Source organism: Rattus norvegicus, chromosome 7, assembly GCF_036323735.1.
Source record: "Rattus norvegicus strain BN/NHsdMcwi chromosome 7, GRCr8, whole genome shotgun sequence".
NCBI lineage: Eukaryota > Metazoa > Chordata > Mammalia > Rodentia > Muridae > Rattus > Rattus norvegicus.
In genome coordinates, this window is record NC_086025.1 from 48,740,166 (window position 1) to 48,812,254 (window position 72,089).

At 43.6% G+C, this 72,089-nt stretch overlaps 2 long non-coding RNA genes across 2 annotated transcripts; one reads left to right on the forward strand and one right to left on the reverse strand.

Moving 5' to 3' along the window:
* Positions 1-29,854: 29,854 nt before the first annotated feature.
* On the reverse strand, positions 29,855-54,134 carry LOC102548498 (uncharacterized). The gene is made up of 2 exons (XR_593428.4): positions 52,915-54,134; positions 29,855-30,240 (listed from the first exon to the last, which is right to left on the reverse strand). It is a non-coding gene; the product is annotated as an uncharacterized LOC102548498 (long non-coding RNA).
* Positions 54,101-59,977, forward strand: LOC134479687 (uncharacterized). Its single transcript, XR_010053298.1, has 2 exons — positions 54,101-54,224; positions 55,700-59,977. It is a non-coding gene; the product is annotated as an uncharacterized LOC134479687 (long non-coding RNA).
* Positions 59,978-72,089: the final 12,112 nt, after the last annotated feature.

The window sequence follows — 72,089 nt, forward strand, 5'->3', positions numbered from 1 at the left end:
GGGCGGAACTTCAAATTACAAGGGTGAGTTACCCATTACCCTGGCCACTCCATGCAGTGAGGTGGCACCTGGCGGAAGGGGATGGTGGAGCGCAGCATGAGGGATTCCAGAAGGGTATGAAGAGGGACTGGCTGGGAAGCTACTTTTGGTTTTTGTTAGATGCCAACATGTTGATGACTGACTAAACTTCGCTCAAAGAAGTTGAAGCACGAAGCAAGCTATTCAACCTATCAAAGAAAACAACACGTTCTTTTCAAAGTTCTGACATCACACGCCATTGTCTGCAGAGTGGCAGTCAACGATAATAGGATGAGCTGTCAGATCACAAATAATGGATTCAAGGAAGATTGGGCGGATAGGCATGGGATAAGTGAGAACACCATTTGGTTAAGAGGAACAAAAAATATCAAAGAGAAAAGACTGCTGGGTGGGGAGGGGCAAAAGTGCATAATGACACAAGAAGGAAGGAAATCTGTTTTTCATTCTAATCCTACTTGTAAGTTTAACTAGTGGAGTAGGCAAACGACCACAAAACAAAACCCCCAAAGATTCCTAGCATGGTGGCCATTGGTGGTAGGATAGCCTGTGTGGTGTATGTGTATATATGTGATATGTGTATGATGTGTGTGCATGGTGTGTGATGTGTGTAGATATATGGTATGTGTGATTTGTGTGTGTGTGTGTGTGTGTGTGTGTGTGTGTGTGTGTGTGTGTGTATGCTTAAAAAATATTAATCCTCATACCCAGGCAGGAACCCGGGAAATAAAGTGGAATCTCTCAGAAACGGGGCATGGTGGTTTTGAGGTACCTCGAGTGGTTTCAGGTGCATCCCGGAGGGATGAGGGAGGCTGAGAGTTCCCGTTCTGCCCTGGTCAGAACTCGAGTCAACCATCACCTCTCTTAGACTCATTCCTTCCCCTGCCTGAGAGGAACACAGCAGGTTGTACTGCTGGTGTCTGAGCTTCCTATCTTTTTGACTGATGGTGCTCCTTGGGTGCTTGGAGGAGAGGGTTGTTTCTGGAGAAGGGTGGCTACCGCTTTCAAGACCACACATTCCCACAGCACGTGGGGGGGCAGAGACGGTGCAAGTCACTTAATTGCATTACACGGCTCTGAGTCACCCGGCTCTGAGTCACCCGGCACCCTGCCAGCTGACAAGTTCCAGACCCGGCTGTTTCAGATCCTCTCCCAGTAGACATTTTTATCCTGGGAGCTGGGACTGAGGATGCAGGAGACAGAATTAGCTCAGGGCTTCTCTTAGGGAAGGTGCTGCTCTGCACTTACATAACCGCACAGCCATGCAAGCCCACAGAATGCGATCTCAACAGTACTCTCGTTTCTTTCCATCACTTTAAACTATCCAGTGGAGACGAACTTCTCTTATCAACTAAAGAAAAAAGAAAAGCTCTTGTGCTGCTCTTGGGGTCAATTACTTTTAACTGTGAGGCAGTCTTATTTTTAGAAACTTAACATATTCAGTCTCATATAATTATGAAAAATCCAAACTTGAAGACTGGGCCCTTGTTCCTGGGCTTCTCTTGATCTGGGATGAATGGTTCTGCGAGGGAAGACAACGGTTTCTTCTACCCTTCTAGGTTTTATGGTTGGCCTAAGAATTAAATTTGCATGGGACAGGTCAATAGGAGAAAAGCAATTTTAATGAAGTCCATGGTACTGGAGTTCAGAACCCAAGCGATAACGGCCTAACATTGTTGCTCATTCTCACCCACCCTCACTGAGCCAATTAAACAGATAAATCATGATAAGAGAGGAAAGAAAGCCATTCAATGCCGTCACACTGAAATGAGGAACTATAGGTCATGTGACCCCACACCCAGTCCACCCTGATGTGAGATTGAGGTTTAAATAGGGGGAAAGAGGGAGCAAGTTGTCTGCACTCTTGAAGTTTCTTCCTGGGGGTCAAATCCTCTCCTCTGGCTGACCCAAGAGCTCCAGGCTTTTCTTTGTCCCAACAAGAGACTTTTGGGAAAGTACCGATTTCTTCAGGTTATCATCTTGACAGTCTGAGAGTTGAAGGGAAGGGCATAAGCATATTTTAAAAATATGTCATTCCCAGCAGGAGTGCACATGCATATGCAAGTCCTACAAATGTGTACCATACAAGGAAGAAGCCAGAGCCATGAGATTTAGACATCATCCCCAGGTAAAGAAAGGACGACTAGAGATTTGGGGTTCTGAGGCAGTTGGCAGAGATGAATTGTGGAAACGGGAGAAGTAAAATGTGTTATAAATAAAGTTTGCCTTTATCTATAAGGTTGTACATATAAAAGTCTTTCAGCTGTCAGAAGTTTCTTAGGAGTAGCTGGCTATATTCCTGGGCTAGATACCTTTACTAAGGAAAGTTTCATTACAGATGGAAAAGCCCTTTAAATCTGAAATGTTATATTTATCCTAGGAAGGAGAAACAAACGCCTTTCCCCAGGTTGGTTTCCTAGCGCCTTTTTAAAAACTGAAGACACGGAGCGGGAAGGCATAATCTGCTATGACAGTAACTATCTAAATTGAATGACAATGAAAATCTAGTCTTCTGTGTCCTATATCCAGCCGGTTTTAAAATACGTTTTTTAATTAAAACTGAAACATCACTTTCCCCTCCCTTGCCCCATCCAGCCCCTTACCGACCCTCCCATACCCCCTCCCACGCATCCCTGTCTCAAGCTGACCCCTCTCTTTCTCAATTATCGTTGTTATATACATATAATGTGTGTGTGCACAAACACATAGAAATATAGCCTACTGAGTCCATTTTTGTTGTTTGTATGTATATGGATGGATTCAGGCATGGCCACCCTTCATTGGACAACCCATAATGGTACTCGTCCCAGAGAGAGGCTAGTTCTCTGACTCCCAGCCGGCATTAATTGCCTGTAGTTCTTTGTCTGAGGATCGGAAGCCCATGGAAATTTCCCCCTTCCACCTTCCACGTCCTTTGAGACCACCATTGCCCAAGTCTCGTTTGTTCTAAGAGATACTGTTGCACAGAAATGTCCTAGTATTCTGGCTCTTATAATCTTTCTGCCTCCGCAGCTGAGATGTTCCTTGGGCCATAGATACACGAGCTGTAACATGTAACAGAGATGTAGCCGTTGGGCTTGGGTTCCCCGTGACATGTTGCTCTCTGCATTGTTTACAGCAGTAGATCTCTGAGATAGTCTCTGCTGGATAGTTTTATGTCAACTCGACACAAGCTAACGTCATCTAAGAGGAGGAAATCTCAGTTAAAATCATTCAAATGCTTGATTAAAAACCAATTAAATCCATAAGAATCAGGCTGTAGGCAAGCCTGCAGGGCTTTTTCTTAACTGGTGATTGATGGGAAAGGCCCTTCCCAGTAGGTAGTGCCATGCCTGGGATGGTGGTCCTGGGTTCTATAAGAAAGCAGGATGACTGCTCTTAGGACCCTTCCCCGCCTACTGGGTTGCCTCGTCCAGCCTTGCTATGGGGTTTTGTGCCTAGTCTTATTGTAATGTGCTATGCCATGTGTAGTTGATATCCCTGGGAGATAACCCTGCTCTTTTCTGCAGATGTATGGGAGAAGAATACATTTAAATATAAAGAAATGAGGAGAGGAGTGAGAGAGGAAGGAAGGGAAGGAGGGAGGGAGGAAGCAAGCAAGCAGGATGAGCAAGCCATGAGGAGCAATCCAGTAAGCAGCCCTCCTCCATGACCTCTGAATCAGCTCCTGCCTCCAGGTTCCAGCCCTGCTTGAGTTCCTGACCTGACTTCCTTTCAATGATAACTCTAATTTGGAAGCATAAGCCAGATAAACCATTTTCTCCCCAAATTGTTTTGGTTGTGGTGTTTTACACGGCAATAATAACCCTTAAACTGTCTCTGTTTGCTGTAAGGAAAGGCTTCTTTGATGAGAGGCAGCAGCCATAACTTATCTGTCAGTGTAAGGATAAGATGTAGAAGGTAGTAAGCGATTATGCTAGTCTAGCACAGTGGTGGCAGTCGGTTATTTTCTACAGTCCATGACCTCACTAGCCCCAGGAAACTGAGTAGGTACCGGTGCCAGGAACGTTTTCCCCCTGTTGAGTGGGTCTTAAGTCCAATTAGACAGCTGTTGGTTGCCACTGACGTGTGAGTGACACTTCTGGTGCCTTTCTGCATCTCTCTCCATACTGGTAACTGTCATGGCACGTTTGTGTTGTAGCTGAATAGGACGTTACCCTCCTTCACTTGGCAGCGTGCATAGTATTTTCAGAACCATGGAAGCTAGACTACATGAAAGAGACTTTCAGGTCAGATCCAGCTCAAACCATCGACATCCTATGTCCCACAGTACTTTCTGTGCAGTGTCATCAACAATAGTGGCCCACCCTCAACCCCTGAGAGGCAATCAAGAGCTAAGTTAATAACTCATTATTAATAATACATTATTAAATATATAATAATATAATATTATTTGAGGAGGGAGTCACTTGAACTACCTTGGCCAACCATTCAATAGGAGGTGCCTGGTACTTTTTATTGTCTGTGATTCTTGTGGGGAGCACAGTCTGCCTAAGTGGCCTAACTTCCAGCTATATAAAAATATAGATGGTGTATATATGCATTATATATAATGTATTTATGTGTTACATATAATTTTAGGTAAAATAAAATAGTGTGACTCTTTGAGTCTTTCTCAAACAACCTTGGTGTGATGTGTCCCTTGTCTCTTCTCCTTTTGGACTGATGTGTTTTGCTCCTCCCCCAGTTGGAGCTCCCTCACCATTATTCCATTTCCCACTTTATATAATCTATATGTCTTAGGGTTTTACTGCTGTGAACAGACACCATGACCAAGGCAAGTCTTATAAGGACAACATTTAATTGGGGCTGGCTTACAGGTTCAGAGGTTCAATCCATTACCATCAAGGTGGGAGCATGGCCATGCCTAGGCAGGTATGGTGCAGGAGGAACCGAGAGTTCAACCTCTTCATCTGAAGGCCCCTAGAAGACTGGCTACCAGGCAGGGGAGGGTCTTAAGGTCCATGGCCATGCCCACTCCAACAAGGCCACACCTAATAGCGCCACTCCATGGGCCAAGCATATTCAATTCACCAGGGTATCCTACAATTCCTCTTCCTACCCCTATGGTCCATTTATGTTTCCTAATTTCTGTAGTTACTCCATGTTCTTATGCAGCCCCTTGCTCCCTATGGGTAACTTGGTTTCTGGCTTATCAAGTACTGGCATTTGTCATACAGTTTGTGATAGAATTGGGTAGAGCCTTTTGTCTACCCGGACACTTGGTAGGCACTGGCAAGAAAATTTTAAAGGAGCAGGGAGCTATAAGTACTCCTTGATGGAGAGCTGAGTCAGACTTGAGACTAGGTTTTCTACCAGACTGGCAAAACACAGTTCTGGTGAGTAGGCTGTGGGAACTGGTAATGATGGTCATCTTCAGCAGTCCCAAAGAGGCAGGGTTCAGGTGAGGAAGATACAAGGACCCAGAGTCTCTGCCAAACCTCTATTGATGTCAGAGAGTTTCGTCATGACGTAAGATCTCAGCCACACGCCTAGCAGTCAAGAGGAAGATCCTGGTCCTAACTTGGAGAACTGGGCACTGCTTAGAGCAAGACAAAAGACAGTCTCGGGAGAGAACTTAAGGCAGAAGCTCTAAAGTCCAGAATTATACTAGGACCCCATCACACTGCTATTCTTGGGACCTGAAGTCAGAGCTGGCGTAGGAGGTGATGGCTCGTCTCGGAATCATCTGGGTTCTGTAAACTCCTTCTCGCCTAGGTTCTAGAGCTTGTGTGGAGGTGGTGGTGGGGTGGCTGGGAGTGTTGGATACCTCAGCCACCACTGAGGCAGAGTGGTTCTCAGACTTGGTTATTGTGCCTCCGATCGTGATCCTTGCCTAAGCATCATGGGCGGTCATCCTACCCACCTGGAGATTTTTCTGTCACGTGCAAGCTCGACTTTCACATATTCTAAAATCATGACTTTACCCCAAATTTTCCTCTATGTCTGTACTGGCTGGTTTTATGTGTCAACTTGACATAAGCTGGAGTTATCACAGAGAAAGGGGCCTCCCTTGAGGAAATGCCGCCATGAGACCCAGCTGTAAGGCATTTTTCTCAATGAGTGATCAAGGGTGGGAGAACCCAGCCCATGGTGGCTGGTACCATCCCTGGGCTGGTGGTCTTGGGTTCTATAAGAGAGCAAGCTGAGTAAGCCAGGGGAAGCAAGTCAGTAAGTAACATCCCTCCATGGCCTCTGCATCAGCTCCTGCTTCCTGACCTGATTGAGTTCCTGTCCTGACTTCCTATGATGATGAACAGCAATGTGGAAGTGTAAGCTGAATAAACCCTTTCCTCCCCAACTTGCTTCTTGGTCATGATGTTTGTCAGGAATAGAAACCCTGACTAAGACAATGTCTTTTCTCATATTTATAGATACCAAAGCTGGAACAGAATACAGGGGTAATGATGATCATTCTTCAGCTTGGCAGCAGATGGGAAAAAAAAGCAAAACAAAACAAGCACACAATGCTATCAAGTATCTCGAGAGGCAACAGTAGCACTGGTCAGTGGGTACCGAGGTTAACAAGAAAGCCGAGTTACACAAAGAGGGGAACAGAAGTGACAGCTAGAGGGACAGATAGCAGAGGACTTGTGTCTGCACCTACAGATCCAACTTCCATGGAGACATCTTTAAAGGTGATCTTCTTAGATAGCCGTGTGTCACCATGACTTGCAATTTGACAGGTTCTAGAGTTTGGTCTTTTGTGTTGACTCATAAGAGAGATAAGTCAGTTACTCTGTGTGAAATATAAGCACATAATAACTACCAATATTTTCCAGCCTCCTGCTTAAGGCTGCATATCATGCCACTGCTTATATCACATCTGATTCCACAAGGGTCATTGAAGCTAAGCACTACCATTACCTTTCTTTGGAAGAAAACCAAGACTTGGTGAGGGAAAGTTATCCAGGTAGAGACCAAGGGAAAGAGTCTGGCTAAGAGCAGTCATTCCTGAAGAATCTGTAGCTTCTCCAGTGGCTCAAGACCTGGGGATGGGTCTTGCAGGTTAAGACCCATACCTATTTGCCTCATCCTCATTAACAAAAGCATTCAGGGTCACAACAGTAAAGAATTCTAAACTACAGGATACCTGAACCATACATTGCCGGTGCCAGTCCTGTGTCCATGTTCACATCAAAGAAAGAGGTAGTTGGGTTGGGGATTTAGCTCAGTGGTAGAGCGCTTGCGTAGCAAGCGCAAGGCCCTGGGTTCGGTCCCCAGCTCCAAAAAAAAAGAAAAAGAAAAAGAAAAAGAAAAAAGAAAAGAATGAGGTAGTCACTGTCCTGATGCTCTATAAGCTGAGTATGAACTATCCAGTAGATGTTCTACATGCTAAGTATCATTCTAAGACCTGCATGCCTACTGACATTGACTTGGTTATTTATTTGTTTCAATCATTTATTTACTTAAAAATGAGTTTCACCACGGCAGTGCTGAAAGGGACAGAAGGACCCATGGAGCATTGTATGCCACAGATATTGCCTGGACACTAGTGCTGAGGATGCTTCCTATGTAAATGCTTCCTATGTGAACGCTTCCTGTGTGAACACTTCCTGCATGAACACTTCCTGTGTGAACTGAAAGCTTCCTGTGTGAATACCACTGACTGCTTGTGGGTAAAAGGTAGAGAAGCAGGTAGGAGCGACTGCTGGTGAAAATCGGCAGTAACTGTAGCTTTAAGGACATTACTGTGCCTACAGCTACAGCTCAACCCACAACCCAGCCTTCCATCCTACCATCTTCTACACTTTTGACAGCAGCTGCAGCCAGGTCCACTTTCATTCTCTGCAAATCTAAAAAAGAAAATTACCGCCGGCAGTAGTGGGGCAGGTCTTTAATTCCAGCATTTGGGAGGGAGAGGCGGGTGGACCTCTGTGAGTTCAAGGCTGGCCTGATCTATATAGTGAGTTCTAGACCAGACAAAACCTACATACTGAACTCTGCTCAAAGCAGCAGCAAAGCCTAAATGGAACCTGGGAGGCAGACATTGAGCTTGTTACAGAGCACTTTCTCTACATGGGAAAGAAAATTCCACACAGGGAATTATACTCCAGATTTAAAAGAAATGAATGGAAAAAAATATGCACCATGAATGTGAAACAACTGTTTTTCTGTGTTCATAAAATCCACCTTTTTTAGGATAACGTCCTAAAACGATGGACTCTAAGGAAGGCCCCGACATAAAGTATCTGCGACTGGTTCGGAAGGTACAGTATGGCCTGTGGATGTAATTGTTGGTGTGAGTGGTTGGAACATGCATTTAGATGGCATCTTTAATTAATGATACATTTCTCCTCAACGCTAAAAGACTTTCGCTGATGTTGCACTAAGGTAAAAGCCTTCATCAACCCTCCCAACATTTTCCTTAGTGTGGTTGAAAACACTAGAGACACAATTGATTTATTACCTTTCCCGTGTACACAGGGAAATAGCCCAACAGTGTACACCTTCAGAGTTTTTCCTGAAAACTAACAGCCTTTCCAGTAGGCAGTGATCCTCCAGGGCCACATATCAGATCAGATATCCTTTATATCAGACATTTCTGTTCCAATTCATGACAGTAACAAAATTGCAAATATGAAGTAGCAACAAAAATTTTATGGTGGGGGGTTGCCGCAACATGAGGAACTGTTTTAAAGCTTCACGGCATCAGGAAGGTTGAGAACCACTGCACTAGAGGCAAAAAAGGGAACAAGGTTTACCAGCTCTTTGTGTTTATTACACATATGGTGTGTGTGTGTGTGTGTGTGTGTGTGTGTGTGTGTGAGAAAGAGAGAGAGAGAGAGAGATCATGTGTATATCTGTGTGTCAATGTGTTTGTATGTGAGTGTGTATACATGTGAATGTGTATGTGTCAGTGTGAATGTGTGTGTATCTCTGTGTGACAGTGTATGTGTATGTGTGTATGAATGAGTGTGTGTACCTGTGTATCTGTGTGTCAATGTGTGTGTCCATGTATGTGTGTGTGAGTGAATGTATGTATCTGTGTGTGTATGTGAATAAGTTTCAGTGTGAATGTGTGTCAGTGTGTGTGTGTGTCATCGTGTATATATATGTGTGTATCTGTATGTGCCAGTGTATGTGCATGTGAGTGTGTATAAGTGAGTGTGTGTACGTGTGTGTGTTTGTGTGAGTGTGAATGTGAATGTGTATCAGTGTGTGCATGTGTGTGTGTGTATCTGTGTGGGCCAGTGTATGTGTGTATGAGTGTGAATGGGTGTGTACTTGTGTGTGGAGTGTGTGTGATTCTATATGTGTGTGTATGTTTGCAAGCACATATTCACATTGTATCTACCTGTGTGTGGAGGCCAGCGGGTATCAGCTGTCTTCCTCTAATGTTCTCCATCTTCTCTTTTGAGATAGGAGCTCTTCATGGACCTGGATCTGCCTGAGTCAACAAAACTAGCTGGCTAACAAGGGTACCCGGGATTTGAATTGTGTACTCATGCTCTCTCATCGAGCACTCTGTCTCCAGTGCCATCTCTCCACCCCTTCATCTATTAGCTATCACAGTTACATAGCTGACACAAACCTGGAGTCTCTTGGAAAAGGGGACCTTAACTAAAGAATCATCCAGATCAGATTAGCCTGTGACTGAGTCTATGGGGGTCATTTTCTTAATTGCCAAGTGATATCAGAGGGCCTAGCCCGCTCTACGCTGTGTCATCCCTAGGCAGATGGGCCTAGGTTGTCTGAAAAAGGCAGCTGAACAGACAAGCCAATAAGCAGAGATTCTCCATGGCTTCTGCTCCAAGTTCCTGCCTTGGCTTCCCTCCAGGTTGAAATGGTGCCTGTCTGTCCCACCCTACCCTGCCACCCTCAAGTCTTTGGGCTCTAGTGTTTAGCAAAGTACACAAGGACACTGGCTCTGTATGACTTCAGACAGCAAAGACTGCTCTTGTAATTTCAGGAAACACAAGGATCTATGAATAGTTGGCTGTAAACTTTTAATGCAGGGATGAAGAAACTGTTTTCTTTCCACTTTTTCCCACAGTGGTTTAAGTTCTCGTGGTCTAAATGTGAATTCTTTTGTTCCTACACCTTCTTATGAAGAACCGTTTTCTCCTGGTCTTCTGAGTACTTCCCCTGCCTTCTAGCACCCTGGCTTGAGCCAAGAGTTTTTGCCTTGTTGGAAATGGGCCTGTTTCTATCAGTCAATAATGTCTCTGTGTTTTAACTTCTTTAGAGCATAAGCATTTAGCACACGGTTGCTAAATTGCTTTGGTTCCTTTCATGAGTCAAAGCCTGGATGATGAGACTAAAGGCTCTTAAAATGAGCAGTGCCCTATCTTCCTCACTGGCAGGCTCGGCTACAGTCAGCTTTGTTTGCACACTTATAATGCGCCTAATGTGTCCTGGTGCTGTAATTGCTCAAAGTCTCTGGTTTCAAAGGGTTTGGGGGAAGGTAGAAGTACTTCACTTTTTTTCTGCTACTAATAGTGATTATCTCACAAAATTGTTATCTCACAAGATTGCTTATCATGCTGTTAGTTCTCAGTGAGCGAGTGCCATAAGACTCTTTGGAAAATAAAATATATAGACTTTCTATTTCTCATGAGCTGGTAAAATTAATGAAAATCAGTGACCTGAATATGAAATCCTTGTCATACATGTATGTCAACACACATAGCAAATTCTCTGACAAAGTCACTTGATTGGAAGCTTCTACAATTTTGATCCCCGCTCTAACATGACAGGAAGTGAGTTACATTCTGCAAGTCCATAGTTGAGCTCCGGAAACCGAACACAGTCTCACCAGCCCCTCCTCTGCTTGCACAATGTATTCAAAAACTTTAAGGTTTATTTTTATTATTTTTAAAATTATAGCTAGATGTAGATCTCTGTGTGGGTATATGCCCATGTGCGTGCAGAAACCCATGCAGTCCAGGAGGGGGCGCTGGATCCCTTGTAGCTTGAATTCCAGGTGGTTGTAAGCTATGAGTATGGGTACCAGGAATTGAACGCAGGTCCTCTGGAAGACTATCAAGTGATCTAAGCCATCTCTTCAGACTGTGTATGCAGTATCTTGTTAGTAATCTAGAGGTGCTTAGTCCACAAGGTACATAGAAATATTTTCAGTTCATCACCTGATTTCTTCAAATACCTTACTTCAGCTCCCGGATACTTATTGCTTAGCAGACACTGATGAACTCACAGATTTCTATTTCTATTCAGTAAAAACTGCAAAACCAATCTGCTTCATATTGCTTCCAAACTCAATCTCAATCTATGTCTTTATTGGGGAGGGGGAGACAAATAAAATAATTTTAAGTGGTTGCATGGAACTTACCTGTTTTCATGTAAGCTGTATGGTGTATATAAGTCATTCACATACATGGACTTCATAGGTTTATATGCACTATATGTCTAGCCAGGTATTTCCTAAACACTGGGGTATATTTTGAGAAGTGTGTTGTTAAATGATTTACATAAGTAAAGTACAGCATACTTTCACAAACTAAAACACCTTGGATATCACTAGGCCATATGATATCTTTTTAAATTGTGACTGCCATAGAATACAGTGCCTCGTGCATGCCAGACAATCACGCTATCCTGAGGTACAGCCCCAGCCACGGTGTTTTTGAAACAGGTTGTAGAGTCCAGGCTAGAAGCCAGTGAGATGGCTCGATGGGTAAAGGTGCTTTCTTCCAAGACTGATGATGACTTAAGCTCAATGCCTGGGGCCACTGTGGTAGAAAAGAGGAAACAAGTCCTACAAATTGTCCTTTGATCTCTACGTATGGTCTGAGAGGGCTATTCATGGCTGTCAATTTGAATACATCTGGACTTAAGTAAAACCCCAGCAGCTAGGCACACATGTGAGGGATTTTCCTTAATTAAATCATGTGAAGTAGGAAGACCCACTTTTAGTCCAGACCTTTTGAGGTAAGAAGATTTAAATCCAGGACACACCTTCTTCTAGAAGCCTATATAAAGGACTGAGAAGGACAGTTTCACTTTTTGCCTGTTTGCTTTTGCTCTCAGATGAGTCTGTTCTTCCACAGGCATTAGAGCCTACCTACTTCTTTGGGACTCTGGCATGTACTGAAGACCGGCTGAGACATCCAGCCTCATGAACTGAACAACTACTGAATTCTTAGATCTTCTATTAGTAGACGGCCAGTGTTGGACTAGCTGGACCACAGCCTGTGAGCCACTCTTTCTGTATCTAGGTAGAGATTCATTCTACTGGTTCCTTTCCTCCAAAGAACCCTAATACATGTTCTATGACACATGCACACACACATGTTATATATATATATTCACACATATAATGAAAAAATTAATACAATTAACAATAGTTTTAAAAGAAGAATGTCTAAGTTCACTTTAAATCCTAGTCTCTGCCTCAGTCTCTAAAGTGTTGGGATTACGGATGTGTGGAACCCCCATGTTGTTTGGTCTTTGTCTTGTGGTTGGGACACGTGATCTCACTGTGGCCTTGGTCTTCTCATCCTTGACCTCTCAAATGTTGGGATTATGGCTCCGTGCCACCATGTTCTGCTTAGGCAGTCAGAGGGGACTGTCCCTGTGTGTACAATCCACCATTGATCCAAAACAATGCTGTCAGAGCACGACTGTTTACACGTGTAACCTGAGGTTCCTACGGAAGCACATTTGATCTGTGATATTGTGAAATCAGTGTAGAAGTGAGTTTTCAAATAGTGGCTTTAACACTCTTGTTATATTCCAAGTCCCTAGTGTCCTCCATCTCACAGTCTTCAGTGTCCATGGCACCCTGATTCCTAACAGAAGCACACACCGTTGTGGGGTATCCGCCAGAGAAGACTGCTGAGACAGCTCTAAGCAACAGAAAGTCTTCAGTAGCTGCCCAGTCACTACACAGCTCAGGGTCCCAGTGTAGCCCGGAGCTTTTCTCTGGGTGAGCTTTTAAGCACACATACCATGTTCTGGCTTGGCATACTTCACTTAACCAGATCCGGCAGCCAGCCGTGAAACTGCAGAAGCTAAAAAACAAGGTTAGCACATTTAGAGACTTTCCTAGAACTAAGGACTTTGATGGATTAGGTCTTTGTTTTCATTTTGGTAGGAGGTGCTGTCTACACGCTGAGTTTTACAGCCTGAATGGTGCTGCCATCATGGAGTCAGTTGTGCTAAGGTCTGGGGTCCTATTACACACATGTATGTATGTATGTATGTATATGTGTGTGTGTGTGTATGTATGTATGTATGTATGTATGTGTGTGTGTGTATGTATGTATGTATGTATGTATGTGTGTGTATGTATGTATGTATGTATGTGTGTGTGTATGTATGTATGTGTGTGTGTGTATGTATGTATGTATGTGTGTGTGTGTGTGTGTGTATGTATGTATGTATGTATGTCCACAGTTCTGGGAATTAGACTCAGGCCCTCATAAGTGCTGGGCAGTTGCTCTATCTTGGAACAAACCCCAGCACAAACACTCCTAGCTTTGTCTAGCCTTTCCTGTTTTATGACTCAAACCCCCAACTATAGGCAAAACTTACCCTGATTATTGTAGAAATTCCTGTTTGGAGGGATAGAATGTCTTTGTAAAGGACTTTGTAAAGCAGGAGGATAGATGCTATTATCATTTGGGGATGGGGTGATGCATTATTCTGATCTAGATGTGGTATCTTATAGCATCCTATGGAGTAGGCTTACTCTGGCTGGTACCAAGAGCTTTGTCTTCCCCGAATCTGTCCTGCCAATCACGAATGTTTCCTATTTCAAAGTCCCAAACTCTAAATTAAGCTGTTAAAAGAAAAAAAAAAAGGAACTGGATGTGGCAGCTCCAGCCATAATCTCAGCACCTGGGAGGCTAAGGAAAGAGGATTGCTAGAGGCCAGGCTGGTCTACATAGAGAATTCCAGTCCAGGCAAGTCTGGGATGAAGAGTGCGACCTTGTGTCACTCTTGTGTGTGTGTGTATGTGTGTGTGTGTATGTATGTATGTATGTATGTATGTATGTATGTATGTATGTCCACAGTTATGGGAATTAGACTCAGGCCCTCATAAATGCTGTCACTTCTTTGTTATAAAAACAAAGCAAACCAGTTTTATGGCTACAGTGGGAGCTTTAGCAATAAGAAGCAATAATTAATTCTCACAGTTCAGGTCAGCCAGTCTGATGCAGAGCAAAGACATGAAAAGACTTTCAAACGCACAAACTCCCTGGGCTGGCACTATAATCTTCAGGGTTCTGTTTGCTTTTTCTGAGAAATAAGGAAATAATGCATGAGAATATTTGTAAATGCTTAAAAGGATTTTTTTTTGCCGCATTCGATAGTTCAGTGGATGTGTGTGCACACACATGACTCATGCACATGCATACACGAGTGTTATGGTACATACACATGCAGAGGTCAGAGGACAAGTTGTGAGAGTCAGCCCTTTCCTTCAGTCCTGTGGGGTTGGGAGGCTGAACGCAGGTCATCCATCAGGCCTGGTGCTAAGTGCCTTTGCCAGCTGAGCCGTTTCACTGGCCCTAAAACCTCTTACAGATCTGGGTTATTGTTTTTTCCCAAACTTGCAGGTGAAGGACTCTGAGGTACTGCTCTCCGTGGGTCCCAGCGATGGAGGAGTACCTAGCTACTGTCAGTGGTTTATATGGAGAGACCTTGAACGATGAATTGAAAACATCAGTCTGCTTTTTATTATTGAATGCCAGCGATTCGAAACAGCATCAGGTTTAAATTCTACCCACATCCTTATCTTTAGCTGGTTGAAGTTTTAGAGCAGCGCTTCTCAACCTTCCTAATGCTGCAACCCTTTAATCTGTTCCTCATGTTGTCCTGACTCCCCAACCCCCCAAAAATTATCTTTTTTGCTACTTCGTAACTTTGTTACTGTTAAGAAGCATAATATAAATACCTGTGATGCTGCTGGTCCTAGGTGGCCCCCGTGACAGGGTCGTTCAATCCCAAAGGGGTGAAACCCACAAGCTGAAAACCATGGTTTTTGACTGTTTAAGTAAATGTGCAAATGCTTTAATTTAGCACGTTTTTATCTGGACCCTTTAGCAAACACTGTACTTCCTGTAACGTTTAGACAGTTGCACAGACACTGCCTGCTCTTTGCCCTCTGCCCTCCCTACCTCCTTCTCTCCGCTCCACGTGGAATCACAATAAAGTCCCTGTTGGGGCAGACTCTGAGAGCTTGGAATTCCGAGTCTACCTTAGCTGAGGTTTACATCTCCAAGCCATGCAACTCTATGCATCCCTACACTTATATGCTTGGGGCTTGAGCTGAGAATGCAGTTCATTGGCAGTGTTTGCCCAAGTAGGGTTGTAGGCTCAGTTCCTAGTACCTCAGGACACTAATTAAGAATGCAAAGTAGCGGGGTTGGGGATTTAGCTCAGTGGTAGAGCGCATGCCTAGCAAAAGCAAGGCCCTGGGTTTGGTCCCCAGCTCCGAAAAAAGAAAAAAAAAAAAAAAAAAAAGAATGCAAAGTAACAAAACTCAAAAAGGGGGGTTAGAGTGAAAATAGTCACTGCACAGTCACTTGAGAAATAATGAAGCCAAATTTGACTGACTTCGTTTCTGACATCCGCTGAGTCCTCTTTTACTTGTATTTAAATTTGAAAGCAGCGATGAAGAACGCAAGAAGCACCGTGTGATATTTCTGTTGAGAGTGTGTAAATTTTGGTTGTGGATGACACCATTGAGAAAAAAATTAGAAAGATTTTTTTTTTAAACTGGAAGTCTTCCTTTCATGTTGCGACTTTTAAAACAAAAGGAAAATAAAAACCCAAAGGGAAGGATTCTTTGTCCAACCATTATGTTGCTATTGCTCAAGATAGCCTTGAATTATACAACCTGGGAGTGTTGGGGTAGAAATCTCAGAGGGCGTCCGGACAAACCACACCAGGCCAACACGGTTCCAGGTGGAGAGGTTTAATGAAAGGACAAGACAAGAGAGAGGGACTAGAGAGAAGAGTAGAAGAGGAGAGGAGTAAAGGCCAAGCATGAGCACGTGGAGGGGGAAGGGGATGGGGAGAGAAGGGACAAAGGGGAAAGGGGGAAGAGCAAGAGAAAGAGAGTGAGGAGGGGACAAGCAGCCCCTTTTACAGTGTCAAGCATACCTGGCTGTTGCCAGGTAACCGTGGGGGTGGAGCTTAGACAGAATGCTATACTCCTTGAGTTGAGGACTACACACCCCGCTGCTTGGAAAAAAAGCTCTCCAAAGATTTTTTTCCCTGAGACTTGTATTGATTATTGGTGGAAAAGCAGTTGTCATTGTATGTATTTGTTCTTTAGGAAAAAAGGCCAAGGACTGTGTATATATAGTAAAACAACAAAACAGATACCAAAGCCTTTTTTCATCCACTGGCACAGTTTGTCACAGATAACTAACCATAACATCCAGTTGTTACCAAGGGAGACGGTTGGAGCCCACCAGCGAGTCCCGAAATCTCCAGGAGTAACCGATGCTTGAGGGGGCATGTTGAAGGGGGACATCTAATACCTGCCACCAGCATGAGCGGATAGGACAGAACTCACTCTACTGAGGCAGTCATATAGTTCCCGAGGAAGCACAGAATATGTGGACTTCAGTCAGTCTCCTTCCAAAGTCATTTGAACAGTAATTCTTGGGGCTAGAGAGATGGCTCAGTAGTTTGCAGAGAACCCAACCTTGGTCCCCAGTACCCACACCACGTGGTTTACAACCTATAATGCCTGTTCCAAGGGACTCAAAACTCTCTTCTGGCTTCTGTGAACACCAACATGTATGCGCACCTACCCCACCCCCCGACAGACACACATGCATACATATACTTAAAAATAAAACTAAAAAAAAAATCCGTTATTCTTCATTGGGTCATGATACTCAAGACAGACATGGTCCAAGGAAGATGTTAGCTTTCCCAACTCGAAGTAGACGGATAGTAGGTTAAACACTTTATAGCTGTCATGAAATAAACACAGGAATGGTTTCCCATTATTTCTGAGGTTTAGGCAAACAAACAAACAAACAAAAAAAAGCCAAAAATCTTCATTCGATGTACTAGTCAGTTTTGTGTTGCTATAATAAAGTGCCTGTGGCTGGCTACCTTTTAAGTAAAAAGGTTTATTTGGCTTATGATTTTTCCAGCAGGAAGACTAGGACCTGGTGAGGACCACTTTGACTACATCACAACACAGTAGAGAAGCAGGAAGGTAAATGATCACATGCAGAGGAGACGAAGCACACGAGGTGACCTTGACTTATAGGAACCTCATACCAGTAACTAATTTATTCTTCCAATTCACTCCTATGAGCGCCAACCTAGTCTTCAGTCACTCCGGAGAACAAAGACACCATAATTTGATTACTTCCCACTAGCCCCCAGCTCCTGTAGGTCCCACCACCTTCGTGCTGTGCCACCAGCTTGGAGACCAACCAGTTTCTAACCTGGAGATAAGCCACCCCCAAACCCTTTTCTTCAACCACATCTCTCACTTCTCTCTTGACAGCACTGTCTGTTCCCACCACAGACACGTTTTAGTTCCTCATATCAGCCAAAGCCTTCTTGTTTTAAGACGTGACAAAACTGGCTATCTCTGCTTTGTTTCCTTTGATTCCTGCGCCATTCAGATCTCAGTGCCCATCTGTTTGCAGAGAAGATTCCCTGATGCTCTCCTACCCCCAGAGCCATTAAGCATCCCTGACTGAGGCATGCACGCACAGCCTCAGAGCCTGCCAGAGATGCAGTAACTCCCTGGGCTCTTTCTTGATAAGTTACTACAACTTGCAGCTGGTGATTTGCTTTTGTCGTTGTTTGTTCAACCTCTGTTTCCTTCCGCCGCCACAGCCATAAAGTTGAGGCGAAGCCCTCTTTCTGACTTGCCCCCATGCGTTCATGTACGCATGCGTGAATGAGACTCACACCCCAGTCAAGTGCTTCAAAAGATTTTGTTTTTCCTTTTTAAATGAGAAAATAGTCGCTGCCCAAAGAACTTCCTCATTCTTAATTGTCTTTGCCAGACCTGGATGGTTAGGTTAGGTTCTTGTTTGAAGTTTTTGTTTTTACGAATCTCCCCATACCACGCACACACCCAAGAATGCAAGCATGCGCTGTTTTTAGGGTTTTTTTTTTTTTCTTTTTTCTTTCTTCCACTTTTTAAACTGCATTTACCTTACTTTTTTCCGCCTTGGTTTCGGCTCCATTTTGATTTAACGGATTTCCCTTCCGAAGCTTTCATCACTCATTTTACTAGACCTCAGTTAAAAAAAAAAAGTTTAAATACTTTTTTTATTCTGCTTCTATCATCTGCTAATTTTAACTTGAAATATCTAGCTGTACTCATATTTTTTTCGTTTTTGTTGTTTTCAGTTTTTCTATACCTTCTTTCAAATCTAATTTTTAAAAACTAAACATTTATATCCTAAGTTATTTAATTTTAATTAATCGTCACATTTAAATCTTATGTAACTGCCAAACCTATTTTGTTTCGTTTTGGTTTTTGAGACAGAGTGTTGCTACGTAGTCCTGGCTGGCTTAGAACTCCTATGTAGAACATTGTGACCTTCAGCTCACCGAGAGTAGCCAGACTCTGCCTCCCAAGTCCTGGGATTACTGATACGGAGATCCAAAGCCAACTTTCACAGGTGTTTGTTTTGACTTGTATTTCTCCTCATCACTTCTGCTATTTCTTTCCTCCCCCACCTACTGTTCAGCTCACACCCATCCTGCCCACCCCCCACGGTCATCCCCACCTCTACTTCCCTCAGGCCTATCCCTCCCCCACTTCCCACCTTCACCCTCTCACCCCCCCTTTCCCTCACCCCCATCCCAGCCCCACTCTTCCCACCCCCCACCCTTCACCTCCACCCCTACCCCTGCTATTTCCCTCACCCCCATCCTGCCCCCACCCTTGCTATTTCCCTCACAACTATCCTGCCCCCCACTCCCCACTCTCACTCCCACCCCACCCCGCTGTTTCCCTCACTCTCATCCCGCCCACTCCTTCCCCCCACCCACCTACCGCTGTTTCCCTCACACGCATCCCCCACTCCTACTTCCTCACCAGTTTACAAGAGTCAGGCTGAGTTAGGAAAGTGAGCAGTGCCGAAAATGTACTTTATGCACAAGGGAGGGTGCAAACACTTTTGTTCCAAGTGTTACCTGTACCGGCTTCCTGGAACCACTCCATCCTCCAGTTCCTGACGCAGTAAGGGTGGCTCTGTAGATACATATACCTCCTTGCAGAAGGCCCATTTGTGAACGCAGTGTATTCTCTCTGGGGGAACTGTAAACCCCCATTTCCACTTTAAATATTTGGCTTGCTGAAGCAGCGCTGCTTATTAAAGCGCTGCTTTATCACACAGTTCCTATATAAGTCATAGCAGCATCCAGAGCGGAGTCTCCAAGTGGTCTCCGGGTGTGTGGCTAGTTTTTTTTTTTTTTTTTTAAGATTTATTTATTTATTATATATAAGTACACTGTAGCTGTCTTCAGATACACCAGAAGAGGGAATCGGATCTCTTTACAGATGGTTGTGAGCCACCATGTGGTTGCTGGGAATTGAACTCATGACCTCTGAAAGAGCAGTCGGGTGCTCTTAACCGCTGAGCCATCTCTCCAGCCCGTGTGGCTAGTTTTATGTCACCCTGACCTAGGCTAGAGTCATTGGAGAGGTAGGAGCCTCAACGGAGAACAGGTCTCCATAAGATTGGGCTGCAGGTAAGCCTATAGGGCATTTGCTTAACTAGTGATTGATGAGGGTGGGCCACGCCCACTGTGGCGGTGCCATCCCTGGGCAGGTGGTCCTGGGTGCTATAAGAAAGCGGGCTGAGCAAGCCATGGGAAGCAATCCATTAAATGGCACCCTCCCGGTTTTCTGTACCAGCTCCTCCCTCTAGGTTCCTTCCCTACTTGAGTTCCTACCCTGACTTTATTCTGAAAGAATAAAAAATGCAGCTAAGAAGTCAGAAGTTTAAAAAAGCCCTATATACCTCAAATTCCAGACCCTGCCTGGACTAGCTGACCATAAAGTTAGATTAAAATCTTAGAGAACAATCTTGAGAAACAGGGAGTTTCTCCTTGTGATTTTTCACTGGTATTATTGTGATTTTCCAATGACGCCATCCCTGCCCCCTTGGGTTGTGGTTTCTCCCTTTAAATACCCTTTCTCCCAGCCTCTCAGGGTTGAACTCCACTGCCCCTACATGGGATACGAGTCTCGACCCCAGTGCACTGGTTCCTATCAATAAATCGCATGTTTATTACAGCAAGGACGGTCTCATGTGAGTTCTTGGGGGGGGCTCATCATCCCGAGACTTGAGTGAGGGCCTCCCCGCTCTGGAGGTCTTTCAATTCAATGATATGGAAGGGAAGCCAGATTAACTGCCTAATTCTCTTTTGGTCATGGTGTTCAATCATAACAATAGTAACTCTAACTTGGACACCGGGCATGACTCTTGGGAGATGCTGATAGAACTTTCAGTAAGTATGGTAGGATGTTCCAGAATGGAGAGCCATCAGCCAGCACCATGTGTCACTTGAGACCGACTTGAACTCAACCTTTTCCCAGTAAGGCTTTCTTCCAGGGAGGTGTAAGGGCAAGGACCTATTAGACCATGGCTTCCCTCTGCCAGTGATGTCTCAGGAGGACAATCTCAGTTTTACACACCCTTCATGTATTACAGGTTAGACCCACAGAAGGATGTGCATTTCTAGGAGGCGAACAGATAATTCCTGTACAGTGTGCTTGTGTCTCCTCACGCTAAATAAAGCTCTTAGAGGCTTTGGCTACATTGTAATATTTGCACTTCGCTCCAGGAAAGAATGATGAGATAGCCTATGGGCTATCCTGGTCAGTGGCAGATACCTTCACCTTCTCTCCTGCCATCTTTGACTTTCTCTAACTTTCTACCAACGTAGACTGTTTTCTACACCTATTCCACCAACCCCTGGACGTCCTGCCAGTTAATAACCTTTCCTTAAGACTATGGTCTGACCAACTCAACAGCTAGCTGTAGGCTTAGATTTTTCAAAACCTGCTTTATTTAGGGTTCTTTTTTTTTTTTTAAAGATTTATTTTATTCATATGAGTACACTATAGCTATCTTCAGACACACCAGAAGAGGGCGTCGAATCCCATTACAGATGGTTGTGAACCACCATGTGGTTGCTGGGAATTGAACTCAGGGCCTCAGGAAGAGCAGTCAGTGCTCTTAACCGCTGAGCCATCTCTCCAGCCCTTATTTAGGGTTCTTAAGTGCTTCAACCTCCCTTCTAGCCCACTGACCAGAGGTAGGGGGAAAAGAAGGTTAACAGGAAAAGGGTGCTGTGGACCTGTTTAGAAGTAGTTCCTTGGGGGCGATTCCACTCTTCATTGTCAGTCCAGTTCAATAGCAAACATACGTCAGTAGCAGAGGTTTGAACTAACAGAAACAGCAAGGTTCTAGCGAATTAGCACTAGTCAGCAGAAGTGGCCAGAATCAGCTGGACTACCACAAGAAGTTCTTTGGCACATTTCCATGAAGTGAAGACCAGTGAAGACCAGCAAAGACGAGCAAAGACCAGCAAAGTGTTATACGGTATAGCAATGCAAAACCGCCCTCTCATTGTTTGTGGGTTTCCATTTATATTAGTTCTAAACATCACATACTCTCTCAAGTGTCTTTTTCATCAAAACATCACATGCCCTCTCACAAGATAGCTTCTAGGAAAACGTCACATAGCACAACTGAGTTGTTAAGAAACCAGAGATGTCCACCTCAGCTAGATTCTTTCCAGCAAGAATATTTTCCATCTGTAGATTTACCTCAGCTTCCTGACCAAGCCAGCTTGTCAGTCAATGTGTTCTCCAGCGGCAAAGTGAGGATTAAAAAGAGACAATTAGACAGCACTGATGCATGACCCCCAGTCAGTTCTGAGACTAAAAGTCAGATTCGTTTTTTCCTATTCTGCTTTTATACCATTTTAATGCATCTAATAAGGAACAAGCAAAGCAATAAACAAAGTCCCATGATCACTGTTTCTAGGGGCTTATCAGGAAGGCCAAGGTATCTGAGCCTACTTCCCTATCCTAGGCCAAAATCATTCTTGCCTGAAGCCTACTTCTTTGTTCTAACCTAGAATCAGTTTCCTGCCTGAGATTACTTCCCTGTCCTGGTCCAATGTCAGATTCCTGCCTAGAGTAACCCTACTTCCTTGTTCTGGTCCAATGTCAAATTCCTGCCAAACAGTCTCAAAACCTCTCCATACCTTTCTCACCACGATAAGAATAAGATGTACATTTTAGGCTTGTCCTGAGGACTGCATGACACATTTATACAAAGTAGCAAGCATAAATGCCTTAGTGTTTAGTATGCGTAAGAGGCTAAGGATATAGTTCAGTGATAGTGAACTTTCCTGGCATCTAAGAAATTCTAGGCTCAACCCCTAGAACCACTCACACACACCAAAGTTAACTAACACACCAAAGTTAACTAAGTCTCTTAGTTTTGGTCTTTTGAGGCAGGGTCTCACAGAGCTCAAGGCTGGCCTTGAACTCCTGATGATTCTACTTTTTTTTGTCCCCTTTTGTTTTTGTGTTGAGATTACAGGTATGCATCATTGCTCTGGGTGAATGTGATAGCCACTTTTACTTGGTTTGTCTTCACTCTTTCGTATTGGAAATGAATCAGACTCAGGAAATCCATGAGTCTAGCCTTTGACACAAGAAAATGTATTGAATATATACATACTGGACTCTCTCCAAGAAGCTGAGCCCTTGATCCTGAGCCTTTGATCCAGTTAGTCATTGGTACATGTGTGGTGTGGTGTGGTGTGGTGTGTGTGTGTGTGTGTGTGTGTGTGTGTGTGAGAGAGAGAGAGAGAGAGAGAGAGAGAGAGAGAGAGATTTGCTGAATGCTGAAATATACCAAAAAATAAGCCTACCTATATTCTGTGTCCCTCTAAGTTAGAATCTTAGGTATAAACACAATTAAATGCATTCATACACACAACTAAACATATCTAAGATATTTCTAGTCATACCCTAAATAGTAGTCACAGTAAAAATATTCCAAATGTCAATTAATAGTAGAAATGTTTTCATATGTGTTCTTTTTTTTTTTTAACTAGGTCAAAATATCTGGGGCTTGGGAGCTTCATAAACTAAACAAGTTATTTAAGAATGTTCTGGAGGCTCAAGGGGATCATCTCAGCTACTATGAGGACCTCATGGAACATGGTACTGGTGAGAGTAAGTGATTGTTTGGGAAAAAGTCAAAGGGCCTATTCAAAGGTCTGGCTCAGTGAGGCCTTTATATATATTTATATATAAACTAGTCCAATCCCTTCTGTAGGAGTATCTCAAATTAACTAGTTTTCTTTTAGTTGTTAGCGGTGGTTGGGAAGTTGATTGGTTGGTTGTTGACAAATGGTCTTGCCATGAAGTACAGGCTGGCCATAAACTTCCTATTCTCTTCCCTTAGTTCTGGGTAACAGGTGTGCACACCTGGCTTTCGTCTCCACTCTTCAGTGTCTCCCCAATAATAAAACTGTGTAGGAAAAAGTCAAACCAAACCTAAACCAGAAGGAGAATGTGCTAACAAACTGTGTTATCCTCATAAAATTTAGTAGTGCCCAAGAGTGAACTGTTTGCAACTGTCTGTAGCCACAGACTAAACCACATCAGTTCAAACAGGGATCAGAAGAAGCCAGGCACACAATAAAAGAGAATCATGGTTGATTAAATTCATGCAAAATTCCAACCTGGCAAAAATATAAACTGGTGTTAGAAGAATACACAATGACTCCTTTGGTGGCAAGGGAGGAACTGGGTCACCTTGGGAGCGATGTGTAGGGCTTCAGGGAAACACTCTAGAGACTGGACAAACATTCTTTTTTTTTTTTAAAAAAACTCAGCAATTTGTATACTCAATTTATGTATGGATTTTTTTATATTTATGCTGTACTTTAATCAAAACTTTACTAAAACTAGACAACATCCAATAAGCTTGGAAGAGGTAGCGGCTGTCCAGTGGCCTAAAGAATGGAAGAACCAATAGGTCTATAGGCTCAGTCTTTGACGGCAGGACAGAATGTAGGTCACCATGTGCCAGCAGAACTCTAAAGCCAATTGCATGAAGCACTCTTTTTTCCCCCACCCCCAACACCATCCAACACTTCCCAAACCATCCGAGTCTTGCTATTTGCCTGGGGGCTGGGGAAACAACATCCTAGAGGATGTTTTTGTCTCTAAAGCACCAGATACGGCTGTCTGTAGCCATCTCTTCCTGCTTGCAGTGATGGCCTTCATTCGATGCTTCTGTTCGATCATTTGGAGCTGGGTTCGTTTGGAATTGTATGCTTTGGGGAATTTATACGAGTTAGCCCATACCTCTAATCTCAGTACTTGAGAGGCAGAGGCAGGAGAATTGCTACAAACTCAAGGCCAATTTGTGCTATAAAGGAAGATTCTAGAGGGAGTTGATGGGAGGAAAGAGATAGGAGTGTAGGTTGATGCCATTATGCAGGTGAAGACAGGCGCAGGATAGAACGAGGCCTGTCATTGGACAAGAAGGAAGGATGGGCAGGAGAAAAGTTTTAAAGAAGCTGAGGAGGCTGGGGCGAGGAGGAGGAGCTGAGAGAACATGGCGGCAGATGTTAAGATTCCTCTCTGCACATCTTACGGCTTGTTACGACTATTTTAAGAGATGGATGTGTACAGGATTTTGTGTTGTCTAGATGGGCAAATATATCTTATCAGTTGGATCAGAGGATACTGTGTGATGTGTTCTTTCATGTGGCGACTTAATTGAGTTCAAGAGAGTGTGTGATAGCCAAATACACCAGCCTGCCACGGAATTGGGATGTGTATGCCTGGCATGGTGGGAACCAGCCAAGAGAGCTGTGAGTGAGGGCGAGGTGGCCTGATGGGGTGCTGTGTTGGAATGGCTCGAGGACAGCAGGTCAGAAAATAGATGGGGGCAGTGTAGAGCTACTGAGATAAATTAGTGCTGGTTCCGATGGCGTGCTGGAGCTAGAACTAGCCAGGGATCGCTGGCTAGAACTAGCTAGGGTATGCGCTGGAACCGGTTCTGCCGATTTTTTATTTTTACCTCAACATGGGAGGAATCCAAGAAGTAGTATTAGGAAGTCAAGAGAGGCTTCTTTTTTTCTTTTTTTTTTTTTTTTCTTTCCTTTTTTTCGGAGCTGGGGACCGAACCCAGGGCCTTGCGCTTACTAGGCAAGCGCTCTACCACTGAGCCAAATCTCCAACCCGAGGCTTCTTGTGACTAAGGAAGCAACTGAGTTCATTGGATGCTTACTTAACATGCACAGATCTCCCGCACTGCGTAAACCTAGGATGATGGTGCACATCTGTCGTCCCAGCTTGTAGACGGTGGGTTTCCACTGCTGTGAAGAGACAGCAGGACCATAGCAACTCTTATAAGGGAAACATTGGGGATGGCTTACAGGTTCGGAGGTTTAATCCTTTATCATCTTGGCAGTGCGCAGGCAGCCATGGTGCTGGAGAAGGAGCCGAGAGGTCTACATTCAGATCAGCCAGCACCAGAAAGGAAATGCCAAACTAGGCCTGGCTTGAGCCTCTAAGCCCTCAAAGCTGGCCCCACAGTGATGCACGACCTCCGACAAAGCCACACCTACTCCAACAAGACCACACTTCCTCACAGTGCCATTCCCTGTAAGGGCCCATTTTTATTCAAACCACTACAGGAGGTAAAGTCAGGAATATCAGAAATTCAAGGTCATCCACAGCCATAGAGTGAATTTGAGGCCAATTGGAAAGCAGGAGACCCTATCTCAGAGAGAAATTTCCTACAGGAAGCAGCATTTGATCTGGGTGTCAAGTCTGTGAAATGTAGGACTAGGAGAACAAAGAAAAAGAAGACCATTGTAAACCAAGGAGACAGCATGTGCCTGACATGGGAAAGTTTACTGGTGCACCAGAGGGGAGATTGGCGCTGATGGGGGAGATGGCAGCTACAGGATGCTGGGAGGAGATATAGTCTGTAACTTTGTACCTGTGTGTACATTATGCTTGTAGACATTGTTTAGTGAAGGTTTGAATGTGAAATGCCCCCTGTGTTAGTCGGGGTTTCTATTCCTGCACAAAGATCATGACCAAGAAGCAAGCTGGGGAGGAAAGAGTTTATTCAGCTTACACTTCCACATTGCTGTTCATCACCAAAGGAAGTCAGGACTGGAACTCAAGCAGGTCAGGAAGCAGGAGCTGATGCAGAGGCCATGGAGGGATGTTACTTACTGGTCTGATTTCCCTGGCTTGCTCAGCTTGCTCTCTTATAGAACCCAAGACTACCAGCCCAGGGATGGCACCACCCACAATGGGCTGGGTCCTCCCCCCTTGATCACTAATTGAGAAAATGCTTTACAGCTGGGTCCCAAAGAGGCATTTTCTCAAGGGAGACTCCTTTCTCTATGATAACTCCAGCTTGTGTCAAGTTGACACACAAAACCAGCTGGTACACCCCCTAAACTATGATATGGCATACGTATAATCTGCACATTGTATAATATACATATGCATACAGATGTATGACTATATGAAGAATATATTGAGGAAGACCAATAAGTATTCATTTTCAACAAAGCGTATATAAGATTGAAGAGCACACGTGCATGTGTGTGCATGAGAAAGACATGTTTTAATTAGTCGGCTCTCTGTAGGAAGCTGTGAGTCCAGAATCTACGGAGTGGATGTGCAGGCCAGATACCTGCATACGAGTTGATATTGTGGTGAGTCTGAATACAGCCTGCAGTTGGAATTCTTTGATCTTTGGCTGAAGTGTATTTTTCTCATAAGGCTTTCAACTAAGTGGATAAGGCCCACTGGTGTGACAGATGGGCCACTGGCCTGATTCTGTTTTATTAATGATTTAAATGTTACTCGCTTCTTTTAAAAAGACCACGCTGGGGCTAGAAAAGATGGCTTAGAGCAGCAGTTCCAAGCCTCCCTAATGGTACAACCCTTAAATACAGTTCCTCATGTTATAGTGACCCCCAACCATACAGTTATTTTTATTGCTACTTCATAACTGTAATTTTACTTCTGTTATGAGTAGCTGTGTTTTCTGCTGGTTTTAGGCCACCCCAGTAAAAGGGTCATTTGATGCCCCCCAAAGGGGTCTGGAACCATACATTGAGAACTGCTGCCTCAGAGGTTAAGCGCATGTATTGCTTTGTAGAGCATCTCAGCCTAGTTCTAGGCACCTGTATCAAGACACTCACGACCTCCTACAGCTCCACCCACAGGGGATCCAATACCCTCTTTGAGTCTCCGGGGACACTATTGATCATGTGGCATAACTCCACAGACATACAAACATTCAAATTTAAATGGATCAAATTTAGATAGATAGATAGATAGATAGATAGATAGATAGATAGATAGATAGATAGATAAAAAGATAGATAAGTAGATAGATAGACAGACAGGCAGATAACAACCAAAGACTGGGATTCAACTTATCAGAACACTTGCCTAGTATCTGACAAGCTTCACTCCCCAGTACAATTTGCGCTCGCACAGGGCCGTGTGTGTGTGTGTGTGTGTGTGTGTGTGTGTGTGTGTGTGTGTGTGTGTGTGTGTGTTGGCATTTTCCGTTACCACTTTGCCTTGTCACCTCAAGACAGGGAAGCTCGCCGTTTCAGAGCAGTTGGCTGACCAGAGATTTCTCAGGATTTGTCTGTGCTCTCCAATGCTAGGCTTACAGGCATTTGCAGCTGTGTCTAGCTTTTACTTGGGTGATGGAGATTTGAACTCAGGTACCCAAGTCTGCCTCCACCCACACTAGATTTTCATATGATCAAATATCTGGGTAGTGGGGCCTATTCAAGTTCATAGTCAAAAATTAACCATTACGGGTAGGAAGTATGCATCTGTGTAAATATGACCCAGATTCTGAATGTTTGAGCCGAAGTCCTATCTTTGACTTTAGCTTTAAACTGTTTAGAAACAGTGTCCTGGCTGGTTTGGGGTCAAATTGGCACAAGCTAGAGTCATCAGAAAGGAAGGAGAATCAATTGAGAAAAGTGTTTCCATAAGATCTGGCTCTAAGGCATTGTCTCAATCAGTGATCAAGGGGGAGGGCCCAGATCACTGTGGGTGGTGCCATCCCTGGGATGATGGTCCTTTGTCTATAAGAAAGCAGGCTGAGCAAACCACGAGGAGCAAGCCAGTAAGCAGCATCCCTCCATGGCCTCTGCATCAGCTCCTGCCTCCAGGCGCCTACCCTGCTTGAGTTCCTGCCCTGACTTCCTTTGGTGATGGACAGCAATGTGGAAGAGTATGAATAACCCCTTTCCTCCCCAACTTGTTTTGTGGTCATGGTGTTTCATTGCAGCCATACAAATCCTAACCAATGCAGTATTTCTTCTATGAACCAATCTTAGTTTCTTAAAATCCATGCCAGTTTTAGGTCATTTATATTACGCGGACAAACTAAGAGGATTTAAAAGCAAAGACCAATGAGAAATACATCATTTCTTAACAACAGAAAAGCACACTGTCAGGAAGTGAGGTCCCTTTACCCAGTGCAAGCCCTGGGTAGGGCTGTTATTATAAAAACAAAGAGCTTTATACGTCTCCCCTCTGTTCCTCGTTGCTAAGCACTGCAACTTATTTATAGCTAGAAAGCCATTAAAAACACTTTGGGAATGTTTTAGGGAAGACAGCAATTAGTCTATTTCCTAGACAAAATTGAAAAATACTCAGAAGAATTTTTTAAAAATTACCACTTTCTTATGGCGGCCTCTGCAATAAGTGTTTTGGTGACTCCCATTGGGAAGATGGTCTGTGGGATCCTCAAAAATATACAGCTCCCCTCGTTGGCTTAGTGTGGGAAACAGGTATCTATCTTTATCATCTCAAAGAAGGATGCACAGGGCTGGAGAAATGACCTTCACCACTGGAATCTAGCCAAGAGCGAGCGGCTAAGCTGCCTGGCACCCATCTTCCCTTTTGTCTTAGCAGCAGGAGTGTGCCCAGAGAGAGGACAACATTTGCTAGTCAAAAGAGGTGCTCTGTGTCTTCTTGTTCTTGGAATACAGATGTAATGGTTGGCTCCCCAGCAGCCATATTGAATTAGAAGGTATGCTTGAGGTTTATTGCTGAACACAATAGAACTTCTTCTTTATGATGTCACAGGGTCAGCTCTGGATTTCCTGCAGGGGATACTCTTTCACATAAAGAAGGAATTGCATTGTTTAAGTTGTAGAATTTAGGCCTCTGCTTCTATAGTTTAGCCTTTCCTGATGGACATCCCAGTAGCAGCCAGGACACCCTACTTCTCATCGCAGGATTTGGAACAGCAGACACCTCATCTTTCTAAAATCCACTGGATTCCAATTAATGAAGAATAGAATTTAGACACAAAATAAGCCAATGTTAGAGCTGAAAACATACTTTCAAAATCCGTTATCTTTCTTTCCCACCATCCCTCTTGCAGATAAGATAACAAGAAGCCCTAGTTTCAACCAGCAAAGATAACCAATCATGCAGGCAGGGTGTGTGAGCATACGAGCCTAAGCCCCAACCCGCCACATCCCCACCCCAGGCTTCCTTTTTCTTCCTGAGCTGCTAAGAGAGACATAGTCTGGGCTAAGAGAGACATAGTCTGGGCAAATCCTGGAAGACACTAGAAACCACTTTCAGTACACTTGAGCACTGAATCAATGTGGCTGTCCCCTAACACAGGCTATCCTGACACATTGCCCAGCATAATAGTGGCGTGCTCTGAGCTCATACCTCACGCTCTTTCCACACTTGGGCATCCCCGAACAGGCCTTGCCCAGCCTCCAAAGCCTTTCCTGCTGCCATTGCTGTTCCAGGCCAGTTTTTGTTAGCTGGAGCCAGATCACCTATAGCTCCAGCAGAGGAAGGAACAATTTATTCATCCCTATCAGATCTGAAGCTGCTCTGAGAAGGCATTTAATTAAGCAGTGGGAGGGAGTATTGCCCTAATTAGAAGGGGCTCCTGAGTGGGAGGGAGGAAATTGCAGGACCAACTAAAGTTCTTGGTGTTGTTGCTTTACCCCTGAAAAGAAGCCAGGGAATTCGCCAGCATCCCTCTGCACTGTGGTCTTTTTGAGATTCAGATCGGCCCCTTGCTTCCCCGAAGCCTCTTTTACTGTTCCTCGAGTGTGTTCATGCTTTGCACGCAGCTCGGGTACTTTGATTTTCACATAATTATCTCCAGCCATACACCATGTAAACATGGGCTGCTTTGAGAACCGTCTTCATTTTTTTTCCCCCTAAAAAAATGCGGAGACAATTTCTTTTAGTGGAAGGATTTCCAACTTGCGACTCTTAAGTGGGGGTTTCTTCCCTGTCAGAGGGGAGCTGTTGTTAACCAATCACCAGGGCAAGGCTCTGCCTTTGCTGGCTGCTCTACAAACAGGAGACCCAGCATTTTCTCAGTTGAGCATCCTGGCTTCTCTTTCACAGGGAGGAGACGGCTGCATCTCACTGCCTCATGAAAGCTAGCGGATGTCTAGCCAGAGCTCAAATCCACTGGAGCAATTTCACAAGTGCAGAACAATAACCTTCATCTTCCTGTTTCTATTTTGCATCAAAAAAAAAAAAAAAGAGAGAGATAGAGAGAGAAAACTGTGTATGGTAGCTTATGAATGGGCAAAGGTTGCCTTACTTAAGTACAGAGACTGTATCCCAAACAATTCTGACCTAAGAAATTGAACCTGGAGTTCCGCCCTTAGCTCTACAGCTGACAACTCCTGTGACAATCAACAAGCTACCGCCCCAAAGAGGCCTCCAGCTCCTCACCTAAAAAGTGATGTGTTTGCACTGGACATACGTCACTAGCATAAGTGACATTGCCAAGAGCAAGTTAATAACTCGGAGCTTTGGTGCAGAAGGGTCCTGGGCCCTGCATCAAACACCCTGGATCTTGGTTTGGTTTGGTTTGTTTCTGGGGAATCAACTGCGCCCACTGCTCCCTGTATAAGCTTAGTACACTGATGAGTGGTGTCTACACGTCCTTCCAATTCTTTACTTTTAATGTGCATGGTGTCTACCTGCATCCTGCATGCATGTCTGTGCACCACATTCACAAAGCATGCCTGGAGGTCAGGAAAGCACATCACATGTTCCGGAACTGAGGTTACACGTGACTGTGAGCTGCGTGTGTATACCGAACCCGGGGCCACCGGACGAGCTCTTGCTTCTCAACCTATCCAGTGCTGAGACTGATTAATGCAGTTCTTCCTGTTGTGGTGACCCACAACCATAAAATTAGTTTTGTTGCTCCTTTATAATTTTGCTACTGTTATGAATCAAATGTAAATATCTGTGTTTGCTGATGGTCTTAGGTGACCTCTGTGAAAAGGTCATTCGACCCCCCAAAGGGGTCAAGACCCAAAGGTTGAGCACACTGATTACTGAGCCACTACTCCAGCTGCCAGTGCTGTGTTTTAACACACTCTCTCCTTGGCTCCTCTAAAATAAGAAGAAAACGGAAGCACACGCTGAGTCCACACAGCAACTTGTCACTTACTACCATTGAAGCTTCCCTCTGGCTTAGATGCCAAGCAAGGGAGGCTTATTGAATTTCAGGGAGGTGGGTGGTTCTTTAATGTCCATTCACAAGCCTGTACCCAAAGGGTTGGCAGCCTGGCGTCTGGTTTCATTTCATTGTCATAGGGGAGAGGGAACTTTGTGATCAGGCTGTCTGGAAAAGTGGGGTTTGTGGGTGAGGTGAGGACCAGTAGTCTCCAGAACAACTTCATTGTAAACAAAGGGAACATTAATGCCGAGTTCAGGCATGTGAGAATCACGACCTCCTAGGCCATCTCTCCGTAAGAGCTTGCCTACAAACATGGCTGACTATTCCAGTTCAACCCTTTGAATACACATTAAAACAAGCAGAAGGCTAGGGGTGGTGGCTCATGCTTACAATTCCAGGGCTGGGAAGGTAGAGACAGGAAGATGCCTGGGGCTAAGTGGCCAGCAGAAACACATACTGAGTTCAGAGGCCCAACATGTGCACACATACCACACACATGTAATGTGAATAAGTGTGTTCACCCACACGAAGAATTAGTGTCCCCCTCAGATTGACGTATTCTCAGATGTCATCTTTGTTGACATTTGTTCTAGGCTCTACCCCACAGTTACCTGGCAACAGCCAGATGTGCCTGACTCACTATAAAAGGGGCTGCTTGCCCCCTCCTCCCTTTTGCTCTTGCCTTGCTTACTTACTCTCTGTCCCCTCTCTCCTCATTCCACTCCTCCATCTTTCTCCACATGCTCAAGGCCAGCCTCTCCTCCTCCTCCTCCTCTTCTTCCTCCTCCTCTTCCTCCTCCTCCCCCTCTTCTTCCTCCTCCCCTTCTTCCTCCTCCTCCTCTCCCCTCCTCCTCTCCTTCTTCTTCTTCTTCTTCTTCTTCTTCTTCTTCTTCTTCTTCTTCTTCTTCTTCTTCTTCTTCTCTCTCTCTTCCCCACTCCCTTCTCTCAATTTGTCTTTCTCTGTCTCTACTACCTGCTCGACTCCCCTCCCCATGCCCTAAATAAACTCTATTCTATACTATATGCTATATGCTGTATGCTATATACTGTATGCTATATGCTATATGTTATATACTATATGCAATATGCTATATACTACATGGTATATGCTATATACTTTATACCTTATGCTATACACTATATGCTATATACTATATACTACATACTATATGCTGTATACTATATGCTATATACTATATACTATATGCTGTATACTATATGCTATATACTATATACTATATGCTATATGCTATATGCTGTATACTATATACTATATCCATGTGGCTGGTAGCTCAGGGGGAAGGGATGGCTCAACATGGGTCCACATAGGCACCCCCTTCCCCCACACCATACCACACTCCACCAAACATATCCCTGGCTTCTCTCTCTCTCTCTCTTTCTTTCTTTCTTTCTTTCTTTCTTTCTTTCTTCCTTCCTTCCTTCCTTCCTTCCTTCCTTCCTATTTTTTTTAATAAAACACAACAATCGTATTAATGAAAAGTAAGTTAAGAAGACAGCAAAGGGGTTTGGGGATTTAGCTTAGTGGTAGAGCACTTGCCTAGCAAGCGCAAGGCCCTGGGTTCAGTCCCCAGCTCAAAAAAAAGAAGACAGCAAAGACCAATGTGCAGCCCAACTTTTGACTCACTCGAGCCCCTGACCTGTTCTGTGAATCCATTGGGTTCATTCTGCGCCTTTTCCAGAATAGTACTCTGTGCCCTGTGCATGTGTGGAGAGGACCAACAACCTTTATTTAAAAAGAGCCTGGAGTTCCTTGAATGAAGGAGGACAGAGAACATTGCTGACACGATTCCCAGTGAGTCTGCAGTGATAGAGGGGGGACGAGTCTTTAAGAAAGGGAATGGGGCTTCCACCCAGGGTGGAAACCAGAGTCAGCTGTGGGTGCTTCAGGAAGTGCACGGGGGCGTGGATGTCAGAGGAGCTCCTATTTTTAATGTTGGTTAAGCCATGCCTGTGTTTTCCAATACTGGCTGGCATTCCCGAGAGTTGCCTTTGCCCGAAGCCTGCCTGCTAATACTGCATAGACTACAGTAGTTTTGTTGAGCAGACAGTATAATGGGTTTTCTGAGATTAAAATATTTTACTTGTTTGAAAAGACTTCCTAAGGAAGAAAAGCTTATAGAATAAGCCACTCTTTCTAATCTTGGTAACACGAAAGTATGGTTTTGAGGAAAACTTGGCTCCCCTTCCCTCCTGATTTCAGTGTTAAATATCTTTCTATAGAGTGTGTGCCATTGTCTCCTAAACTTTGGTCACCAGAGTTCCAAAGGCACGTCCAAAGTCCCAGAGACCTCGGTCTTAGATTCTCCACTCAGTAGAAAGCAAGAAGCCGTATTTCAACCAGGCAAGGTGTTGTTTATTATTTTATTAGAGATGAATAAGGTAGAATTCAACAGCTTCATCAGGCATGGTGGCTCACACTTGGAATCCCAATCCTAGAGAAAGCTGAGGCAGGAGGATCATCAGTTCAAGGTCAACCTAGGCTATATATTGAGACACTGTCTCAAAGTTTGTGTGTGTGTGTGTGTCTGTCTGTCTGTCTATCTGTCTGTCTCTGTCTGCGTGTGTGTGTGTCTGTCTCTGTGTGTGTCTGTGTGTGTCTGTCTCTGTGTCTGTGTGTGTCTGTCTGCGTGTGTGTGTGTGTGTGTGTGTGTGTGTGTGTGTGTGTGTATGTGTCTTACTTGATACTAGAACAATAGCAAAATGCAAGCTTCTGCACTTTTCTGGGTGCTAAATAGAAATAATAAAGCTTATAGTTTGAGTGTATCTGCATTAGTACACATCCAGCTAATTATATATATAAGCATATACAGTTGATTCTGATGAAAATCACTAGCCAAGCCTCCCCCGCACCTCCCCTGTAGGCATAGGTGCTGGATTCCCTTCCTAGGCGGAGAAGCAGGTGCCCTGACTCTTTAGATGTCTAAGGTCACTCTGCCAAATGGAAAGCCTTCCCATTCCCTTCATAGAACTCTTATCTGATACCATTCCTTCTTCAAGCTGAGATTTGGGGCGGGGCTTGAGCTCTAGGTTACTTTCTCTGTGTTTCTCTGTGTGATATCTTCAGAGTCCAAAGGGGAGAATTCTCTCCATAGGACTGAAACCACATTCCTGTGTCTTTCACCCAAGGCAACACTGTGAACAGGGAAGAAGTGGGTTCTAGCAACTGCTCGGAGAGCTATGCCATTACAGAAGGGAATACTCCATGCATCAGACATCCTTGTTCCAAAATCTACCTACATCCTGTGCACATAAACCTAATTTCATGAACCTTTCTGCCACAGTAAGTAGGTAAGGTTATCTTTTCTCAACAGTTGCCTCCTCCCCATGGGCTGAGTATGTTTGAATCTTAAGACAGTAGGTATAGATATGAAAGCAAGAGATTTAAAGAGAAGCTTATACTCAAAGGAAAATTATTCTTTTCACTTCCTCCAAATCTATTTATCCCTCACGAGGAGAGACATTTTAAGAAGCGCCTTGCTAGAATAGTGTAAGCAAAAATAGAATACAAAAGTGGGAAAAACAAGGAGAGACTACAGAGATAGCACCATGGGGAATGTCCTTTCAAACAGAAGGATCTGAGTTCCCATCCCTAGAACCCACATAAAGCCAGACATAAGAGCACTCATATGAAATCCCAGCACTCCTACAGAATGGGAGGCAAAGACGGGGGAAATCCCTAGAAGCTCATGGACCCTCTAGCCTGGCAGACACTATGATGAACTACAAGAGACCCTGTCTCATACAAGTAGAGGGCCAGGATAGACATCACTTGTGTTCTGCGGAATTCTTGCACTTGCACTCAAGTTCGTGAACACATCTGAAATAAAGAAAGGAAGGGAGAGGGGGGGAGGAAGGAGAAGGGGAGGGGAAGGGAGGGAAGGGGGAGGAGGGGGAGGGACTGGGGAGGAAGGGAAGGGAGGGAGGAGGAGAGGAGGAAGGGGAGGAAAAGGGCAGGGGAGGAAGTATGCCAGGCATGCTATCACACAGGTTTAGTTCCAGCACTTGGAAGATGGTGGAAGGATCAAAAGTTCAAGGTCATCTTTGGCAAGTTGAAGGCCATCCTGATGCTGTCTCAAAAACAAATAAAGGTAAACATAAAATGTTTACAAATCAAGAAAAATGTTTGCTTTTTGATGGATATAATTCGTGATATACTGATTCCCTATTGTTAACCTTCTGTTTAAGAGACGATCACTATGACAAAACGGATGGCTAGGAGAAACCATTGCAAAGCGTCTCATTCCACATAGACTTGGCCCATTGTGTGCTGGGTTCTACACTTCACATGCTGTCATGGTAAAGCCTACTGCATTAATGTGGCCCTTACCCTCTGTCTCAGTTCCATGTCCTGTAGCTGTGTTTAAGGACTCTGACAAAGGCAAGTTAGGGGACAAAGGGTTTATCCTGGCTCCAGCTTGAGGAAGTTGGTCACATTATCTCCAAGGTCAGAAACACAGAGCAATGCAAGCTAGTGCCTCACTCACTTCCTCCACCCCTAGCATCCCCTGCCTAGAGAGTGGTGCTACCCACAGTGAGTGGGTGGGTCTTCCTACATCAATTGTCATAATCAAGATGGTCCTGCAGGATAAGCCAAAGACCAGCCTGATCCAGAGAGTCCCTCACGGGGACCCTCTTCCCAGGTAATTGATTCTCCATTGTGTTCAGTTGACAGTGCTAACTAAGCATCATGTTCTCTAACAGGAGCACAATTTCAGAGTTTTGTGGCTTCTTGTGACTTGCCATTCACGGGCTCCATTTCTAATCTTTTGCACAATGCCACTCTGGTTTTTAGTGGCCATCCTTCTTTCCCTAATCTCATTTTTTCCCATTCAGGATAAATCAGGTCTCTAGGGAGTGAGTTCTTAGTTCCTCAAACAAAATAATCCCTTGATTAGGGTTGTCTTAGTTACTGTTCTATTGCTGTGAAGAGACACTATAACTAAGGCGATTCTTATAAAAGAAAACTTTTAGTTGGGGACTTGCTCACAGTTTTAGAGGGTTAGTCCATTATCATCACTGTAGGAAGTATTCAGCAGGCAGGCATGGTGCTAGAGCGGTAGCTGAGAGCTTTATATCCTGATCCACACACAGCAGACACACAGACACTGGGCCTGGGGTAGGTTTTGAAACCTCAAAGACACCCTCAGTGACATACCTCCTCCAATAAGGACATACCTACTCCAACATGGCCACACCTCTTAACCACTCCCAAGTAGTCCATCAAGTGGGTGCTATGCAGATACATGAGTGTATGAAGGCCATTCTCATTCAGGTCATCATAAGGTTCTAACCTTAGTAATACAAATGTCAGTAAGAACCTTGAAATGTGTTTTTCCTTTTTTATTACTATCATCTTATTCTCTGGTTGTTTAAAAGCAGTCTCTAAGGCGGGGTAGGTTGGTATATAGCCAGCACTTGTAGGTGGAGGCAGAGGACATGGAATTCAAGGTCATCCTTGGCTACATAGTCCCTTGAGCTGGGGCTGTAGCTCAGTGGAAAAACACTCGTCTCCCATACACAGGCCTTAGATTTGATCTCTAGAATCTCCAGAGAGAGAAAGAAGAGCGAGAGAGAAAGGAGAAAGTGGAAGCCACCCTGGACTATTCTATTAATAAAAAACAAAAAAAACAACAAAAAAAAAAAAACAGAATTTCCTCTTCTTTTTCTGTAATCTAGAACTTTCCACTGAACAAACAGCTTTCTTTTTTTATTTCTGTCATGTAAATCAAATAAGGTGAGAATGTTCTGTGGCTTGAAGATCGGCTGCTTCAGTTTAACACTGTAGCAGGTTTAACCCAGTATCAGGACAAAAGCCTACAACCTCAGCTTTCAGGAGGCCACCCTGGTCTACTCGGTAAAGTCCAGAGCAGCCGGAACTACACAGTTGGACCTCACTTCAAATGGAAATGACTGGCTGTGGTGGTCCACGACTTTAATCCCAACAATCAGGAGGAAGAGACAAGTGAGTTCAAGGCCAGCATGGCCTACAATAGTGAGTTCCAGGACAGTCAGAGCTATAGATAGGAACCCTGTCTCAATAATAAAAACAAAATCCAAACCCAAAAGTAGCATTTTAAAGTAGGTTGTTCATATGGCTGTGATGAAGCACCATGACCAAGACAAGTCATGGAAATATCATTTGGTCTGTGAGCTCTTACTGTCAACTTGACAAGATTTGGAAGCACCTAGAGATAAGCCTCTATCTGTGAGGACTGTTAAATTAGGTCACCGGAGGTGCTAAGACCCACCCTAAATGCCAGACTGGATAAACTGGAAAGTAACTGAGTACCATCATTCACTGCTCTCTACTTCCTCTCCATAAATGTGACTTGTCACCATGTCAAGCTCCTGCTACTGAGTGTCCTGTATTCTCTATGAACTGTGAGCTTTGGTTAGAGTATTTAATCACAGCAACCAGACAGGCACCTAAAGCACATAGCCTGCACTTATTTTGGCTTATAGTTTCAAGGGGATACAGTCCATCCTGTGAGGGACATGGTGGCAGGTAAGCAGGCATGGTGTCAGGCTCAGGAGGCTTGGAGGCCACATACCAAGGAAGAAGAAAGTCAACAGGAAGTGGGACCTTGCTGTGAAACCTCAAGACCCTCCCCCAGTGACCTACTTCCCCCAGTGACCCACTTCTCTCAGTGACCCACTTCCCCCCAGTGACCCACTTCCTAAAGGTTCACGCTTCCCAACATCACTACCAGCTGGGGATTGATCAAGTGTGCAAACACTGGAACCATAGCGAACATTTCACATTCAAATCACAATGATGGAGGTGGTGGCTTCTGTGTTTTGATTTTGAGATATACAGTCTCATGTAGGCAAGGAATTCAAGGCCTGCCGAGATGATTGTGAACTCCTGGTTCTCCTCCCTCCTCCTCAGGAGAGCCTTCAAGCCAGGCTGGTAGTTTGTATTTGTCTGTTGTCAAACTGTTGCCTGTTAGTTAGTTCCCGAAGACTGACGTTAATCGCCATTCTGCAAACCACACATCCTTTGGTTTTCCGTTTAGAGTAAATGAATGTTTTTGGACTTTGTGTCACATCTAACACTCTGTTCCAGCTACTCTCCTGCCATTCTTGTGTGTTTAAAGAGCAAAATCTGCTGAGCCATCTCAGTGGCCCAGTATCATGTGAGACCTTTTCTTTATGGATATGCTAATGTAATAGATTCTGATGGTAAATTTTGCTAGTGACAAACAAATCCAGACAAAAATCTATGTAATCGTGTTTTGTGTTTTAATGCCCTTTCAAATCAAATTTATAAATACTTTAACTGGCAGGTCTGCCTGAATAGAGTCACACTTGAGGCATCTTAAGTGCTAGATTGCTTGTCTCACTGCCTTTCTGTCTCTCTGTATACTTACTGTTCGAGTATTATAGTTAGCCTGTCTTTGATATGAAGGTTATGTTCCTTCCATAGAAAGTGTTCTTTTCTCCGCCCCGGGATATGTAAGCAGCATAGAATCACCAGTTTCTTGGTGCTCAGCTGAATCTCATCGGCACTATATAAATTAGGTGCCCTTTTCAAAGGTGTTTCTGTATCATTGATCTCTTGCAGTGCAAGAAATCATTCCTAATGTGTGGGAACATCAATAGCCATCTATCACCTGATAGATGTAACCCTGAGGTCTTAGCAGGAAATCCTGGCGTGAAGTTCCTGAGTTTGTGGTCAGGTACTGATGGCTGGGGCTGCAGAAGGCTTTGTTGACTTCAAACTGACTTGCTAACGTGACTGGGGCCCCATAACCTCTTGGAATCTTTTCTTTCATAGAGATTAGTCAGGTTCTAACTCTTAGTGGATCACTTTTTACATTTGTTATGGTTTAATCTGAAATGCCCCCCCCCAAGGGCTCATGTTTTGAATAGTTGGTCCCAAACTGGTTATGCAATTATGGAAGATTTTGAGAACCTTGGAAGGTATGCCTTGCTGTAGGAAATAGATCATTTGAAGTGTGGGTCCTTGGGAGTAAATGACCTCAGACAGCTTCCTGGCTTCGTCTCTGCTCTCGGGTCTACCTGTGAACAGCAATCCCATATCATATGCTTTTGCAGGCATGATGATGTGTTGAATGCTCATGCCAAGAAACTATGGTCTGACCCTTCTGAGATTGTGATCCAAAGCAAACAATTCTTCTCTTGATTTTTTTTTGGGGGGGTGGGGGGGGTCAGGCATTTATTTATGGCAATACAAAAGTAAACAATATAGCATCTCATAGATTTTAGGGGCTTCACCCTGAATCGTCAGTTAAATATTCAATAAGTTTGCAGTCAGAAAGTTCTCCCTCCAAAATTATCCATAATATATAATATATTACTATATATATATGTATGTGTATATATATATATATATATATATATATATATATATATATATATATCAAGCAATAGCTTGAGGCACCTGGCCACACTGCATCCTTAGTCCAGAGTCAGACAAGTAATTTGCACTTGGCTTTACTTTCTTGTTCTTTCCCAGTCTAAGACCTCAGCTCCTGGAACGAAGCAACCCACACTTAGGGTGGGTCTTCCCACATGAATACGTTGAATCCAGATGATCCCTCACAGTCAAGAGAGGCTCATCTCTTCAGTGTGCCTAGATCAGCAGTGCACAACCTTCCCCATGCTGTGACCCTTTCATAAACTTCCTCATGTTGTAGTGACCCACCAACCATACATTAATTTCATTAACACATCGCAGCTATAATTTTGTTCCTGTTATGAATCTAATGTAAATATCTGAAATGCAGAATATCTCATATGTGACCCCTGTAAAAGGTTGTTTGGCGCCCAAAGAGGTCATGACCCACAGGTTGAGAACCACTGGTCTAGATCCTAACTTGTTGGCAATATTAACCATACATTCTATTTTTTTTTATTGTTGCTGTTTGTTTGTTTTTGAGATAGATGACCAGTTCTTCCAGTAGCATTAAGAGAACAGTCCATGTTTCTAACATTGATTTGGAATCTCTCCCATACTGTAATAAATGTCTGTACATAGCTGGGACTGTCTCTAGACTGTCTATCATCTGTCTATCATAATAGGAAATAATGACAGAAAGATCTGGAGTTTAGCACAAATGCCTTTAATATTTCCCAAAGAAGACTATGTTGGTATCTAGTCTGAGACAGATTAAAATTGGGAACAATTTATCTGTTTGTGTTTTATTGTGCTTCTTTGTTTTGTTATCTAAGATGCTGTAGTCTTCATATGACTTTGCAGATGTGTGGTAGTGTGAACAAGACCGGTCCTTTATAAATTTGAATCTGTTTCCCTTTGGTGGACTGTTGAGGAAGATTTAGGAGATGTGGCCTGGTAAGAGGAGGTGTGTTGCTGACAGTGGTCTTGGAGATTTCAAGAGCACACACTAGGCTGTTTCACTAGCTTTCTCCCTACTGCCCACTGGGTCAGGATGTAAGCTCTCAGGTTCTGCTCCAACGACATGCCTGCCTGCTTGCACCCATGCTTCCCTCCATGGTGGTCAGGGCCTACCCCTCTGAAACTGTGAGCAACCCCCCCCCCTTAAATGCTTCTTTTTATAAGTTGCCCTTGGTCATGGCGTCTCATTACAGCAATAGAATAGTAACTGAGATAAAAGGATACACAATAAATATTACTAGAGTTTCCAGAACTGTCCACACAAAATTCCTCTGAGGTTATGAATTGCCATTGCATGTTTCTTCTTACAGTTACTTTAGTATCCACCAGTGTGCTGGTGTCTTAGTTAGGGCTACCTGTGTGAACAGACACCATGATCACAGAAAGTCTTACAAAGCACAACATTTAATTTGGGCTTGCTTTCCAGTTTCAGAAGTTCAGTCCATTATCATCGGGGCGAGAAGCAAGTCAGTACGCAAACAGACATGGTGCTGGAGGAGCCGAGAGTTCTACATCTTGATCCTAAGGCAGCCAGGAGGAGACTGGAATTCCATACTGGGAAGAGCTTAAGCATAGGAGACCTCAAAGCCTGCCTCCAGCAAGGCCACACCTCCTACTAGTGCCACTTCCCATGGGCCAATCATATTCAAACCCCAACTGATGGTTGGTTTGAAACTTGACATAATCTAGAATCCCCTGGGGAAAGGGTCTCAGTGAGGGGATGAATAGATTAAGGTGACCTGGGGACATGTGTGTGTGGGGAGCACCTTGGTTATTCTTAATGGAAATGGAGAGACCCATTGTCCATCTTGGGTAGCACGATTCTCTTAGCCAGGCATCCTGGGTTGTATTAGAGTAGAGAAAACACACTGCGCATCATCGTGCAGGTACTCGTTTGCTCCGCTCTCGTCTGCCGATGTGCCATGACCAGCCCCTCATCCCTAAGTCACGTTGGCAAGAGGAAGTGAAACTTATTCAGGAAGTACCTTAAAAACAAGCGTATGGCTTCCATATCTTTCCTAGACACTGAGATATGTTTTGTATTGCCTTTATAAAAATAACATGACGTGCCAGTGAGGTAGCGAGCATACAAGGGCCCCACCTGAGGCTGACTCCCTGAGTTCAGTCCCTGGAACCTACGTGCAAGAGAGAGAGAACCGGTTCTCCCAAATTATCCTCTGAGCTTCACGCACGGAGCACTTCCAGTGCGCCGAGCACATGGAGGCTCAGGAAGGACAGCATGGCTGTGTGTGGGAGCCGTCAGGGTCTGACAGACCTAACAAGCTAGGCTCAGCCACCCCTCAGTAACACCCTAACTGAAGAGACAAGTTATCATGAGAAGCAGAGAAAAGGAAGAGGGACAACAAAGAGGTCACTTCACTCCACACATCCACCCTGGTGCAAGGTTCAGGTTTAAATGGAAGGTTAAGAAATACCCAGAATTAGAGAGTCTTGGTCAAGATAGTTCCCTAGATATTGTGGCTGTCCTCTGTTCTGTAAGGTTTTCTGATAAGTCAGCAGCACTGTGTGAACTCCATTCCCTTAAAAAAAAAACTTTTTCCTTATTATTTATTAATTCTAAAATATTTTTTATTCTCCTCTCATGTATTATATCCCAACCACAGATTCCCCTCCTTCCCCTCCCCCAAGTCTCTTTCCCCTACCTCCCCTCTCCCCCAGATGCACCCCCACCTCCCCTCAGTAAAGAACAGGCCTCTCAGGGACATCAACCACACACTACGTAGCAAGTTACGGTAAGATCAGGCACACACAATCAGATCACAGCTGGACAAGGCAAGCTAGTTTGAGGAAAAGAGTCCCACAAGTTGGCAAGATCAGGGACGGTCCCACTACTAGGAACACCAAGCTTCTCAGTCGTGCTGTAGATGAAGAGGACCTGAGTCAGACCCCTACAGGCTTCCTGATCTCAGTGAGTCCCCAAGAGTCCAGCTCAGCTGATTCTGTTAAAACACAGTTTCTTATTTCTTATTATCATGCGTACATATGATGTGTGGGCATACACATGCCACAGCACGTGTGTGGAAGTCAGAGGATAACTAAAGCCACCTCTCTCCTTCCGTCTTTACATATGTTCGCGGGATTGAGCTCATGGTATAGACTTTTTCGGTGAGAACAGTTACCCACCTCCTGAGCCCACTGGCCCGAAAAATCTGTCCTGAAGAGACAAGATCCCCCTACAGCTGGTGCCAAGGCACCAACCTTCACTTTCCTGTAACATGGGTCCTCTGAGGAAATTCCAGTTTCTTGACTTCCATAGTTTCAGTAATCTGACAGCCAAGGGAGAGGCACGATGTCTCTTTCTAGAATATATTTTTGCCATCATAGTTATACCTGGAGAAGCCCATGGATGATTCAGGCTCTTGCCCCAAAAGTTGCATCTGACTGTTCCTAAGTGGTACATTCTATGTATGTATGTATGTATGTATGTATGTATGTATGTATGTATGTATATGTGTATGTATTTATGTGTATATGTATATGTGTATGTATGTGTATATATATGTGTGTATGTGTATATGTGTGTATGTATGTATATGTGTATGTATGTATGTGTATATGTGTGTATGTATGTATATGTGTATGTATGTATGTGTATATGTATATGTATGTATGTGTGTATGTGTGTGTATGTATGTATGTATGTATGTATGTATGTATGTATGTATGTATTTTTAGTTTTTAGAGACACTGTTTCTCTGTCTATCCCTGATTGTCCTGGAACTGCCTCTGTAGTCAAAGTTGGCCTCAAACTCAGAGATCTACCTGCCTCTGCCTCCTGAGTACAGGTATTAAAGGCGTGTGCCACCACTGCCCAGTGAATTACATATTTTAAATTTGTAATTTAAAAATAAGTAACCTTGATTTTGTGACTTCTGTGAGCCATTCCAGTGAGTTATAAAAAACGGAAAGGAAGGCCATAGAACTTTTAGCTTACTGCTGGTGGGTCAGAAGCGATAACTCAGAGCAGGGTCAGGGGCAATTTTGTTGGGTCAACCCTTTAATGTGTGGGGTCTGGGCTGTCCTCACATAGGTAGTATTAATCTTGGGGTTCTCTAGTTATCTTCTTGACATCAGGTAAGAGTGAACTTGATATCATGAGGCAAGTGTAAGGCTTGCCCACATTTCTACTGACATCTGCAGTCACTCTAGTGCCAACATGGAGAGATGGCATTGTTGAAAAGCTGCTCTGGGAAGATCTCAGCAGAAGAGGAAACAATAAAAATGGTATCCATGGAGATGTCCTCTGTTTCCAAGGAGCACAATGAACATTGCTACTTTGTTTTACTTTGAAACTTTTCTTGGGAATGGCTGGCAACCTGCTTTCTGGATTAAATTTATTCTACATTATAAAAATTAAAACCTGCCACAGAAATCATCATGAATCATAGTCAAGGCAAAGAAGGAAGCAGGCTAGGCTTCCTAAAAGCAAGATTTTGACTAGAAGAAAAATATATAAATTACTGAATTATCTACATTTTGAGTATGATATTGCTGGATAAATATCCTTGCATTACTGCCATTTCTGGGCTGGTCTAACTACAAATAGAGCAATTCTTTTCAAACCACCTCCAAAGGAACACTTTCTTCAGATTGTAAAGCTATGAAAGCATTTACTTAAATTAAGGCAAGAAACCAGAACTAAGCCTAGAAAATTATTTCAGTACTGACTAATGTCACCATTTTATTTTTAACCTATATGGTAGATCATAATAGAAAATTATTTTTAAATTCTAAAATGACTAATTTTTTGCGTAAGGGAAACTATTCTAAAACTAAGTCTAATATTATGATAACTTATGTAAAATGTGGGGGAAATTTTTATTGAATATCGTGGTAGTTTGAATATGCTTGGCCCATAGGAAATGGCTCTATTAGGAGGTGTGGCCTTGGAGTGGGTATGGCCTTGTTGGAGTAGGTGTGACTTTCTTGGAGTGGGTGTGGCCTTGTTAGAGTGGGTGTGGCCCTTGTCACTGTGGGGTGGGCTTTGAGGTCCTATGCTCAAGCTCTGCCCACTGTGGAAGAGAGACCCTCCTCCTGGCCGCCTGCAGAAGATAGTCTCCTCCTCCTCTTGGCTGCCTTTGGATCAAGTTGCAGAACTCTCAGCGCCTCCCGCACCAAGTCTGCCTGTATACTGCCATGCTTTCTGCCATGATGACACTTCTGACTGAGCCTCTGAAACTAAGTTAGCCCCAATTAAATATTTTCCTTTATAAAATTTGCCTTGGTCATGGTGTCTCTTCACAGCAATGGAACCCTAAAAAGACAAGCATGTATTTCATAGAAAATACTGCTGCATGATTCTGTGGGTAGAACTTATGTTTCTTCCAGAGTTAATGCTGTGGATGAAGAAGCCTAGGGAATCTTTAGAAGGTAGCACAGGAACTGGGCAATACTGATTTTTCATGCCGTAGGTAACCAGACAGCTTGGTTGGAGGTAGAAGTGTTCAGTGTGTGTGCCACAGTTAAAGGAGACTCATATTAAATAACACCGTTTACTCGTTCTGGAATTCTAGCTAGGCTGCTTGTCATCGGCATGACTGATAGTCTCAATTACGCTTCAGATCATTACTGACGTAACTGTGAACCCCACCTAAGCCGACGGGTGACTCTTAAGTCTATGACACAGAGTTTAAAAAAAAAAAACTCAAGCTCTTCGTGGATTCGTTAAATTAAGAGTATATGGGCAAATTAAGTTTCCCTGTGTTCAAAGAACCAAATAAATTTGGTTTACAAGTGTGAGGTGCTCTGCCTAAAACCCTTCCCACGGAGTCTTTCATGACGGAGGCCCACTCCACGATATTTTTATCTCCGATTCTCTGCTTCTTACTTTCTTTTCAACATCTCGTTTACACTAACACAAGATGCTCAACCATGCCTCAATGGTCCATGTTGTCCCCAAAGACTCTTCCTTTTCCTAATATATTTATCCTTGAGAACTTAGTTCAGGTCTTAAGATATGCAATTAGATTAGATATGCTTCCTGACCCCTGGTTAACTTTCACCTTTTTCTTCCCACAGGACAGCATTCGTGTGCCTCTCCCCCTAGATCACGAACCCCAGTAGAATGTACCCATCTGAAAGCAATGGCAGGATCTTTGTTCTTCAGAGCCGTGTGCGGAACCTGGCCTTGTGCACGGCTGGCAAGGGCTCTTCCATTTCGTGAGAATCCCCCGAGCAGTAGCCGTAGTTCACCCATCCTTGCATCTCTGCTCCGTCAGTTTCCCCTCGTCCTACTGCACAGCACTGTGTCTGGCACAATGCATCGTTAACAGATGAGCAAACACCAAGTCGGTACAGTTCCTCATCACACCCACTACACAAGTCGACCTCAGTGTGTCTACACACAAACACAGTCAGTTTAAGCTAAAAATATGTGCGTGATTTAATCCAAAAGTTCCACTCAGAGAGTAAAAACTAAAAAGCTAAGTATCTGTGGTAGGCGCAGAAACTAAATGCCACTGGAAATTTGTACAGGGACAGTCTCCTTGGAGAATGACATGTCAACCTTGTACTGAGTCCCCAAAGGGAGCGAATTACTATTAACAAAGGACTCAGGTTGACGTGTACACGTGCTTTATTTTCTATGAACGTTTTCCCATGTACCTGGGCTGTTCCGGTGATCTGCTTTTTTTCAACAATGTATATTAATCATGTATATTAGCAATAATTTATAATAAACAAAAACATTTCATTTTATTAAGAAGATTGTAATGAAAAATAATTTAAAAATGGTAATCAATATCACAAAACCCAGGTAATTAACAACATTATTGGTTAAGTTTCCTGACATACTTCCCTAATTTTTACCATACGCATTCGAGGGCCACCTTATAACACGATGGTTTTTGCTCATCACTTTCTATAGAAAATTAGCAACTTAGTTCAGTCTTGCTTCTACCTACTTCCTTTCACTTTGGCTCAATGTATTACCTGAAAGAAAATCTAAAGTTGGACAGAATTATCCAGCCGTCCTCCATGGGGAATAGTCCCTTCATGGTCTGGAGGGAATGGAGGTTATAGTATTTTACAGCTGTGGTGGCAGGAGCATATGGCAGTGACAATATGTAGAGGCTGCTTGTCACATGCCATTGACCAGGAAACAGAATGCTTAGCCAGAAGTGAGACTGACTTATAAACCTTAAGTCCCCACTTCGTGACCCTACATATGCCATCTCGCTCTCCCTACCAAGTCCAAAAGATTTCATAACCTTCCAGAGCAATGCCACTGGGACCAAGTGTTTAAGCATAAGAGCCCATGAGGGCCCTTTCCCGTTCAGTCTGTAGCAGCTACTTGGAAGCTCTTTCATTATTATTATATTATTATTATTATTATTATTATTATTATTAGTAGTAGTAGTAGTAGTAGTAGTAGTAGTAGTAGTAGTAATTGCATTTTATTTACATTTTAAATGTTACCTCATTTCCCTTCAGAAATCCCCATCCCATCCCCTTCCCCCTGCTTCTATGAGGGTGCTCACCCACCCACCCACTCCCTCCCACCTCCCCACCCTGACATGTCCCTACACTGAGACACCAAGCCTTGACAGGACCAAGGGCCTCTCCTTGGAGGCTCTTTCTTATTCTGAGAGATCTCTCTCTGGCTCTGTGCCCTGTCACCACACTTCTGAGTCAGCAGAGTGACAGAGCATTTTGGGAGAGGCCTACTGAAGAACAGCTCATTGGCATAGAATCAACGGTCCCACAGAAGCACACTCCCGGCAGTCTGCTCTGAGAGGTGTCTGTGCGCTTAGCAGGGCACCAACTAGGCAGGAGAAATGTGAGCAAGGGGAAGCTGGAGTGGGAAAAGATAAGGCTTCACCACTGCAATTAAAACATCTAGCTGTTGCCAATTTTTCAGAACGTGGCTGGCTGTGATGGGACACATGAGGGAGCCTAGGCTGAGGAAGAGGGCCTCCTGGCTGAAACATGCAGTTTCCTCCCTCCACAAAGAAAGAATGACAAGGGTAGAAGGCACTCTGTGTGTGTGTGCGTGTGTGTGTGTGTGTGTGTGTGTGTGTGTGTGTGTATGTGAGAGAGAGAGAGAGAGAGAGAGAGAGAGAGAGAGAGAATCCAAGTAAGTATGATACAGATACAGCATTATGTCAGGCCTTACTGATCTCCAGGTATCTCTCTGGTGCCTTCAGCTGGCCTGCGAGTGTTTCTTACAGCCCACTGTATTTCTGGTTCTTGCTTGACTCTGCAGTCCTTATACTTAAGGTGTCTGTGTCTGATCCAGCAGGCCCAATTGCACAGTTGTGAGGAGAGCACGAGGGACGTTTTTAGAGAGAGAGGCCAAGTGTGCTACAGATGGAGTCGTGGTATGTGGACAGACTGTGGGACAGGGGTGCCAAATGACCAGAGTAACTGTGCTAGCTACTTCTAAGGATGTTATCCTGAGTGGGGAAGTCAGAGTTCAGAAAATAATGACTACAGGAAGTAAGGGATGAGCCCAGGAAGTAAAACAGCTAAAACAATAACTGTGCAGTGTGTGTGGCTTCCTTAAGGTGGGAGGTTCACAGAGAGCAGAGGGTATAAAGGAGAAAGAACTGTGGGGAGACCCACATAAAATACCATCCATTTAAGTGATCAGACTTTGCTCTCCTTGGGCTCTGAAGAACCATTTTATTGTCATATTTTTTTTTTTACTAGATTCTGTGATTATGCGATAGGAAACACAGGGCTCTGTTCTTCTGAGGCTGGACCATTTTGCTTAGGATACTGGTTCCCAGCGCTATCTGTTTGTGCAGCTGACATAATTTCATTCTCCATGAATGAATTACTTCTCTAGGAACATATACCACATTATCTTTATCCATTGAGCCACTGATGGACAGGCACCTAGGCTAATTGTACAACCTGCCTATCGAAAATAGTGTGAAGTCTCTACTGTATACTGGCTTTGAGTCCCCCAGGGGCATGTTCACGAGGGGAACAGGAAGATCATCTTCTGCCTTTTCCGAAGTGGCTTAAGTAATTATCTTTTTTGGATATTAACACTTGGTCAGATGGTAGTAGGCAAAGATGTTCCTGTTCTGTAGGCTGTCTCTTGAGGCTGTTAATTTTTCCCTTGTGTATGCCAAAACGTACAAAACTTTTGGATCAGACTGCATCCCAGTTGTCAACTGTTGGAGCCGAGTCTTGAACTTCAAGTAATAGATAATCTTCGCAAAGACTCTGTCTGTGCTTATACCTTGATGAGATTCCCTGGACTTTTTCTTCTAGTAATTCCAAAGGCTTTACATTAAGATCTTCTATTTTTTTAGTGGATGCTTGAGCAGGATGAAAGATGGGAGTGTAGTGTCATTCCTCTACAGGTGTGTCCATCCAGTGTTTCTGTGACCATTTGTTGAAGATGTTTGTCTTCTCTCCATGGTATGTTGTGACTTTTTTGTAAAAACAAAAACAAAAAACAAAACAAAACAAAACCCAGTGGGCTGTAGCTATGTGGGCACATTTCTGGGTCCTCTATGCTGGTCTATAGTGACGTGTGTTTTTGTGCAGTTGTCATGCAGGCTTTGTTACTATGTCTCTATCATTAAAAATCATTAAAAATCAGGTATTGTGACATTTCTAGCATTGTTGTTCTTGCTGAAGATGACTTTGGCTCTTTAGGATCCTTTGACCTCTGTATGAAGCTCAGGGTTGAATTTTCTTTTTTTTTTTTTTTTTTTGGTTCTTTTTTTTTCGGAGCTGGGGACTGAACCCAGGGCCTTGCGCTTCCTAGGTAAGCGCTCTACCACTGAGCTAAATCCCCAGCCCCAGGGTTGAATTTTCTAGTTCAATGAAGAATACCGCTGAAACCTTGATGGCGGTTATATTTAATCTTACTTTTTGATCACATGGCCGTTTTTATATTAATGTCGCTGATCCATGAATATGGTGTGGATTCCCATCTTGTAAAGTTTTATTCCATTTATTTTTCTAATGTTTTGATTATCAAGGTCTTCACCTCCTCCTTATACTTATTCTTAAGTGTTTGAAACATTGAGGCCATTGTGAAAAATATTGTATCCATTTATTATTTCTTAAAGTGTCCATTCTTAGTATACAGAAAAGCCATTGAGTTCGCATGCTGCAACTTAAATGAAAGGGTTTACCAGATCCAGAAGTCTTTGGAGTCTTATCAGTATAATTTTATATCATCTACAAAAAGTTAATTTGAATTGTCCCTTAAGTATTTGGATCCCTTTTATTTCTCTTCCTCACTGCTTGGTCTCTGACTGGCCAAGTGCAATGCACTTCAGTTAACGTTATTTGAAAGAGGATGGATCTCTACTCTGCCTTGTGCCTAAAGGTATGGGTCAGAGGAATGAGCATCCTGACACCAAAAAAAGGAGATAAGTATCCGATAGAAAGAATCACGGGCAGAATTATTAGATTGACCCGCAAGCCAAATACTACTTTAAGCAAGATGAGTACTTGTCGAGTATCAGAGGAAACGTGTGATTTGGTTGAGTTCATTATAAGTAGGCCAAAATGAAAGAGTTACAATTCTCAACACACAGACACACACAGACACACAGACACACACACAGAACCCCCCCCCCCCAACACACATACATAAAGCTACAGCTGGTGCATGGATTTCACCTGAAAATGTATCTGTTAGTCTGCAGTCCCCTGCAGGCACACTACCCTCTGTTGTTTTTTCATTTCAATAGCGCCCTTTTGCAAAATGCCAATGATCCTTTGTAAGCGGCGGAGTTTGATTTCTGTTAAACTGAATAAAGTATATGGAAGGAAGAGAGGGTTATGTTGACACGGGAGTCTAATATCAGTTGTTGGTTTGTTTAATAGAGGAAAGGCAGTCTCCAAAGGAAGGACAATCAGAGAATTCAAAGCATGCTAAAGTCAGTCCACAGTCTGAAAGATGAGGTTTGGGGCCTCCAGTGTTATATATGTACCCCGCCCTCCATGCAGCCTTAGGTAAATATCGCCTCATCTCTAAAAAGGAAGAATATTAGAACTATAATCATAACAATCTGAATCGAACAAGAGCTATACATGTACAGTTATAGCTTCCAAGTCTATACTGAGATTAAAAGAATCATGGGCTGGGAGATGGCTCAGTCTGGAAAGTACTTGCTGGACAAGGTTGAGCAATGCCCATCTTTTGTGAGAAAACCTAGGCATAGTGGTGGACATCTGTAATCCCAGGGGTGGGAAGGCCAATCAGTAGGATCCCTGCGACTTGCTGGTCAGTCAGTCTAGATGAATCCATGAATTACAGGTCCAATGAGAGACCTTGTCTTAAAAAAAGAAAATTATGGTGTAAATTACTGAAAAGATACCAATACCAACTTGTGGCCTCCATATATATGCACACACAACGAACATGCATATGCATGCGCACAAGCACACACACACAGATACACACACACAGACAAACACACACACACACACACACAAGGCAATTGGGGGGGGGAATAATCAGGGCATTTTAATATTAAAAAAAACCCAAAATAGAGATATAGTGCTTATAAGAAGTGTATTTGGAAAATAATGGCAAACACTCTTGTGTTTTAGAAGCAACACTAATGAACTAAATAGACAAGTAAGGCTGGGGCATAAGTAACAGTGGCAGAGTTCTTCCTTTCATGAAATTCTGGTGTGGTCATTAGCACCGTGTGGGGGCTTGAGGGACACGCATTGCCAAGAAAACAAACAACGTTAGTGGGACTGTTTGACTAGCATTCATCCTCTCTGGGGACAGGAACCTGTCAAACACTCACACGTGGTGGCTGCCCAGTCATTGTTCAGTGGATGACTGTACACATATGTCACAACCCTTAGGATGGCTGAGCTGATATAAGACAGAATAGCTTCCTGCCTCCTTTTCCCATTTTTTTTTTTTTTTTGGTTCTTTTTTTCGGAGCTGGGGACCGAACCCAGGGCCTTGCGCTTCCTAGGCAAGCGCTCTACCACTGAGCTAAATCCCCAACCCCTCCTTTTCCCATTTTTAAAACAAACTTTTCAAGGTTATAGAACTACCTCTGTGTGTTTCTTCCACGGTTATTATTCACAGGGGCTGGTGTGTGAGGCCCGAGTTTTGTCTACAACACCTCCCTCCACACCAGAAAAGTTATATTTTATGATTGCATAGGACAGTGTTTCTCAACCTTCCTAATGCTGTAACCCTTTAATACAGTTCCTCATGTTGTAATGACCCCCAACCATAAAATTAGTTTCGTTGCTACTTCATGAGTGTAATTTTGCTTCAGTTATGAATCATAATGTAAATAAATATCTGATCTTTCTGATGGTCTTGGGTAATCCATGTCTGTCTTAGTTAGGGTTTTACTGCTGTGAGCAGACACCGTGACCAAGGCAAGTCTTATGAAGGACAACGTTCAATTGGGGCTGGCTTACAGCTTCAGCGGTTCAGTCCATTATCATCCAGGTAGAAACATGGCAGCATCTAAGCAGGCATGGTTCAGGAGGAGCTGAAAGTTCTCCATCTTCATCTGAAGACGCGAGCAGAACACTGGCTTCCAGGCAGCTAGGGTGATGGTATTAAAGCCCACGACCACAGTGATACACCTACTCCATCAGTGCCACTCCCTGGGCCAATCATATACAAACCTTCACAATGTCTAAGAATCACTTGACCCCCAAAGTGTCATTACCCACAGGTTGAAAACCCCTACCATAGAAAAATGTTCCGCCTACACTGTCATTTGAATAGCCGGTACCCACAAAATAAACAGTATAAGCCACTGTACTAGTCTATTTTGTGTTACTAAAATAAAATATTTGGGGCTACAAAATGAAAGAAATGTTTTTGGCCCATAGTTTTGAAGGGTCTAAATAGCTCAGTTGTAGCATTCTGGTGTTGCTCTCTGTCTACATCACAACACAGCGGGGGGGGGGGGGGAAGAAGAAGAAGAAAAAGAAAAAAGAAAAGAGAAGAGGAGGAGGAGGAGGAGGAGGAGGAGGAGGAGGAGGAGGAAGAGGAGAAAGATGCTGAGCAGATGGCTCACATACCTTGATGTGCAAGCTGATGGTCTTAGTTCCATCCCCAAACCAGCATCAAAAACCAGGTGTGGTGGTGCACATCTGTAATCCCAGCACTCCTACGATGAGATAGGTCACACGGAGAGGAGAATTTCCCAGAAGGCCATGGACCAGCTGGCTTGTACTCCGCAGCACAGAGGGGAGATCCATGGGCAGGAGGTGGAGGAGGATCCCTAAAACTGAGGGACCCTCTCTAAGCCAGTTGCCTCTTTGAGCATTCACATGCCAATTGCAGACATTTTGTCCTACCTACCAATAAGTATTTGGCATCAATTCACTTTCTAAACTCAAAAAAAAAAAAAAAAAGTTTTCTTGAAAGTTCACGTTAGTAACATGAATGAGGATTCGGTATCTGTGGTTACAAATAGATGATGACTAAAAATATCCTCAGGGGCAAATGCTTGTCCTCTACATCCCAAAGCTCTTTCCACCCCACTGTGGTTGCTAATCTTTCCAAGAACTGAAGCAGTTTTATCAAATAGTTTCAAAGACCACATGTCTCTGAGCTGGCCTCTTGAGGAACCCTCCACTCTCCACCTCCAGGAATGCAATACTCATCTTTTGTGTAGATGAGCAGTCATACTTTAGGATACTACAAAATTGGATGCTTGCTATGATTCCCTTTTTAGAAAGAAAATTAAATCCAAATATTGCTGAGGTATCAAAATACAAGGAGTTCGTTTCTGAGACATTTGAATAGCTCATGTCAGTCATGACTTTGGAAAAACATAAAGGGCCAATGTGTCCTCTCTTTAGCAGAGAGCTTCCTCTTCTAAAGCTCTCCACAGTGACATTTATTTATTTTTAGAGTCCTGTGGCTAGCACACTGGCCTGAGGCACGATTGATCTATTCATTTCTGCTCCCTTTAATGTTGAAAGTAATTGCAACAGCTGAATCAACTGTGCTGTAAGCCCAACTAACGGCCTCCACCCCAAGTGGCTTAGTGACACCGTGGGCTTTTATCTTGTGGGCAGTCATCTTTTCTTCCTGGTTTCATTCAGCATCTTGTTAGCTTTGCTGAGTTTCCTTGGGACCGTACATTGTTACATAATCACTGTGAAAGCAGAGCTCCCAGTTGTGACGTTTCCGGATATGTCGTTTCCGGATATGACGTTTCCGGATATGACGTTTCCGGATATGACGTTTCCGGATACGCTTTATTTGAATGTGGAATTCTCCCTCCCTGGTTGGAGGGCAGGTTACCCTCTCCCACCGCGCCTTTAAAAAGTCCTGAGATCGTATCTCCTTGGAACTTACAATTCCTAGTGCCTGTATCCAGGTTGTTTGCTCTTTGCGTACTATGTTTTTTGAAAGGTTTTAAGATTTATTTTTATTTCACATGTATGCGTCCTGCATGCATGTGGATGCACCACGCGTGCGCAGGGCCCACAGAGACCAGGCAGGAAAGGGTGTCGAATCCTCTGGAACTGGAGTTTTGATGATTGTAAGCTGCTGAGAATGGGATCTGGGTTCTCTCCAAGAGCAAGTGCTCTTAATGGCTGAGCTCTGGGTCCATCTCCATGTCTTTTCCTTTTCTTTGTTTTGCGGAGTTCTGTTAAACAAGACGATTCTTTGCAAGGAACAAACACAGAACCTGCAGGGGTAGAGGAAAGCTTGCCTCTGGGAGATTCGATGAGGGACTGCATCAGGAGACTAGAAGGCAGAAGTCTTACACTGTTTTGCACTCATTTCCTGAGCCGATGCCAACATACTAACTGCCAACTGTCTGTTGTTGATATTTATGAGTATATGAATTTTTTAAAAATGGTATGTTTGGTTTTTGTTTTGTTTGCTTCTTGGTTGGTCTTTGAAGAAATTGAAATGTTTTTTTTTTTTGATAATTTTTTTTTTAGTCCGTTTATAAAGAAGGGGTAGGGAGTTGCTGATGAGGATGACAAGACATTTTTCTGATTCAGACATAAGGCAAAACCAAAGGTGCACAAAGGCAGGACAGATAGAACAGTGGTGATGGACGGATGGATCTTTGAGGATACAGAAGAGCTGAGCATAGCTGTCAGAGGCAAGCAGATCTCTGTGAATCTGAGGCTCTCTCATCTACATAATTCTAGGTTAACCAGAGCTACAGAGAGAGAGCCTGTCTCAAAAAAAAAAAAAAAAAAAAAAAAAAGGAGGAGGGGGAGGGGGGAGGAGGAAAGAAGGAAAAGAGGAGGAGGTGGAGTAGAAGGAAGAAGGAGGAGGGGGGGATGAGGAGGAAGAAGAGGAGGGGAAGAGGGAGGGGGAGGAAGGAGGAAGAAGAAATGGTAACCCCGCCAAACCATTACCCAATTCTTTGGTCAAGTCAAGCAAGCTTTGCTCTCTTTCACACAGAGATAGCTTCCTAAAATGGAGCTTGAAAAATAGCATTAAACACAGAAGAGGGTTGGGTTAGTTCAAAAATAGGGAGTTTTCACAGGTCTGGGTGAATTTCTAGAGGAAGTTTGGTTGCATAGGAACTTGGCTGAACTTTTCAGAATGAATTGGCCCAACATCTCATCATCAGGGTATACGCAAGGGGTGAGTCAGACTCTAGAGGGCGGGGAGGTCAGGATCCAGAAACAGGTTAAAGCACCGTCAACTTGAATTTTGGAGCAATTAGAAAGGAACCTGTTCTGACCTTATTTAAAAATGGCTTCCATTCTTAAGATGGAGTCAGGCTTGTCCATCAGGGGAACAGGAGGGAAAGAAGAAAGAAAAGGAGCAGGGGGAGCAGGGGGAGCAGGGGGAGGAGCTTCTGAGACCGGTTCTTGTTGACAGTTTTCAAATGGCAAAGCAAGTGCTTCCGTGTGGAGGTTTGCACCACAGATGTACAAGGAGATGCTGATTAACTCAGGAGAAAAGCAGCAACTAATTCAGATATGCTTGGAGAGCAGCGGCTAGAAAACTTTTTGCTTTTGGACAGAATTTAAAACTGCCTATATTTTACCCCAAGACAGGTGGGTAAGTCAGACTCAAAAAGGCCAATACTACAGGTTTTCTCTCATCTGTGAAATATGGATTTAAAGTTGTGTGTGTGTGCATGTGTGTGTGTGCATGTGTATGTGTGTGTATTTGTGTATGTGTGTATATATATGTATATGTGCATGTGCATGTGTGCATGTGTATGTATGAATGTGTGTGTGTGTGTGTGTGTTACAAGTCAGGAAATGAGAAACAGAATCATGAAAGGAGAGAAAAGATCTGAAGAGAGAGGAGGAGGAGGAAAAGGAGGGCGATGGGATTCATGTGACAGGAGAGCAGATAGGAGACTATTACAGGGAGGTGGGGAGCCAGCAAGAAGGAGGAAGTGGGTTCTGGAGGCAGGGGATGAGTAAGGAAAATTACATCGGTACATGTGGTGAAAGCCATGACATCGTATACTAACTTTCAAGTAACTGTGTAGAAAGTGCTAAGCCTTTTCAGTTTGGGAACCAGTTGTCCTGCTCTACCCAGTGTCTTCTCCAGGTCCCTACTGTATACTTCCACTTTCTCTGGAGCAGCAAGGACAAAAATCTTCCAGCACCTTTCATTTCTTTTCTTTACAGAGGAGCTTGAGTCTCTCAAGTCTTGGAGTCTCTGTTCCAGACTCCAGCCCATGAGTCCAAAGTTATATAGTTTAGACAGGAATGTCTTTCTCTGTCCTGAGAGGGAAGCTTTTATTCTGTTTCATCTTCAATAGAACAGAATATTTTGCTCTTTGCTTGCTTACTTTTTGGGACAAGGTCTTTTTGCTTTAGGCTTTGTATTAATCAGGATTCTCTAGATCGGTGGTTCTCAATCTTCCTAATGCTGCAGCCCTTTAATTCAGTTCCTCACGTTGTAATGATCCCAACCATAAAGTTATTTTTGTCCCTACCTCATACCTGTAATTTTGCTACTGTTATCAATTACAATGTAGATATCTGATAGGCAGCCCCTGTGAAAGGGTTGTGGCTTATAGATCGATAACCACTGCTGTAGAGTAACAGAACTTATAGAATGAATCTCCCTCTATATATGGAAGTGGGATTTATCAAAATGACTCACAGGCTGCCGTCCAGCTAATCAAACAATGGCTGCCTATGAACAGAAGATCCAAGAATCCAGTAGTCGTTCAGCCCATGAGGCTGGGTCTCAGCTGGTCTTCAGTACCTGCCTGAGAGAGTAGACTGTAATGGCAGGGAAGGAATGGCCTTGCTGGCAAGGTAAGAGCAAGCAGACAAAGAACAAGAGCTTCCTTATCCCATGTCCTTACACAGGTTTCCGACAGAAGGTGTAACCCAGGTTAAAGGTGGGTTTTCCCAGCTCCAAATGTATGGATTAAATGTATGTCTTCCTACTTCAAAGACCTGGATTAGAGGTGGATCTTCCCACTTCAAATTAAGCAAAAAAAAAAAAAATCTCTCACAGATGTGGGCCACCAGTTGTGGATTTCAGTTCATTACATGTAGTCAAGCTGACAAACAAGAGTGGTCATCACAAGTTTGCTATGTAACCCAGGCTAGCCTAAAACTTACATTCCTTGTGTCTCTGTCCTTCTCATTCGAAGTCTGGGACTGCAGGTATATATTACCATGAGTGCTCAACCAGAAAAGATATTCAATTCAGTTAAGAAAAATTAAAAAAAAAAATTTTACCAGATTGGGGATGGTAGCTCACACCATAATTTCAACTACTCAGGGGACAGAGGCAGGAGAACCAAGTGTTCAAGGATTCTCTGGTCTACATCTAAAGTAAGTTCATAGACAACCTGGGAAGTGTAGTCAAACCCTGTCTCAAATTAAACTTTACTATGGGCTGTCAAGATGGCACAACAGACAAAGGAGCTAACCACCAAGCCTACTGATCTAAATTTAATCCCCAGGACCCACATGGTGGGAGGAGAAAAACAGCTCTCACAAATTGTCCTCTGACTTCTATACGTACACCATGGAAGCCCTCCCCCAGTCACAAACACATAGTAACATGAATTTTATTTTTTTTTAAAGATTTATTCATTTATTATATATCAGTACACTGTAGCTGTCTTCAGACACACCAGAAGAGGGCATCAGATCTCATTACAGATGGTTGTGAGCCACCATGTGGTTGCTGGGATTTGAACTCAGGACCTCTGGAAGAGCAGTCAGTACTCTTAACCACTGAGCCATCTCTCCAGCCCAGTAACATGAATTTTAAAAGAAAGAAAGGACAAAGAAAGGAAGGCAAAAAAGGTGAGAGGGAGGAAAAAATGAAGGGGAGAAAGAGAAAGGAGAGAAACTGAGAACCTGAGAGGCTTAGGTGGGAAGATTAAGCATACAAGGCCTGCTTGGGCTATATAATGGTACTGCTTCAAAAATAAATAATAAGAGAGAGGGGGTGGGGCAGGCTGGTTTTATGTGTCAACTTGACACAAGCTGGAGTTATCACAGAGAATGTAGCCTCCCTTGAGGAAACACCTCCATGAGACCCAGCTGTAAGGTATTTTCTCAAGTAATGATCAAGGGGGAAGGACCCAGCCCATTGTGGAGCCATCCCTGGGCTGGCAGTCTTGGGTTCTATAAGAAAGCAAACTGAGCAAGCCAGGGGAAGCAAGCCAATAAGTAACATCCCTCCATGGCCTCTGCATCAGCTCCTGCTTCCTGACCTGCTTGAGTTCCAGTTCTGACTTTAGTGATGAACAGCAATGTGGAAGTGTAAACTGAATTAACCCCTTCCTCCCCAAATTGCTTCTTGGTCATGATGTTTGTGCAGGACTAGAAACCCTGACTAAGACTATGTATTAAATATGTCTTTAACACATAGGGAGCACAGAGCCTTTACAGAAAAGGATCCAGTTCCAAAGAACACATCATTGTTGGCACCTAAACACTCATTGTTTCAGCAGGGAGTTGCTGGGTGCCAGCCTACTGTGTGCCAAACACTTTTAAATCCATTAAAATAATAGGATGAGTATTATTTAAAATCAGGGCCAGCTCATTAATCCTTTCTACCTAACACAGAATGAACTGTGCCGCACGTCTGTGCCTATCTCTGAGCCGTGATATCAGCCGAGCTCAGTGATAAGAAGGGAGGAGCCGAAGGGAGAAGGCCAGACCTTTCTGGTCCTATCTGGCCACCCATTATCTCTGGATCAATACTACATAGGGCTGGATGCCATGTTAAACAGTTTGCAGAAGAACTTAGTTTAAGTACTCTAAGCTGGTCTGGTTTGTTGTTAACCTTCCTTCTCTGTTATTTTAAATAAATATTTATATTTCATCTATGTTTTAAATAATATTTTTATTTAAGGAAAAATGCTTAATTGAGAGCTTTTGTACTTGTGGTGGATCCCAAGGTTTTTCTGTTTGTTTTCTATGTTCAAGGCTACTGAGCTTCTGGTGTGGCTCTTGCTTGGTTTTCTTTCATGACCAAGGTAGGTGCCTTCACATACAATCTTGTTTTTCATTCCTTCTCTGCCGGTCTTTCCCGGAATTGTCGATTTACATCGCTATACCTGCAGTGATCCAGCACCGGAGGATACTGTGGTAAATTCTCTTACTCCAACATCGTGTGATCCCCTAACTCTACTGTTCACTGAGAAATCTTCAAGTGCAGCCGCAGTAGATCCTAGGAAGCAGTATAGTGTCACATCTCACAGACAGGGAATGTTTTCAACATATGGGCATTTAAAGGGCAAGGGTCAAAAAACAAAACAAAACAAAACAAAAGCCCAAAACAAAACAAAAAAACCCTTCTTTCTCAGCTCATGGGGCTCTGTCAAGGTGGTCATGGGGACCAGTCAGTATTTCCGTGTTGATCAGTCCATCAATGATTGATTGATGGGTAGATAACTCACTATGCAGATGAGGCTGGCCTCAGATCACTGAGATCCTCCTGTGTCTGCCTTCCAAGTGCTGGGATTGAAGGTGTGTGCCACCATGCGCAGTTCTTTCCCAAGTCTTGGGACACTTCTTTTCAAGTGGCTGGGTCCATGTAATAGAACCAATCTCCCCTACATACCGAGATTGTGTGTGTGTGTGTGTGTGTGTGTGTGTGTGTGTGTGTGTGTGTGTGTTCTTGAATTGCATTCTGTGTTGTGTTACTGCAGGCAAACACTTCCATGCCCTTGAGAATTTTTCAATTCTATCAGGTAGAACCAGAGAGGCTTCCAGCCTGAGATCAGGATTCCCTGATCTGTGGGTGCTCCCTCCTGTGTAGACCTGTGCTCTCTGCTCCAGCTCTGTTCTGGCCAGGTTTCTATCCCCAGTGACCCGTCTTCTAGAGTCTCTTTCTTCCAAACTGCCATGGTCTCAGGGGAGTTGACCTCTGGCATGAGGAAGACACTTTCCTCACACCTTTTATTTTCAAGGAGATGGCTCTGGAATCAAACGTGTTTGTGCTGATATTTCAGATGGACCGCTGCTCTAGAGGTGAAGGGCAGGCATGGGAAGCTCCTGGAACTGAGTAGAACGGTTGGCTCACTCTACCTCAGGCTGCTGGAGGCCGTGCTTCAAAGCCGCTTTGATTCTTGCATCATCTCCTTTGCCACTTCTGAACACGAGAGGGACACTGGGGATAAGGACCAGTGACGATACATTGACACGCAGTTCCTCTGATAGTCTATAGATCATAAGGAGGGGGCAGTGAAGGCTTAGCCTGCTTTCTGTTGTTGTAACAGAGTACCTAAGACCAAGTAATGTCTAAAGAGAAGAAATTTATTTCGCTTATAAATTTGGAGCCTAGTATGTCCAAGAAGATGGATCCAGCCTCTGCTCAGACCTCGGATGAGTCTTTGTATTGTAATATGATGGAGGCCATCACATGGCATTATTGGGGAGGGATGGGCCCCTCCCTCACAGCAGCCTTTAACGAGCTATACATCTTCAGGAGGGGGGTGCTTTATGAGCTCTTCTCCCCCTTCCTCCCATAAGGAAATGTTGCCAGGAGGTCCAATTCCATGTCTTAGATTAGCACTCACAGCTTTTGAGAGTCCTGGTATTCGACAGCCCTGTTATATCTAGAAGATAGTTTTCCATAACCTCTGTCTTCCTCTTTTAAAGCCGCTAATGCTGCTGCCCTGTGACCTTACCTCATTATCTTCTAGAAGTCTCATCCCCGCCCCCAAACTATTAGGATAAAAAATTAAAGCTTAAATTGCTAGCATCTGAACTTCAGGGAAACAGGGGTCTCCTGTGTGGCCCAGTTTGTTACTGTGAGTGGCCAATGCCTGTGTCTGCTGATTTCTGGCTGACCCATAGGAAAATCAACAGCCACTGCTCTCACTGTAGGGAAACCCAAAGTGGAATATGAAGTCTTCAGACTGATTTCTGCCAGTTCTGATTCGTAGGCTAGAAATACCCTCATGGTTTTCACTCCTCTGTCCAGGACAATGGACAAGAGCCTTCAAAGATAAGAAGTGTTAGTTTTGCTTGGTTACCTCTTAGTGCAACTTCCTGATGCAAGGAGTAATCATCGCAGGTAGGCATGACTTTTACTTGTTAGTCTCCTGAGCAGAAAGCTAGAACCTCTCCATCTTTGACTTCTCTGAATCATATAGACACCAAAAATAATGACATCATTTCCATTATCATTATACTATAACTGATTTGTATGTTTCCATGACAACTCTTTTTTTTTTTTTTTTTTGGTTCTTTTTTTCGGAGCTGGGGACCGAACCCAGGGCCTTGCGCTTCCTAGGTAAGCGCTCTACCACTGAGCTAAATCCCCAGCCCCTCCATGACAACTCTTAAAACTTAGAATTCTGCTAGAAGTAAGTCCAGCATGATTATTAGGTATTCTGTGATAAAGGAGGTCTTTATACCTCTAATTATTTGTGTGTTGTTTTCTCATGTACTTACATGACATCGTATGTAATGAACCATCAGGGCTGGATAGATCTACAATTTGCCTCCAGAGTTTCTTCTTATTCAATAACACATTAAGCCAGGACTATCACCCAGCAAGAGATCACTGCTCACTTAGCCCGTATGACTCTTGTCACAGTGTAATTCTCTTCCACATCTCCCTCTGAATCACCTAAGGAACTCTGCTGTGTCCAACACTCCAGCCAGCCTCCCCCTCATCTCACAGGCCCCGGCACACATTCAGCCTTATAGTAGAATAATCACACCACTGAACAAACAAATGCTATCACCAGACGCCCGAGATAAGTTCGCTGTAACAGCCAGGCAATAAATTGGTAGTTTCTTGGCAGCTAACACTCAATGAAAACCCTCTTGGTTGTAGACTTCGGTTCTAGCTGCTGGTGGTATGCGCGAGAAGCAGCAGTTTTCCTTGTGCTGAACCCCAAGAGGTTTTTCCTTGTGCTGAACTGATCGGAGCTGTGATTTCGCAGAACTAAGTACTGTCCAAATGGATTACTTTATGGAGTTTTCCTAAAAGTTTAAGTGACATTTTCCCACGAGGATGTCTTTGAAGATCCTATACTGTCTGAATACGATGAGAGCAAACAAATAATGTATATTTTAATTGCTTAGGTCACTGTCAGGAGGATATGGGTTTCTACTTCTCTTGTACCAGTTGCAGGTTTTGAGCTGGGCATTTTACTCTGTCTGAACCTCGGCTTCTCAGAGCTACAAAATGTGACAGTTTTGCTCCTTACCGGTAAACCTGTGTGAATTAAACTTAATTATCCCTGAGAATCTCTAGATCAGTGGTTCTTTGGGTCACGTATCAGATATCCTGCATATCTGATATTTACATTATGATTTATCATATTTACATTATGATTCATAACTGTAGCAAAATTATTTATGATGATATTGAGCCTAAGTGCCTCACCTCCCGGCAGCCTTTAAAGAAGTAATGGAGGAGGTCCTGCCGAGTTACAAGAGTGCTGAGGAAGAAAGAAGGGAAGATGCTGGAAGTTCAGGGCCTCAGGGCTTACAGACTCCTTCCTGGGCACCTCCCCTCACCTCCTCCTGTAGGCAAAGCCACTCCCCATTGCTTCTGATAGGCTTTCTGGATAGCAAAGCCCCACCTCTAATGTAATGGTTTGAGAATCTCTTTGTAATTTTTAGCCCCACTACTTTCTTCACATCAAGTTGGTCAGATCTCTGCCCTGATCCCCTGATCACAAAACAATCTTTTGTGGCAGAGACGTATTTCCCATGGGCTCCTGTGATGAACAGAGTATGAGCAGGTCCATTGGGTTATGAGGTGAGTGTGTGGGATGACAGCACCCCAAAGTAGTCTATGACTTAGTACATGCCCATGGCTAGGGGGTCCCCTGGATATGGGAACTGAAATCCAGTTCTGCAAAAGCAGCAAGCGCTCTTAACACTGAGTCATCCCTCCAGCCTCTACATCTGTTATTGCTTATGATAGCTTTGCTATGAAAACCCAGAGTGGTAGCTTTGCTATAAAAACCCAGAGGAGCACCAGCAGCATAGAGGAATGCTGTCCTTCCTGTTTCTTAAAGCATGGCAGCACTGATTCTGCTCATTAAATTAAGTGATTCTATAACATTGACTTAATTCCCATCTGCAGTTTTAAAATGTTCCTGAACCTTGCAGATGATAAAGATATTGAAACACCGATCTGCAAGGACAGACAAGAACAGACCACACATAGATATTTTCTAGACTGAGCTAATATATGGCTCAGAATAAAGAGTGGAACAATTTTATTTCATGTCTAGAATTTGCAATAAGAACTAAAATCCTAATGCCTAGAGGGTTTTTTTCTTCAGATACATTTAATTGATTGGCTCATTTAGGACTATTTTTGTTGCCTGTTGTGTATCCAACCAATCATAACATCCAAATTTATATAAATTAATAAATTAGACAATAAAATTAGAATTAGTTTCAGGTCTTTGATCATATTAGCTACGTTTCTAACACTAGAGACAGTATAGTGGCTGGAGAGATGACTCAGTAGTTAAGAGCACTGGCTACTTTTGCAGAACTGGATTCAGTTTTCATATCCAGGGGAGCCGCTTACCATAGGCATGTACTAAGTCATAGACTACTTTGCGGTGCTGTCAGTCCACACACCCACCTCATAACACACATCGACCTGTTCATATTCAGAATATCACAGGAGCCCATGAGAAATATATCTTTGTGTGGCCTTCCAGTATTATCCTATTGGACAGTGTAAATAGGGTACTTTTATCGTTGTGGGTAATTTTATTGCACAGTACCTTTCTGGAATGGCTACAATGTCTGGATGCCAAACGGTGGTCCCTAGCTAACAAAATACTGAGACTTCCTTAAGGTTATGGAGTTGATGGAAATGACTTGTCCAGCTCCCCTTAGAAATTCAAACTATTTTAATTCCTCCTGCAAATGTCACATCAAAGGTAATTTCGTCCTGACAGCTGAGAACAGTCCCTTGTTCCAAAATTCAGATTGTGTTACCAGGGTTTCTTGTAAGTACCCTCAGCTTTTCTCATTAACGCTACACAATAATCCCACGAGGGAGGTATTATTTTCAAAATGCAAATGAGAGAAACGAAGTTTGGAGTTACTGATGAACTTGCCTGCCACAAATAATTTGGCTTATAAGCAACAGACCTTTAAACTCTCCTCTGTATAATTCCAAATCTCTTGAAACGTTTTCCCTTTGAGTCAAGGGTTCATTATTGTAGCCCTAGTTAGCGTCAAACTTGTAATCCTCCTGCCTTGGCCTCTTGAATGCTAAGATTATAGGTGCCTGCCTCTGTAGCTGGCATCCGTGTCTGTGTCTGTGTGTATGTTACTGGGCTTGTACATGCTAAGCATGCACCATTGAACTGTATCCACAGCCCTTCAACCCACACCCTATCAGAGAAAGTATTGATAATGCCTCTTATATATGAGCCACTTCTGATATCTAGAGTCAGACTCACACTTAATAACTATGTGACCTTGGGCAGACAATTTATTCTCAACCTTATCATCTATAAAATGGGAGTGGTAGCCAGAGTAGATCCCTGCCTCCCAGGGTTTAATAGTTGGGTGTGGCTTATGTGCAGGTATGTCATCAATGGCATGGGAGCTCAGCGGATTCCTGCTGTTATTATCTAACCAATGTCCCACAAAGAGGTCAAGAAAACAGCTTTGAGTAGTTTTAACATTGTGTATAACTTAGTCTGAAAAAAATTATTCTAAATTTTTATTTGTCTTTAAGAGAGACTGGATAATCAAATTTTTCCCTGTCTGGCTTTCAGTCAGTCTTGGAAGCAAGAAGTCCAAGAGCTAATGCTGCTACTGGCTTGGCAAAAGCTAGAGTCATCCAAGAGAGGCCATCTTGGCTAGCAGCTGGGACACTGCCTGCACAATGGAAGGTAGGGATGCGGAGGGAGGAGGGAGAGGGTGTCACAGAGGCAAGGTAGGGGTGAGAGAAGAGGAGGGCATCAAAACCACTGATCTGGCTCTCTCTCCTCCGCTAGCTGGCCTCTTGCCAGGGTCTGCTTTGTAGAGGATGAGAAGAAGCAAACGGAAGTCTAATCAAAAAGGCTACCTCCACCTCTGCGTGGAACAGTTTGAGAGGGAGATAAAGGAATGGAGAAGGCCATCATTAGGTGAGGGACTGCATATGGCTGCAACCAAATGCAGACTTCATTTGCTAGTTAATAATCTTGCCAGACTTGGATGCAGAAGATTCTGGGATATCAATTCTCACTGGCTCTCAGAGGGTGGAAAGCTCATAAACATCCTGGGACACTAGATGTTTCTGGGATGATGCTTATCATGAACTGGGGTGCAAAGGCAGAGCATTAAAAGTTGAGCGAATTTTACCAGGTGGGACAGAAGACTGGATTTCTGCTGGGAAAAACAGTTGAAGTATACAGGGTGATATATGTCCTCATGACCTCAGCACGCAGGAAGAAGAGGCAGGAGCTAATCTTGACTACAGAGTGAAATCAATGCCAGCCTCAGCTACTTTACAGCCTACCTCAGAAGGTTAAATGATGCTGGCCTAGTGCACAGCTCTAGAGGCAATGTACACACGCATACACACAAATGCATGCACATGCAGGCATACACATGCACATGCAGGCATACACATGCACGTGCACGCATGCACACAACGTAACCCAGACACCTCAGGAAGGAAGGAGCCCTGAACTGCTTACAAAGATACAGGAAACACTAAGTTCCAACAACAGAGAAGGAGCCACCCCCTCAAAAAAAAGCTTAAAATATTGCCACTAAAATAAGAATTAGCACTGGCCCTGATGCTTGGCTGCAAGGTCCAGCTCTTAGGACAGTTCTGTGTGAGAACAGTGGAGAAGCAGAAGTGGGCTGGACTCCCACGGCAGGTCAGAAGTGGAGGGAGGCTCTCCTGGGGTAGGCCGGAAGGGGAAAGAGAAGTTATAATCTTCTGGCAAAATAGGACGAACTGCCAACGTAAGACCTGTTGGTTTTATAAATCCAGGTGCCTCAAAACTCAGACAGACAGAACGGAATGGAGGGACCTGTGACAAGGGACTCATTAATCATCAATCATTCCATAGCCTCATTTAATCTGTTTTTGTCAGATAAGATTTAGTGACAAAAACCCCAATTGTTCCTCTCTTACTACTTCTTTTCCAGTTGTCTACAAAATTACCCTAAGAAAAATAAAAAACAACAAAAAATGTTTCTATATTTTTATCCTCTAAATTGGGCATTTTGCTTATGAAAGAAAACAATAAGGCATTCCTGGACTGTTGACATGGGCTGGGTGTTGAGTAAGCCACCTGGGAGGTTCCACTAGTCTTCCCTACTCTCATCTAGTCTGTTAGCATGTGGACCTCCCATGCAAACATACCCAGGCAAACCCTTCTGTGTAGGGAGGGTAACTCCATGGGGGAAGAATACGTCCTCCACATCCTCTCCTTAGATACCAGCTGCACCAGGGTCAATGTTACAGAGAAGAGAAAACCAGCTTTCATAGCTTTACCTTTGATCTTCTGTCAGCAGGGAGCCCTTCCTATCATTCTCAGTTCAGTTTTACTGCACGCACGCGCACACACACACACATACACAAACACACATGCACACATATCCATCCACACACACAGATACACACACACCACATCCACACACACAGATACACACACCACACCTGCATACACAGATACACACCACACACACACACACACACACACACAGAGAGAGAGAGAGAGAGAGAGAGAGAGAGAGATAGATTTTGGTGTTGCTTTCCACCACCACGGTTCCTTGAGAAAGCAGCTACCTCTACATCAAAGGCTTTAGAATGGGTCCTAACATGTTCTAATGTCATTTCCCCTACATAACGTTAAAACCAGCATATCCTCAGGATTTACCTAAAGTTGACATTACTAAAAGAAATGATGAAGTTTGAGGGAGAATAATTTTAAATCACATAATAAATGTGAAGTCTCTCACAGTCTCACGATTTAGAGATTGCAAAGGCAGACGCAGTGGGACACACCTTAACCCCAGCACTTGGGAGGAAGGCAAGCCAGTCTCTCTCTCTCTGGCTGGGTCTACATAACGAGTTTCAGGACAGCCAGGGCTGTGTAAAGGGACCCTGTCTCAGAAAGAAAGAAAGAAAGAAAGAAAGAAAGAAAGAAAGAAAGAAAGAAAGAAAGAAAGAAAGAAAGAGAGAGAGAGAGAGAGAGAGAGAGAGAGAGAAAGAAAGAAAGAAAGAAAGAAAGAAAGAAAGAAAGAGGAAAGAGAGAGAGAGAGAGAGAGAGAGAGAGAAGGGAGGGAGGCAGGGAGGGAGGGAAGGAAGGAAGGAAGGAAGGAAGGAAGGAAGGAAGGAAGGAAGGAAGCTTGCAAACTATTTCTGCCACAGTCATTCTGCCTCTTTTGTAAATTCATTCTGTCACTATTGGACATCAGAATAGGAAAAGCAGCCATAAACAAGCTGAAAGTAAATGCTTGTGGCAGTGTCCTAATAAAACTCCCTTTATAAAAATAGTCGGCCCCAGTGGCAAGATGGCAAGATGGTTCAGTAGGTAAAGTTCTTGCCTTTAAGCCTGACAACCTAAGTGTTACCAGAACTGACATGGTGGAAGGAGACAGCCATCTTCTAAAAACTACTTTCAGACCTCTGCATATATAATTTTGTATACATTCTTACACACCCACACACACATGCATACATACACAAACACACATACATACACACATAGAGAGAGACAGACAGACAGATACATATTTTTAAAAAGAGTCATAGGACTGAGTTTAACCCTTGGTCTCTATCTTATAGAACCCTTAGAATTGAATCTGGACTATCTAACTAATTTCAAATCTCTCTCTCTCTCTCTCTCTCTCTCTCTCTCTCTCTCTCTCTCTCTCTCTCTCTCTCCCCTCTCCTCTCCTCTCCTCTCTTCTCCTCTCCTTTTTATTTTAAAAAAAACTTTTTTAAAGAATTATTTGTTTTATGTATGTGAGTACACTGTAGCTGTCCTCAGACACACAGACCTCTCCCCTCCCCCTCCCTTCCCCTCCCCTCATCCCCTCCTCTCTCCCCTCCCCCACTTCTCAGGTTTTTCAACACAGGGTTTCTTTGTATAACTCTAGCTGTTTTGGAACTCGCTCTGTAGACCAGGCTGGCCTTGAACTCATAGAGACCTACCTGCCTCTGCCTCCCAAGTGCTGGGATTAAAGGTGTGCACCACCACCGTCTGGCAATCTCAAATTTCTTAATCTCTATGTTTTCTCTAAAAAGGAAAAATAAACCGCAAAACTTGTCCACGATGTATTTTGCTTAATCCTAGGTATCCAAAATACTATTGTTTCAACATATAACTAAGGCTGGAAATTAATGAAGTATCTTAAGTTCTTTTCTTTGTACTCTCTGCAGTCAGACGTGGGTTTCGCATATTTCTCATGCTCAGTAACAGATGTAGGCCGTGGCTCCCATTAAGGGCCTTGTCAGTGCCTAGTTCTTACAGCAACCCTCTTAGGTTCCTCTTAGCATCTGGAAGCGTCTGAAGACTACTGAATCAGGGTTAGGATGAAGAGAACTACAACTGAAACCCAACACTACAGCAACCTCAACGTGTGGCTGGTTCTCAGTCATGTGATCATAAAGGTGATCAGACCAGCAGGTCGGCCTTGCTCTCTGTGACTTCAGCCTTCCATTGTGGTGTATTATCAAACCTTTGGGACATGGCTTCCTTGTGCTGTTGAAGACTCAGCCTGGCCACCAAAACGGCTATGTGGTATCACCAAAAAACAATGAGAGCATGGTGATGGCATTGGGAATGCCTTACACTTTAATCCTAGAAGTAGCTTATGTGGCTTCTGCTCACACTGTATTGAAAAGAACTTAGAAGCGTATATCTTACGTAGGGAGAGTTGAGAGTTAGCTATGTTCTGAAGAGGGAGAAGAGAATGAATTGTGTTGAATTCTTGACTATCCTCCTGGGCTGACTGGGCTGTGATCATAAGTCGTCTTTCTTCTGATTTCCACCTTATCATCTCAGTAGTCATTATCTCAATCCCATAGGAAAGAAATTGTGATTTCCATTTCATAGATGAGGAACTGAAACATTTAGCTATTTTATGTAGAGGAATTTTAATCCAGCAACAGAGCTGCTCTGGTAAGGGATCACATGTCCTGTTGGAATGCAGACGTACCACACACCTTTAATCCCCCTGGCTGGAATACACAGCCTTAATGCTTCTGGTGGGAGTATAGATATGCTGTTAGTGCTCACCCTTAATCCCAAACAGTGATGTCTAGTTGAAGTGCAGACAAAATGATGAACCAGAGGAAAATCTGACAGAATGAGTCCAACATAGGATATGCCCAACTCTCATGAGAATAGACCAAAGAGAGAGGCTGCTTAAAGAGAAGTGAGGGAAAGAGTCAGTTCAACTATTCAATTTGGTTGTGTGCAATTCAGTTGCATGCAGCTGCACTCAGTTCAGAGCAGAGCAGTCCAGTTGGGAGAAATTCAGTTCATGGAGTTCAGAGGCAGTCTTTCTAAGCAGAGCAATTCAGTCAGAAGCCGAGAGAAGACCATTTGAATCAGTCAGAGTGGAGAGGAGTTTGAGCCAGGACAGCTGAGGTGAACCAGTCAATCAGAGTTCCGAAAAAGCTAGAAAGAGTAAGTTTGTTCAGCAGTAAGTCTCAGAGGCTGAAACATCCTAGCCCTCAATTAGCAGATGAGGGCTGGAAGATGAAGCCTTTGATATCCGAACTTGCAGAAGATTTAGGTTGTATGGAGGTTAGAAGCTTCCAATCCCAATCCCAGGCCTAGGGATAGACAGAAACACTCTGGGCTCAGCCCAAGCCATGTATTCATAAAGCTTCAAAATGGCTCTCATCTCATTCCTCCCTCTGAAGAAAAAAAGTAACATTTACAGTTACAATTTCACTTTCATAAACTGTTATTCCCTTTAAGAGTTCATATGTCCTTTTATTACATTTTTTAGGCTATGACCTCAATTAGATTCTGCCATGTGTCTTCAACATTAGAAGCCTCGGTGTTTAAATATAGCAATTGCTCAACAAAATGTTAAGTGATGACTAAATTAATACGGTGCACTTATATATTTATGTGCTAATGTTATGCATCTATAGAAACTGACTTCTTGCCACATTTGGATACATTAAATGTAGGCACTCAACGAAGATTTGAGGCTTGCAAGAAGCATGAAATCGAAGGGTTTCTACTCTTGAGATCAGTATTCTACACTTCTGACACCAGGCATGAGGGAACTTTCCCTATAGACCAAGAAATTCCTCATTTGCCTGGTAGCCTATAATTCAGTTTTATTCTAACAATATCTACTTGGGGTCAGAGTCATATCCCACATGTTAAAGTCTTAGCCCCATGAGGTTGCCCAAATGGCATATACTGATCACAAATTACAAAATGACAGCTCTAGTTTTGACCTACCATCAGGAGCCAGGTGTTCCATTGACCCCCTCTTTGGGGCCTAATGAAGAAGAAATAGAGAGCCTCCTGAGGACAAGAGATAAAAGGTTCTGTCTCCTTCGTCCACGACCTGTCTTCCCCTGCTATTAATGTACGGAGTGCGTCTGTCTCTCCTTGGACCTTAAGGGATGGAGGAGAATTAATAGATACAGGACAGTTCCTGATGTCTGAAAGGACAAACAACTCACCAATCTGTATTTTATCTTTAAGCTATAAAGAAGAGATTTAAAAGAAATACTATCTCACAGGCAGATCTCTGTGAGTTCAAGGCCATCCTTGTCCAAATAGTTATTTCCAGGACTGACAGATATACACAGAGACCATGTCTCAACAAATCAACAAAAGAAAAGAAAACGAAAAAAATGTCATCCCTAGGCATGGTGAGGCACACCTTAAGTCCTAGCACTCAGGAGATACAAGCAGGTGGACCTCTGAGTTTGAGGCCAGCCTGTCCTCCATGGTAAATTCCAGGCTAGACAGGTCTACAGTGAGACCCTGCCTCAAAAAACAAACAAATACATACCATCTTCATAACTGAACAAAACAAACAAACAAAAAACAGACCTCAGTCCACTTCAACAACTTGATAAAATGTGTATTATTTTCTCTCTGTCAGAGTCTCCTGCAATCCATCTGAACTCATCATATCTTCCTTCTCATAAAAATTTTTATCTCAGACAGAAAGCACCAAAAAGTTTTGACTGAGTATTTGTGCTTTATACCTCAATTTTCATCTTTAGTCACTGGGGTGGGAAAAAGTCCTCTTCTGTCCAATGTGACAGTTATTTTTATGGTGGCTTATAGAACACAGGGAAATATTGGCTTATATATACTGGATTATCAAATGACATATAAACTAAAACAAAAGATATAGATGAAAGCTAGAGCAGGCCTGAGGAAGGGGAGTACCTTCCTTCTTTAGATGGCCACCTTCTCGTTACCTGTAAGCTATTCAGTCACTGGGAAGGACTACAAAACTGGTATTTCAAGGTATAATTGGAGGCTTCACAACACAGGCATAATTGATTAAATATCTAGCCCCTCTTTAGTTTCAGGGCTTTCTTTTTGTTTGTATTTTTGTTTGTTTTAACCATGGCTTGAAGCAGATATGTCCAACTTAATACCTTCAGCTCTGAAAAGCTATAAATTTGGTCCCACCCAAAGTTGCAAACTTACTTAAAACATTGGGTTTCGGGGGTAAAATTAACCTGATTAGGCAGTTACTGAGTGGGATATCTGTAGATGGCAGTTTCATGTCAGAACATCACACAAAATAAACGTCTGCTTTTGTTATTTATGCAGGCGTGCAGATTGAGCTTTACAGTGGTTGTGCAGCTTCCTATGCATTGTCTTTCT